Source organism: Gossypium arboreum, chromosome 11, assembly GCF_025698485.1.
Source record: "Gossypium arboreum isolate Shixiya-1 chromosome 11, ASM2569848v2, whole genome shotgun sequence".
Classification (NCBI taxonomy): Eukaryota; Viridiplantae; Streptophyta; class Magnoliopsida; order Malvales; family Malvaceae; genus Gossypium; species Gossypium arboreum.
Genome location: NC_069080.1, coordinates 57,631,319 through 57,703,407, shown reverse-complemented (window position 1 = coordinate 57,703,407; position 72,089 = coordinate 57,631,319). Strand labels below are relative to the sequence as shown.

At 34.7% G+C, this 72,089-nt stretch overlaps 1 long non-coding RNA gene and 1 pseudogene across 1 annotated transcript; both read left to right on the top strand.

Annotated features, from left to right (window-relative positions):
• Positions 1-9,918: 9,918 nt before the first annotated feature.
• LOC108458618 (pentatricopeptide repeat-containing protein At4g01400, mitochondrial-like) lies at positions 9,919-17,565 on the top strand (annotated as a pseudogene).
• Positions 17,566-30,165: 12,600 nt separating this feature from the next.
• LOC128284351 (uncharacterized) lies at positions 30,166-53,163 on the top strand. The gene is made up of 2 exons (XR_008274773.1): positions 30,166-30,266; positions 52,971-53,163. It is a non-coding gene; the product is annotated as an uncharacterized LOC128284351 (long non-coding RNA).
• Positions 53,164-72,089: the final 18,926 nt, after the last annotated feature.

The window sequence follows — 72,089 nt, the reverse complement described above, 5'->3', positions numbered from 1 at the left end:
ACTCAATCACACTATCGGACATCTATTTTGGTACCATTTTGAGAGTTGTATATATGGTATATCGGATGTATAGGCTAGTGACATCTTGCTATGTTTTGTGTTGTGAATATTAGCCCTGAAATTTGGCTTGTTAATGTTGTTATATATATATGGCTTATAAGCTGGTCTAAATGATGTGTTGGATAAGTGAGATATATGATGTTTATAATGCTTATGTGATGGTTTATCATGGGATATTGAAGTAATGAATTTATGCATTCAGAACTTTGGTAAGTTGTGATGATGATGGAAATATTGAATAGGTTGCTATTATATAGCTTGATATGTGATTGAATTGGCATGTTTGGTTGCCTTTAAATGCATGCAAATGATGCAAAAATGTTGTGGTTTGGCATGCTTGAGTTAGGTGGGAAATGTTGCTTAAACCAAGCCTAATTTCACCTCACACGATTGAGCACATGGGCATGTGTCTTGACTGTGTGTCTGTTGTAACTTAGTTATACAAGTCAGTCTCGAGCACGACCTAGATACACGGGCGTGTCTGGTGGCCGTGTAAGGCACATAGCCTTAGCACATGGGCGTGTGTAGCCATTTTAAAGGGTACACGGGCTAAACAAAAAGGCGTGTGGTTAGCAGTATGACCTAAGTCAGTTTTGACCATGGCTAAGGCACACGGGTGTGTCTTGAGGCCGTGTGGTGAAGTCAGTATGTATGTCCTGTTTTTCCACTATCTAGACACACGGACGTGTCTATTACCGTGTGTGGCACACAGCCTGTTCACACGAGCGTGTGACCTTTTAAAGTTTGAAATTTTTCTAAGTTACTTAAAGTTTGCTAATGTTATCTGTTTAGTTTCAAACCTCTTTAAAGCATGTTTTAAGGTCTCGTAGACCTATATATAAGGGACAATGTGTTTATGAATGAATGAGATATGATGATTTATGAAAATAGTGCATGAAATTTGTTTGTGAATTATGTGATATGATCAGTAATACCTCGTAACCCTATTCTGGCAATAGATACGAGTTAGGGGTGTTACATTTTATTGGTATCAGAGCTACGATTTAGTCGATTTTAGGACTAACGTAGCATGTGAGAGTCTAGCTATACATGCCATATATATATAAACTACGATAGTGTGATGATTCTTGACATTTAAAAATATGTTTTCTTATAGTAAATAGATCCCCGAACGAGCGATAGCTGATGATGTTGAAAGCAATGCACCCGCTCCCACTCAAGGGGCAGTACCGGCCGAATCTAGGCCAATATCTATTAGTCAGGGAGGAAAGGCTAAGCAAGCCTTCTTCCAATTGATGATTTATTAGTTCACGGAATTCGTACGAACGAATCCGGCTGCTCAACAACCTCCACCCCCACTTGTTTCTCAACAAGTCCTAGCTGTGCCACAAGTAATAGATCTGATTCAACTGAGTAAGCCACCTGTTGATAAGGTTCGTAAACACGGAGCTGAAGAGTTTTGGGCTACAGTTGATGATGACGCTGAGAGAGCTGAGTTCTGGGTCGAGAATACTACTAGAGTATTCAATGAATTGTTTGTACTCCAGAAGAATGTATCAAATGTGTAGTATCTTTTCTTAGAGATAATGCATATCACTGGTGGAAAACGTTGACATCGGTGGTTCCTAGAGAATGAGTTACTTGGGAATTCTTTCAGACCGAGTTTCGAAAAAAGTACATAAGCCAGAGATTCCTCGATCAGAAAAATAAAGAGTTTCTGGAATTGAAACAAGGTCGGATGATCATTACTGAGTATGAAAGAGAATTCGTACCTTTAAGCAAATATGCCCGGTAATATGTGTCTACTGAAGAGATCATGTGTAAAAGATTTGTTGATGGATTAAACGAAGACATAAGACTGTTAGTTGGGATACTTGAACTGAGAGAATTCGTAGTATTGGTTGAGAGGGCCTGTAAAGCCGAGGATCTCAGCAAAGAAAAGAGAAAAGCTGTTTTAGAGACTAGAGATTCAAGAAAGAGATTAATGAATAAATCTTATCATTTCCCATCAAAGAAATCTAGAGATTTTATTGATCGATCGATAGCTTCAGCGGGATATCAAAATAGAGATCGTGGAAAGCAATATACCAACCCTAAAGATCAAACTACCTCAGTATCTAGTGTTGGTAACACAAAAGATGTAAAGCTTGAGTGTAAACAATATAGAAGACAGCATTTTGGAGATTGCTGAAGAAAAAGTAATAATAGAGCTTGTTACAGTTGTGGTTCATGAGATCACTTCATAAAAGATTGCCCAGAATTAGCTGAAAAAGATAATGCTCAGACATGAGGTCGAGTAACATTGCAGCTAGAGGTAGACCACTGAGAAACACGGGAAATGTGAGTGGTGGTAGAGGTGTGACGCGAGACACTACAGCGAGATCTGATGCTAGAGCACCTGCACGAGTCTACGCTATTCGAGCACGTGAAGAAGCGTCATCTCCAAATGTTATTATCGGTACTTTTACTCTCTATGATACTAAAGTTATTGCATTGATAGATCCAGAGTCTACTCATTCGTATATCTGTGTGAATTTAGTATCCAGTAAGACTTTGCTTGTAGAGTCTACTAAATTTATAATTAGAGTATCGAACCCCTTAGGCAAGTGTACATTGGTTGATAAAGTGTGCAAGAATTGTCCGTTGATGATTCGGGGTAATTGCTTTCCGGCCAATTTGATGTTGCTACCATTTGACGAGTTTGACATAATCTTGGGTATGGATTGGCTATCGATACATGATGCTATTGTGAATTGCAAACGAAAGATGATTGATTTGGGATGTTAGAGTAATGAAATTATTCGAATTGAATCAAATGTTTTGAACGGCTTGCCAGCTGTGATTTCAATGATGTTAGCTCAGAAATATGTAAGAAAGGGTTGCGAAGCTTATTTAGCTTATGTGCTTGACACGAAAGTGACTGAAAAGAAGATTGAATCAGTGCCAGTTATTTGTGAATATCTAGATATGTTTCCTGATGAGTTATCGGGTTTACCTCCAATCCGAGAAGTTGAGTTTGGTATCGAATTAATATCGGGAACTACTCTGATATCAATAGCTCCGTACAAAATGGCACCAACTAAATTAAAAGAGTTGAAAGCTCAGTTGCAAGAATTGCCAAATAACGCTTCGCACGACTGAGTTATTCTCCCTGGGGTGCACCGATTTTGTTTGTGAAAAAGAAAGACGGAACTATGAGAATGTGCATCGATTATCGACAGATCAATAAAGTGACGATCAAGAACAAATATCCTTTACTGCGGATAGATGATTTGTTTGATCAGTTGAAAGGGGCTACAGTGTTTTTAAAGATAAATCTGAGATCAAGTTACTATCAGTTGTGAGTAAAAGATTCAGACATTCCGAAAATTGCTTTCCGAATAAGGTACAGTCACTATGAGTTTTTAGTTATGCCTTTCAGATTAACGAATGCACCTGATATCTTTATGGATTTGATGGACATAATTTTCAGATCGTATTTAGATCAATATGTTGTCATATTCATTGATGACATTTTGATTTATTCGCGTGATGAAACCAAACATGCCGAGCACTTGTGAATAGTGCTATAGACTTTGCAAGATAAGGAGTTGCATGCGAATTGCACGAAGTTGGTTTTCTGGGCCATATTGTGACAGCATCACGTATCCGAGTCGATCCGAGTAAAATTTCAGCTATTTTGGATTGGAAGCCTCCGAGAAATGTTTCTGAATTCCGTAGTTTTCTGGGACTTGCTGGTTATTATCGACGATTTGTGAAAGGCTTTTCTATGATTGCGACTCCATTGACGAAACTGGTTCAAAAAGATATGAAATTTGCTTGGTCTGAAAAGTGTCAGAAAAGCTTTGATCAGTTAAAAGTTCTATTAAATGAACCCCCATTGTTAGTACAACTAGAAACGAGTAAAGAATTTGTGATCTATAGTGATGCTTCGTTGAATGGGTTAGGTTGCGTTTTGATGCAAGAAGGCAAAGTCATAGCTTATACCCCGAGATAGTTGAAGCCGTATAAAAAGAATTATCCAACTCACGATCTAGAATTGGCGGCTATTGTGATTGCTTTGAAGATTTGGCGCCACTATCTATTTGGTGAGAAATGTCACTTATATTCAAATCATAAGAGTTTGAAATATCTGATGACTTAAAAAGATTTGAACCTGCGACAGAGAAGATGGCTAGAATTGCTAAAAGACTACGAGCTTGTTATTGATTATCACCCAGGAAAAGCAAATGTTGTTGCTGATGCTTTAAGTCGGAAATCATTGTTTGCATTACGTACATGAATGCTCATTTAGCTTTGTCTGATGATGGTTCGATTTTAGCGGAATTGAAAGCGAGACATTTATTCTTACAGCAGATTATTGATGCTCAAAAGGTTGATAATGAAATTTTAGTAAAATGAGCCCAATGTGATCTAGATTCTGATTCTGAATATAAAATTGATAATGATGATTGTTTGAGATTTTGAGGTCGGGTTTGTGTTCCGAGAAATTCAGAGTTAATTCTGATGATTTTGGACAAAGCTCATAGTAGTCGGTTCTCTGTACATCCGGGTAGTACAAAAAAGTATAATGATTTGAAACAGCATTATTGGTGGTCTGGAATGAAAAAGATATCTCCGACTTTATTTCTAAATGTTTGATCTGTCATCAAGTTAAAGCTGAACATCAGGTACCATCTGGTTTGTTACAACTGATTATGATCCCCGAATGGAAATGGGATAAAGTGACGATGGATTTTGTTTCGGGTTTGCCCCTGTCTTCGCAAAAGAAAGATGCTATCTGGGTTGTAGTTGACCGATTGACGAAATCAACTCATTTTATTCCGGTACAATCTGATTACTCACTTGATAAGTTAGCTGAGTTATATATTTTTGATATTGTGAAACTGCACGGGATACCATTACCTATTATGTCAGATAGAGATTCGAGATTCACCTCGCAGTTTTAGAAGAAACTACAAGAGGCATTAGGTATGACCATGTGTCTGCTGTAACTTAGTTATACAAGTCAGTCTCGAGCACGACCTAGACACACGGGCGTGCCTAATGGCCGTGTAAGGTACACAGTGTAATACCCCGAAAATCTCTACAGTAATATATTATCCTTGATATAATAAAATAAGGAAATAAAGTGACAAAAAAGAAAGTTTTGAGTTATGACAACATTGGGAAGTAAATTATGATATCTTGATTCAGGAAAGGACTAAATTGTAAAAGTGAGAAAAAGTTTTGTTGCCTAAGAGTAAATACTCAAGACTTAAGGGGTTAAAGTGTAAATATGAAAAGGTTAAAGGACCAATAATATAAATTTTTTAAGGGTGACATGATCTAGAAACTAAGGAAAATGAATGAATTAGGACCAAATTAAATAGGTGAAGAACTATGAGGGACTAAATTGCAATTTTACCAAATTAAATGATGACTCAAGGATGGAATTTTAAAAGATAATAAAGGGAAAAATGGTTAATTGGAAGAGAGAGAATTCTAGAAAGTAATAATGATGTTAGAGATATTTTGATATTTTATAATTATTTAATTAGATAAATATTATTTTATTAATATTTTAATAAGATATTTTATTATTTTATTATTATTTTATTAGTATATAAAGAAAGAAATATGAGGATTTCTCATCCAATTTTCTCATGCAACTAACGTGAGAATAAGAAGAAGAAAGAAAGTTTTCCTTTTCTTACAATTTGGTCCTTCCACCAAAAATTCATTATTTTCACCTAAAAATTTAAAGAATTTCCATAGCCATCAAGAGAGAAAGATAGCAAGGAGATAATGGGGAGCAAGAATATCAAGTTGGATTCAAGAAATGGATGCTGAAGGAGAGAGAAAATCAAGATGAAGATTGAAATCAATAGAACAAGGTAAGAACATCATGATTTCAATATATTTTTAAGTTTGATATTATTGAAAAAGCATGGGATTCATGTTAATGTAGAGTTTCTTTACATACGGTTCTATGTTCTTGATATGTTAGTGAAGAGAAAATAAGAGAAAGTGATGAAGAAATAGAGTAGAAAAAGAAGATAAGGGTGTTATAACATGGTAATTAATATCTTGCACTAAAACAGTTCTGGACAGTAGCAGTATTTTAACTTTTAAAAATCACCAAAAATTTTAAAAATCGAATTATAGTATGAATAAAATATTAAATTAAATATTATTGAGTCTAGTTTCTTATAGAAGTAATTGTGTAATCAATGGAATTGAAAATCATGAGATATAATAAATTTTGTGAGACAAGGTCAGAATGATTTCGGGTTCCCCTATTTTGACTTTGGAAAATCATAAAAAATTTGATAAAAATAATTAGGGGATTAAATTTATATTTTTAGAATCTTGAATGAGTCTATTTTCAATAGAAATAAACAGAAACATCATCTGAATTTTGTAAGAGGAGATAATTAATTTTTAGTGAAGAAGGGTCGGAACTGTCAAACAGCAGAACAGGGGTAAATTTAAAGAATAAACTGTACTTATTGGCTAAACCAAAAATTCTTAAAATTTTATGGTAATAAGATATATGAGTTTAGTTTCAGGGAAAATTAGCGGATCTTAATTTGGAGTTCCATAGCTCTAGATATAAATAATTTAGTGACTATGACATGGATTGATAGCTTTGAATATACATATAAGTCAATAGTGAAATTCTTGATAATGTTACTTGTAAGCATGATATATACATTAAGGATGTGGAATGGACAGGAGGAGGAGGAAAATATATATATGAATATTCAACTAGCATGGCTAATTTGCATGTTTTAAGCTCAGGGACTAAATTGAATAAAAGTAAAACTTTAGGGGGTAATTTTGTAAAAATGTCAAAAATGACTAAATTGAAGGGAATGAATTGTTTTATTATCTAAATTAATAAATTGAATGAAATTATCAATTTAAGATTGGGTGAAATTTGGGAAAATGGTAAATTACCAATATGTCCCTAAATCTTGGTATTTCTGCAATTTAGTCAGGTAGGTTCGTATATCTTGAATGAGCATGTAAATATGACAATTTAAATATTGTATCATATTATATATGATGTTTGAATTGAATATATGAAAAAGGATGTTACATGAAACATGAAAATGAATACTAAATAATATAAATTAATTGAAATTATTCTGAAAATCTCGGTAATGCCTCGTATCCTATCCCGGTCTTAGGTACAGGCATGGGGTATTACACACAGCCTTGGCACATAGGTGAGTGTGGCCATTTAAAGGGTACACAGGCTAAACACACAGGGGTATGGTTAGCCGTGTGACCTAAGTCAGTTTCGACAACGGCCAAGGCACACAAGTATGTCTTAAGGTCGTGTGGTGAAGTCAGTATGTATGCCCTATTTTGCCACGGCCTAGACACAAGGGCGTGTCTATCACATGGCCTGTTCACATGGGCATGTGACCCTTTAAAGTTTGAAATTTTTTTAAGTTTTTTAAACTTTTCTAATGATATCGATTTAGTTCCAAACCTCTTTAAAGTTTGTTTTAAGGTCTCGCAGACTTATATAAGGGACAATGTGTTTATGAATGAATGAGATATGATGATTTATGTAAATAGCACATGAAATTTGTTTGTGAATGATGTGCGGTAATACCTCATAACCCTATTCTAGAAACGGATACGGGTTAGGGGTGTTACAAATAATTTCCAAAATGCTTCAAGCAGGATGCACTATCAGCAAAACTACTGAAAAAAGCTCCCACGTGGACACTCTTTTTCTACAATAGTGTCTGAAAAAATAATTTTAAGAAGACGTTTCTGAACAAATATTGTCCAAAACGCTTCAAGCAGGATGCACTGTCAGCAAAATTACTGAAAAAAGCTCCCACATGGACACTCTTTTTCTACAGTATTTCCTCTTTGGCCTTAGACTATAAATGAGTCAAATTTTATTCTCAGATTGCATAAGTTACAGTAAGAGAAATTGAAGCTAAAGTAGAATAGAAATTAAAGATTAGTAAATGTATTAATGTTGTTATTTACTACGATGGTGAGGTTCGTGACACTGAGAACGGTGTTTTTTTTATCGAAGAACACAGCGCGATTGGTTTTTAACCAGAACATAGATTTGACAGAACTTCGTAAAAGAATTAGGCGTAAAATCTTCAGAACGACACCAATGAAATTTTTGTCTATTAAGTATCGATTTTGTGCTTCGGTTGATCCCGTGAGATATGACTCATTGGAAATCAAAAGTCCTAGTAGCTTGAAGGCAATGGTGCAGACTCATCTTGCTAATGGATCACCCTATCTTAAGTTATATGTACAATTTTCATCGCCAAATGATGCATTTGCAACTTCAACATTTACTACTGTTCGAGAGGATTACACGACCCCTACCCGACACTCTGTTAGTGGGAGGCAAAACACGAAAGCGCCCGTGTTTGGTGGCAGTATGGAATACACAACTCCTGCACGCCACTCGGTTAGTGGATGGGACATGCACCTTGGTGGGTCGATGTTCGATGCTAGAAATATGTACTGGGGAATGACATCAACTTCTAGTGGTTGGCAATCCACATCTGATTGGGGACGTTATGAAACGTCCACAAGAAGGGATGATGTCCTCCCTACTATGTCTACCGGCGAGGGGACCTCGTTCGTTGTAGATAATGGTGGGTCGGATGATGAGTCCGATGTGGATCCACTTCGAGAGCCCGACACTGATGGTGCAAAAGTTGCATTATTTTCTAAACTGAAGCTTGTTCCAACCATACCTAAAGATGTTGAAGGAGGTTTAGATGAAGAAGAAGAAGAAAATCTGCGATTCAGGGCGTAGTCGCCTCCAGCCTACATGCATAATGGTGATCTATCTGAAGATGATGCGTTGGAGTTTCCAGATCTACCGCACAGAAGGCGTGACAGTACAAGTTCATCATTGGATTCGAGTGAATTGGAAGTTGGTAAGGAGTTTTCCAATAAGGATAGTTTTCTTAGTGCATTGAAACAACATAGCATCATAAACGGAGTTAAAAACAACGTGGTTAAATCCAAATTCGATAAGTTTGAGGCCAAGTGTGCAGTGTAAGACGGTACATATTCATGGAAAATCATGTCCTCGTTGAGGAAAAGGACAGGCATGTGGGAGATAAAAAAGTACAAAGGTGTAGACATGTGTTGGCGGTATAGTATCACTAGGTGTTTAGGGTTTTTGAATAATACTATTATTACATATTGTTGCATTATTTAATATACTTTGTTGACAAGTGTTTCACAAGATCATCCCAGGATGGATTCAGATATGTTAGCTAGCTTATTACTACTGACGGTGAAGGCGAATCCCAAGACTTCAATATCGATCTTAATTGCCAATATTCATAGCCAATTAAGGTACACGCCCTCTTACTGCAAGGCTTGGAAAACTAAGCAGATGGCATTGGAAAAGATGTATGGTGAGTGGAACGCTTCATATAATGAAGTGTGGCAGTGGTGTCAGGTGTTGGAGAGATGTCCTAGGTTGCATAACAGACCTTGAAATGGCACTTGCGTACTACAACGACCGATTGCTCCATGGATGCCAAGTGTTCAAGAGTCTGTTCTGGAGCTTTAAGCAATGCTGAGACGCATTTCTATACTACAAGCCATTGGTACAAATTGACAGTACCTTTATGTAATGTAGATATACCAATATGCTATTGCTAGCTATGGCACAAGATGGCAGTGGGAGAATCCTTCCAATTGCGTTTGCAATAACACCAGGGGAGTTAGCTGATGACTGGAATTTCTTTCTTTCTAGGTTAAGGAGGCATGTCTGCCCCCAACCTGATATCTATGTTATATCAGATCGGGGCACTGGAATACTAGCCGTAATTGAGTGACAGGGAAGCCTATGACATCGCACACACCATCGGTATTACCTAAGGTACATTGCGTCCAACTACTATGAGCAATATCAATCTCCAACTGAACAACGGTGAGTGAGGAACATGGGTATTTAATCTCTATTAAATTAATATCATTTTTAATATTCAATTTATTCTGAATGGAAGAGTGGTATGTAATTTTCGCTATCAACTTATATTGGCAGAGTATGAGATAAGTAAGGATCGTTTTGATGAGATGTTGGGATTTTGCGTTCAGTTAACGAAGAAGGTGCAAACTACCTCTATAACATACCTTTCAAACAGTGGACACAAGTTTATGATGACGGCCTACGATATGGTCATATGACCTCAAACCTGGCTGAATGCATAAATTTTGTTTTAAAAGGAAAGCGTCATTTGTCGATAACATCAGTTGTGCGAAAAACATATTTTCATTTAACAGCACTATTTCCAAAGCGAGCAGTGAGTTATAAAGGTCAAATGCAGGGGGGCCATGTATGGTGCGCAAGATATTGTAAGAAATTAACAAGGCGAAGGCAAGGGCCAACACCATGCACACAGTGTGTCATGATCGCGACAATCTATGGTTTCATGTGACGGAGTTTGATAGACCGAACCAATTATTATTGGCAGGCAATATTGTGTACACTTGAGAAATAAGACATGTGACTGTGGGAGGTTTGACGCACTTCGTTATTCATGCGCTCATGTAATTGCAGCTTGTCAGAATCTCTGTCTGGATCCTATGAGCTATGTCGACAAAGTGTACAAAATAGAATACATGTACAACATGTGGAGACACATTTTCCCACCAGTCCCAGATGAATGTAAGTGGCCATCTGTATCGCTTGCTCCGTTTAAGCTGTTATCGGATAGAGAATTGCGTCACAAACCAAAAGGTCGACCTTGCTCGACTAGAATACGTAACAATATGGGCATCCAAGAAACAACCAACCAACAGAAGTTGTGTGGATGGTGTAGGAACCCAGGCTATACAACTCGATCATGTCTAAATCGGAATAACTGATAGTTGTTGTAATAAAATTATGTTGCATTATTTATATTTTATTAAAAATATAAAAATATTAAAATATTTCCTTATTCAAAAGAACTTTTATTTTATTAAATATATAAAAAGTAAATTACAATTAAAATATTAAAAACAACTTTTATTTTATTAGATGAAATAATATAATAAAGTTTGTACAAAAATATTAATAATATAAAAATATTAATAATATCGTCTTATTCAAAAAATATTAAAAAAATCAATGTTGGTGCCAGTCAGAATCAGTGCCACATAGGGGTCGTCGACGGTTACGCACTGGATTCCTCCTTAGTTCAGCTTCCGGCAGGGGTTGTGGTTGCTCCGGCGGGGATTGTGGTTCCTCCGGCAAGGGATCTGGTTGTGGGTGTTGGGAGGATGACCCACCTTGATAGAATAATGACTACAGAGGTGGCCTATATATCGGCAGTTGACTCGGAGTAATCGGGAACGGAGATGAACCGGTCTATGCATTCCAACCTGCTATAGGACTGGGAAAAGGAAACATATAAGGGTTAGGATACATATAAGGGCTAGGATATGCAGTTGGCATAATCTAAAAAGGCTATGATATAGGTGTCATCAGTTGAAGTGTTAGGCCCGGTGATTGTGTGGGCGCTGTTGATGGGCCCGAGTCTTGTGTGGGCGCTGTTGATAGGCCCGCATCGTCATCCCTTCTTCTTGGATTTAAAAGGCCTCGTCGTTCCCTTTGGACACAAATTTTTCGTCGCCTCTCCTCTTCCGACAGTAAATATGGCTTGCCATGGATCCTAAACCATGGCATGTATTCCGGCACGCACGCTAACTCAGGAACGATGATCTGTTCCCAAGTAGGTATATAATCATACTGGTTTTCCCATATTTCGATATATTCTAACCAGTATCTCAGCCAATCCATATTCAATTGCCGTAAGTCGAATTTGTGCTCATCATCGAGCACCTTAGGTGCCACGGGAATCGGTTGTCAGAATCTAAATTGTCGCAATAATCTATCTGACTGGTGCATATCCACGATAGCATAGTTGACCAATAGGACCTTCACATGCCAAATGTTCGGATTTTGAAAGAATTCATCCGAAATTACTGCCCGAATTGTCGGATCCTCGTATGGCGTCCATTGAAACTATGAATATTATAAAAATATTATTTATATACATAATATATAATACTAAATACAAAACGAATATTTTATTATGTATATATGTTTTATTTAATACTTACTTGTGCTTCCGACCGTTGGTCTAATAGAAGCCGTATATCTTCAAAAGAGGTAGGTATTCCAACATATCTCGCTGAATGGTTCCACCTAATTAAATAAATTTTTAGCATACAATTATATTTTAAATCTACGTAATAATTGTAAAATCTAAAATAAAATTTACCTCGTTATGAGTAGGAATGTATATGAGTGGTCCACTCTAGGACGTAAAAATGAAAAATGAAACCGTGCCCATGATTGTAGTAGTGATAGGCAACCTCTGATTTTGGCTTTATTCAGTCGCGTTACCCCGCACATCTCCTTGTACAATTTTGCTAACACGATAAACCCCCAACTAAATTCACCAGCTGCTCTAAAATCAACGAGTTTCAGCAGCCATTTCAGATGTATGAGGTTTCATGACAAGTCCGGCATCAGATAACCTCTAATTATCTCAAGAATGTATGCCCGAGCATATCGTATTCTTTCTAGTTTAGTCGAATCATTATCCAGCTCCAAGAATGTGTCTCCTAACCAGCCCATCTCGATCAACCTCCGTTAATATTATCCGGAATAACACCCAAAATCTCGTAGCATACGGTCCCCAATCAGCAGATTGAGCGAACTTGGTGACTGCGTACACATCCACCGGCAATCCCAATTGCAACTACACATCTTCCAGAGTCTAGTACACTTTTCATATGGAAGATGGAAAGTGTTCATCTCGAATCTCCACCTCTCTATCAACGCACTAATTAGTTTTGGGTCCAACTTTCACCCCCGGCCTATCGTGGTCATGTGCTAAAAACCCGCTTCCCGCAAGTAATTCTCTATCAACGGTGATGGAGGACCAGACATATTACGGATATAGCATTGCAACACCCGATCTACAGACTGTTATAAAAAATTATAAAATAAAATTTAATTAAAATTGCATAAATGAAAAAAATATTAAATAATATTGAAAAATTAAAATTAACACTTACCATTTTCATTTGTTCGGTAGAGATGTGTTCTTTATCGAGATGAATTAATTCTTTGGCCATTGTTAACACGATCGAATATTTTTTAATTTAAAAAAACTAATTCAGAAAAATTTTAAATAGAGCTTTTTTGAAAAAATTAAAGAGAGCTTTGAAAGAAATTTGAGAAAATTTTGAGAGGATTTTAGTGTGAAAAAAATGAAAAGGGGTTTTATATATATATATATATATATATATATATATATATATATTTACTGTTGGAGTCGAAATGATCAAAAAAAAAAGTAGCCGTTGGGGGTTAAAAAATCAAGGCAAAACGTGTCCCTGGAGGAGCGTTTTGCTGACACATCACATGAGATCACGCTGACGTGGACGCATTTTCAAGGAATCCGACCCTTTCCGGTAAATAATCAAAAAATTAGCCCATTTCCATAAATATTTTTAGGAAAAAGGCTTTTTTAAGTAAAATGGCCAAAAAAATTCAACTCCTTTAAAAAATTTCAAAACATTTTAATGAAGCAACTATTTTATTCATTTCAATTGGATTAAAATAAATTTTTGTTATATAGTAAACAAAGTTAATAATAGTTAACGAAATTAGATAAAAAAATAGAAATTATAAAATGATTATTTTATAAGTGAAAATAAAAACTGTTACATCCAAGATAATTTAGTCAAAAGAAACTTTGACTTCTTAAAGGCTTGAGTGTTCACTGTTCAGACGCCTTTATTATTACAAGCAATATACAGCCAATCACTTCTTTCATTTAATTTCCTAAGCTCTTTCCTGGTCCAATTTTATAATAAAATTCTAATTTCTGGTCAAGTTCAGGTCACGTGAATTAATGTAACTTTAATGATTTAATCGTATATCATATATATATATATATATATATAATGTAAAGTAAGGAATATTAACATTAGAAATTTTAAGTTTTAATTTAATTTTTTATTTTAAAATATTTTTAATTATATTTAAAGTGGATTTTATATTTAAAATTAAGTTTTTAATGAAAAAATTATATTAATTAATAAATACAATAAAAGAAATACATTTGTTTTTAAAACAAACAAATACATTATTTTATCAAGAAAATAATGATATAATTTTTGGTGAAAATAGAATTTTTTACATCTACTTCATTTTAATAATTTACAATATTAAAAAAGAAAATATATAATTTTATATTATTATCTATATATTTTATAATTAAATTTAAATAAAATGTTTTAAAATTTATTTAATTGAAATTTGGACCAAACCGACCTGTGAACAAAAATTAATTGATACATATTTAATATGCCTTTTCTTTTCTTTTTTTCTTTTTTGTGAGCATACGAATTTACATTTAATTTTAAAATTATTTTAATATTATATAAAAGAAACATTTATGTTATTATGTTTTTTATAAAATTCTAAGTGGAACATTTTAATTTAAAAATATTTTAATATATGAATTCAAAAATATTTTAATATTTTAAATTAATTCACGGTAAGAAAACTAATTAATTTATATTTTCCAATCAATCATCGTACATGTTATATAATATTTTTTTTAAACAATCTCATTATAGGTTTTGATTATATTTGTTATTTTTGACGCAATGCTTAGAACTACTCGTAACTCTTCCCCAACCCATAAATAGGATGATAATGCGCCTCAGCACACTCAAATCCACGTCCTCCTGTATTGGCAACATATCCATACCAATCAAGCTAATATTCAATTAACATATGCTATATAAATTTTAACTTGAATAAAAATCTGATAAGGGTAATTAATTGTATTTTTCTTTAATAAGACAGCTGGCATATGGGTTATACTTAAATTAATAAAACCCTTTAAATTTAAAAATAAAATAATAAAATATATTACAATTTTAACAAAATAATACAAATTTAAATATGAACAGTAAAATAAATATGAAAATACAAAAAAACTATAAGCATCCCAGTTTAGTTAAAAAAGAGAATAAAAGTAACAATAATGGGTTGCATCACGGACTTCCCTCAACTTAGTTGATTTTTCTACAAATCTGAGTTGCTATTCCCTTGATTTGTATTAAATTAACACATTCGATGAACATTGTACGACTACCAAACAAGGTACGGTTCATTTAACAATAACATGCATCACGAGATATTTCTCCTACGTTCATATTAACCTATATTCACTTCAACCAATATTTTTGAATGCCTTTCCCTTTAAAATCCGATGCGAAACTTCCAGTTGGTTTCATGCTAAACGTCTATGTTAAGAATGGATTCGCCTTGATATGATTAAAAATAAATTTATTCGAGAAAAAATAACACACCCGATAATAAATAATGCCCGAAAAGAATAAATAAAAAGAAACAATAATTTACACAGTTTGGTTTTAAAAATTTACCTCCATAAGCAGGGGCAAATTCAGGGGTTACTAGACCTAGTCTTCCTAAATTTTGTAAAAGAAAATTTAGGTCCTTCGAATTTTGAAAAAATTAATTTAATATTATAATTAGTGTTTAAAAATAGATAAATTCATGTTTGGCACCCCTAAATTTTTTTAAATTGATTTATTTTATAGGATTTATAATTTTAATAATAAATTTAAGAACATTTTTTAAATTTGTTAAACTAATACAATGTAGATTCTAAATATTAATTTGGTAAAATAAAGATTAGTAATTGCAATATCTAAATATAAATAGTATCTAAATATTAATTTAAGTAAAAATAAATTTAAATAATTATAATAGCTAATATAAATTTTAGTGATCAAGATTATCTTAAATTTAAAAATATTCTGACCTACTTTAAATATATATAAATATCCAACCCTCCCTTATCCACAATTCTAACTTCACCCTATAACAAGGATTACTTATATTATGACGCTAAAAAACAATTTCAAAAACTTAAAATTCACAAAAAAAAAATTTACAATATTTTACTCTCAAATTAGCCGCTTACTAATTTGCCCCGTTCACCCTCCTTTGTTGTGTTTCGTGGTTGAGAAGCAAGGCTTATTTATACTAGATTGTGGCAGCCTATTTTAACATATATATATATATATATATATATATATATTTTCCAGGAGTTGTAAAATGTAAAATATCGGTATAAATATAGATGCCTTGTATTAAAAAAATTCCACCTTTAGAATTTCGATGCAAAAGAATAAAAATGAGTTTTATAATTATTTTCATTATATGATATATTTTTCCAATGGCTTACTAATATATACATATATGTTCTTCAAATATTGTATCAAGACTAACTTTTTCATGCCACAATAATTAAGGGTAAATTACACTAACAGTCACTCAATTTTTAGGTAGCTGACAAAACAATCACTTTAGTTTCATTTCTGTCACTCAACTTTGGAAAAGTGACAAAATAGTCCTTTTTGCTGTTTTCCGTCACAGACGTCACGACAAAGTGACATGGTAGATGACGGCGTGTTTGGTGTCAAAAAACCCTCTAGCTGGCCTGTTACCACCAATTTAACAGCCTTTTCAGCACCAATTTAAGGTTTAAAAAGAGAAAAAGAAGAAAAAAAGAAAAAGAATATGAATATGAGGAGAAGAAGGAGAAGAAGAAGAAGGAGAAGAGAAAAAATAGAGATGCCTCCAATTTTCAAATCAACGGAAATCGTCGCAGTCGCCAATAGCTTCCCCTATACGAGTCCTGAAACTGATATCCGTCTAGTCCGACCCTCTCCTCACTAAAGAAATCTTCGATGTTGCCACCACCTAAACAGGTTTTCATCACTCGTACTCTTCCTTCCTCGTCCTCATTCTCAAACTCGGTTGTTCCAAGCACTTATCTCTTGTCAATGACCTTCTCGTTCTTCTCAAATTCGATCGATATCGGGTAACTCCGACTCTCTTTTCTTACCTCATCAAAATCTACGCCGAAACTAATTTACTTGAGAAAGCTCTCAATGTGTTCTACAAAATGCTTGAATTCAACGTTAAGCCTTTACCCAAACACTTAAATCGTATCCTTGAGCTGCTTGTTTCTCATTGTAACTTCATCATGCTTACTTTAGACTTTTTCAAGATTTCCCATAAATACAGGGTTTTCCCTAATACAAAATCTTACAACATTTTGATGGGTGCGTTTTGTTTGAACGGGGATTTAAGTATTGTGTACAAACTGTTCAACAAAATGTTTGAGTGAGACGTTATGCCATGTCGAGTTTTATAGGATATTAGTGCAAGAGCTATGCAAGAAGAGTCAAGTGAATAGATATGTAGATTTTTTAGAAGATATGTTGGGTAAAGGATTCGCACAAGATTCATTGAGTAATACTACTTTGTTGAATAGTTTGTATAGGAAGAAGAATTTTAGAGAAGCTTATAAGCTTCTTTGTAGAATGAAAGTTAAAGGGTGTAACCATGATATTGTGCATTATAGTACTGTTATATTGGGTTTTTGTAGAGAAGGAAGAGCTATGGATGTTGTTAAGGTTTTTGCACAACCATTACAGTAGGAGAAATCATATCAACTGTTGAGAAATTTTGGATTTCAAGATAACTTTAAGCTTGGATATCAATGGTATTGCTCTTGTTTATACCACTGCAACTTTAGATACTGTTACAACAAATTGCCTGCTTTTCATCACTTTTTTCTTGGCTGTGTTACTCGGGTAAATTACACCATCAATGGCCGATGACAAGAGACAAATTTCAGGTCAGCGGAGAATCATCATTAGCCAACCAAACAAGGGTGTTATTTTTAGATGTGTTGTAATACCAAACAGAGAAAGTGTAGAGATTTGTAGAAGAACTCATTGACTTAAACCCAGTAGCGAAGACTTTATTTAAAGATATAAGAAATTTGTTTTGAGATGGATTTCATGGGAAATCTGAGAAGTTGAAGGATCGGTCTTGCTGGGACAACAATGGCTAAAGGTTACAGAGGAAGAGGCAAAGAATCTGACCCCGCCAAATTAGGCAAAGAAGATTTTTTTTTTTTTACAGTCTCTTCTTCTTATTATTATTCTTTGGGAAATCCGAGAAATTGAAGGATCAGTCTTGCTGGGACAACAATGGCGGAAGGTTACAGAGGAAGAGACAAAGAATCAGACCCCGTCAAATTAGGTAAAGAAGACTTTTTTTTTGCAGTCTCTGTTATTAAGGGTTTTTTTTTTAATTTCTTCTTAAATTGGGTGGTTTCCATTGTGGACATCCAGTGTGGCAAGTTAACTAGCCATATCAGCTAGTTAACTTGCCACATCAGTGGTCCTGTTAAGACACTAACAGAAACTGTTAATTTGTGACTGTTTTGTCACTTTTTTATAATGTTAATGACTGTTTTGTTATTTTTCAAGACTTGAGTGACTGAAATGAAACCTTAGTGACTGTTTTGTCAGCTATCCCAAAATTGAGCGACTGTTGGCTTAATTTATCCAATAATTAATCATAAAATTTTTGACCTAATCAAGGTATGCTGTTAGCGTCATTACTTACGTCAAGCTTAATAATATCTCATGCCTTACACTTGAAATTTAATTTCAGCTTCGTGGGACAATCATTAGTTAAATTTTTAGTTATGGAATTACATTGCATGCAATCGTATTTATTCTTAATTGTCAACTTATTCAACTGATGATAGTCGATACACATCCTCATCGTACCGTCCTTCTTCTTTACGAACAAAACTGGTGCTCCCTATGGAGACACACTAAGACGAATAAACCGACGATCTAACATCTCCTAAACTTGAGTCTTCAGTTCTGCTAGCTCCTTCGGTGCCATTTGATAAGGGACGATAGACATCGGAACTGTACCAGGAATCAACTCAATCCCAAATTCTACCTCACGGCTCGGAGGCAATCCTGGTAATTCCTTTGGGAAAACATCTGGAAAGTCTCTCACCGTTCGGATGTCCTTAACCGAAAAGTCCACAGAATCAGAAACACTGATGTAGACCAAGTATGCCTCACATCCTTTCCTCACCAGCTTCTCTGCTACCAACGCAGATGTCACATTGCTCAGATAATTCTGTCGTTCTCCAATCACGGCTACTTCATTATCCTCCTCGGTCCTCAGAACCACCTTCTTTTCAGCACAATCCAGACTTACCCTATGCTTTACCAACTAGTCCATACCAAGAATTAAGTCAAACTCCCCAAACAGAAGTTCCATCAAATTAGCCAAAAATATTGTCCCTTGGACTTCCAACAGAACGTCCCTAAACAGCTTACTAACCCTAATGGTCTGCCCCAGCGGACTCACCACAAAAATTTCACTAGAAGTACTCTCAAACAAAATTCCCAAAGTCTCAGACACAGAACATGCAACATAAGAATGTGTAGAGCCTATGTCTATCAGTGCAACATAAGGTACATTAAGAATAAAAAACGAACTCATGATGACGTCTGGGGCATCTCTATCCTCACGACAACGTGCAGCATAGACAAGTGCAGGTTGCCTCACCTCAGTCGGCCCAACACCTCTGCTAGGTGCTCTCTAACCTCGTCCTATACCATTACCACTCCTAGCCTGTCCTCGGCCCCTAGGTGGCTGTTGTACTCCTCTCAGTGGCTACGTAGTCCCAACAACCGGAGCTTGCACCTGATTACCCCTCAGTGGACAATCCTTAACTCGATGTTCAGTTGATCCACGCCTCAAACAAACACCAGTAGATATCCAACACTCACCTGGATGGCGTCTATTACATAACTGACAGATCGTTACCCCAGCAGGTGCGACAGTAAGCCCAACTCTAACGGGCCCGTCAGTCCTTGCCTTTTCCCTAGGCCTCATCCCAGAACCGGATGACTCAGAGTCCTTCTTAACTTTCCTCTTTTCATAATTTTGGCGCTCAGTACGCTTCACCTCCTCAGCTATCTTGGCCTTTTCGACCAAGATTGAAAAATCTCGCTTCCTCTGAGGAGCTATCAAAACTCGTAGACTATCTCGAAGACCGTCCTCGAACCGGACACAGCTCTCATACTCAGTCGTCACCATGCCCCTCGCATAACGACTCAATCTCAGAAATTCAGCCTCGTACTCAGCCATCGAACGGTCCCCCTAAGTGAGATTCAGGAACTCATGCCGCCTTGCATCAGAATAGCTAGCTCCCACATACTTACTCTGATAGGTGGTCTTAAACAAATCCCAAGTCAACCTATCAGCTTGAGTACCTTCCTTAGCAGTCAACCACCACTGGTATGCCTCATCGCGAAGTAGAGACACAGCCCCCTTGAGCTTTTGCTCATCAGTAAAATCCAATCATCCATTATGCACTTTATGGCCTCCATCCAGTACTCAGCCACACTCGGAGCAACTCCAGCGATGCCCTTAAATATCTCAGCCCTATTCAACCGGAGTCGTTCCGTAATCGACCTACAACCTCCAGACCTAGTGTTAGCCCAAGCGACCTTCTCTAAAATTTGCAGCATAGCCTGGGACAGTGAGTCGTCCCTAACTGCACGGTCCTGAGACTCAGCACCACTCTTAGTAACAGGTGACACCAGCGTTTCGCTAGTGTCCAAATCAGGGATCGTATCAGATGCGAATGACTCAGCTTAAATCCCTTTACGGCTTCTACATTGGCCTCTAGTACCCCGTTCACAAGTACCACTTGCGCTCATCGTAATTATCGAGTTAATCTATATTTAGAATTTTTATGTACATTAGTTTACAATTTCGATAATTATTAGAAGATATTTTATACAAAACAGTATCAGAGTTTTAGGGTCAGTTATCGCGAGTAGTAAGCTAACTACGGTTTCCAATTTACACTACCTAAAGTGTTCTATAACACATACACATTATTTCAGACAGATACAGACAAAATTTTTAGTATAAACATGCTCTCAAACAGTACATATCAGAGTTTCAAAGAAGTTACAAAATCAGTGCTGGAGGCTCGGTGTACCACATACTTATTATCAAAATATTTCAAATCATTTCACAAATAATTCTCTTTAAACCAAATTTTGAAACCCAAAATTCACAGCCAAGTTTTAAACTGGCTCTGATACCATTAAAAGTAACACCCCAAACCTGGCCTAGACGTTATAGCCGAATCTGGCGGCGTTATATGAGAGTGTTTTAAAAAATCTTAGCAAGTTAAAAATCGTTTAGTTCATAATCGTTACTTAAGTCGTAAAATCTCCTATCCGATTATTAGGTAAACACATTTCATTATAGCGGCAGCTAAACATCATAAATTCATTAATCAATAGCTTAATAGTGTAAAATCCTGGAATAACTTAAAAATAGTTCAAGTTCAAAGACATTTTAATCCCAAAAATAAATATTTAGAATAAAGCAGACAAAATAGAATGTTACTCAAAAATCCAAAAATGTCCAACAATGATCACCATTGAGCCCTCCGTTGCACTAATCCATCTACTGCTGAGGATTACCTGACAGACAAATAAACAAAGGGGTGAGTTTTCACAAACTCAGTGTGTACATCCTCACAACCAGCATGCACACAAACAGATAACAGAATACAGATAGTTCGGCCTTAGCCATGCAAGTATCACATGCATAACAAATCAAATATAAAAAAACATGCCCACAACCCTGCAAACCATCTCCGACCAACCCAACACATCATGTGGGGACAGAATCGACCCACCCAACCCTACACACCAAGTATGGGGATATAATCAACCCATCCAACCCTACACACCACAAGGTACCATAAAACAGTACATAATAGATATATGTAGTGTAGTTGCCAGATAACAGGCTAATCGCCTATCAGACTTCCTTCTCTTCACAACAATCCTAGCCCAATGCAATGCAACATACATATCATGACATGCTTATATGCAGATATTAGATTTTTTCAAATCATGGCAGAACAGATATACGAAATCAGACAGATACACATGCTTATTATAACATACTTTTGCATACAATTCAGTAATCAACGAGAGTATGGGGTTTAAGTACCGTTTACCGCCCCTACAGTTAGGTCACAGTCGACTTAGGCGACCCGTGCAACTTACAGAACATTTCAAAAAAATTGGGCTCACACGCCCGTGTGGGCCCACACGGTCCAACTTGGCTTTGCCTGTGTGGATCACACGGCCTGGCCCAAAGTCCCACACACCCGTATGGTTCACCCGTGTGACCCATAAACCCTTGCGTCTACACGACTTAGTTGGTCAAGCCCGTGCTTCGCACACAGCCTCGCTAGCCTCACACGCCTGTTTCTTTCATGCCCGCATGGCGCACGCATGGCCTGGCTCGCCAGTGACACGCCCGTGTCTCGCGACGTAGGCTACCACATAGGAGGACCACACGTCTGTGTGGCGTCGACAGGCCACTTTTTCAGCTTTCACCGAAACTCATTTTCTACGCGATCGGAGTACACACCTGATTCGTTTTTGCTACTAATCCAACCACGATCACTCTAAAGCCTAAGATTGACAATGTCGAGCCCAAATCAGTCATTTAAATCGACCTCCTTAAGAACTACCAAATCCCGAAAGAGAGATCTACTTACCTTCAATGAAGGACGGTGTTTCCTTGCTGTTTAGAACTCGATTACTGATCTACAGAGCCTTGAATACCCCATAAACAGCAAACAACAACCCTCTTAAACGATCTCCAAAGATAATCACACAACTTGATAAAACGATACTTACCAAATCGACAGAACCGCTAGTGATACGCCTAAGCTTATCAAAAAAGAAGAAAAACGAAGGGAAGAAGGAAAAAGAGAAGGAAATTTTCGGCAGCAAAGGGTTTTGGGAAAAAGAGAATGGCAGAGAGCAAAAACTTTTGTTAAAGAGAAGGGAATAAGCCCTAATTATCCCTAAACCCCAATTCAGATTTCTGATAAAGCCCAACTCTTAGCCAAAACTTGCAGCAAAAATAATCCCATCGCCACTACAGGGAATCGAACTTCAGACCCTAGGCGTAATCCCTTGCCACTTAACCAATAGACCAGCAGGCCCATTTTGTTAGATTTTTACCAACAATTCCTTATAAGCCCACTGAACTAAAGTCAAGCTTTATTCAAATAAAAACCCAAAATTTAGTCCAAGTTAAAGCTTGAACTTAAAACCTCCCAAACACACCCCAGAGCACATAACCACTTAAACCAACACGTTTAAAGCCAAAAATAACACAGACCCGGTTGTTCAGTTATTTCCATACTCAACAATTACAAAAGTCAAGATTAAAGAAATTTGGGGCATTACAATTTCTTATCCTTTCCAATGTTTATTCAAACAAAAATTGTTAAAATCATTTAGCTTTCCTTTCCTTCACTACTTTTAACTATGCAAACAAAATAATAGGTAATTATTTACTTTCTTTTCTTTAGCTTTACTCTTTTACTTTTTTTTCTTTACTATTAATCCAAACATAGTGCAAAGGAAACATCACTTCCCTTTATTAGCTTTTCTCTCAAATTTGGGTAATTAAAAACTGAGTAACTCAAAGACCTTTACTTTCACTTGTTTAAATAATAAAAAAATAATAATCCAAAGAGCTTTCCCTTACTTTCCTTTCCTTTCCTTTTTTTTTTTTTAATTCAATCCAAACATAGAGTTATCTACAATTCATTTTGTAAAAAAATTTTGAACAACTTTTATTTCCTTTCCATTTCGTTTTTTCTTAAAATTATTTTTGAGATTTTAAAAAAGGAAGAAGAATTAAATTTTAACATAATCTCCGTTAAGCCCGGACCCAATTACTACCCACTAGTTAGGTTTAGGCTTAATCTCAAACAACTACATTATAGAAAAATGGTTAAATTTTAATTTTGGTCTCTCTATGATGCTTAAATTTGATATTTAATTCTTATACTTCAAATTCTAACATAATTCGGTCTTTAAATGTTGTTAATTAGCCCAAATAGCTAATATTATTAACTTTTCAATTAAATTCCAAATAGCGATTATTAAATCTAAAAGGCGTAAGAACTAAATTCTTGATAATAAAGTAGGAGAATAAATTCTAGATAACAAAGTGTATAGAGACTTAAAGTATATTTTAATCTTCAAGTTTTATTTTATATTTTGACACAAACAAATAATTAATCCAGCATAAATTGGGGTAGACCATACTACTATGTAGTAAAGAGTGAAATCATTTTATTTCTATTGTGTTCTAGAAGGGAAGGAATGACAAAGTCTGAACTTAATTTTAATATCAACATATAACTACATTGTCACTCCAATTGTTATTATGTTAGTTAAAATTATTTTTAGTTGATCTAAATATTTAACAATCACATATTATTTTATTAGGTTAATATTTGATACAATAATAATATATAATTCTATATTGTCAATAAACTTGGACAATGACTTATTATCTAAATTGTTTAAAGATAAATTTATTTATTTACCTTTTAAATTTTAAATTTTAAATGATGAGTTAATAAATATACTTAGAGGTGGCAAAATGAGCCCGAACTCAAGAACTCGACCTAAAAAAATTAGAGCTTAAACACGCCTAAATCCAATATGACTAAAAAGTTAAAAATTTAAATTTGAAAAAACTTGAACTCGAAAAAATTTGTATATAAACCTAAATTTAGTAATAAAATAAAATAATCCAACTACAATTAATTTTTTTATAAAAACTTTAAGTATTAGTTTTATTCATAAATTAATTAATTATTTTTACATATAATTAAATAACAATTTTGAGAAATTGAGATTACCACTATTATAGCTCTATGAAGTAACTAATTTTCAATTTTTTTAAAAAAATGCTACTAATAAATATTTAGGATGTGTTTCTTTTATTAGAGAAAAACTTTTAAAATATAATTTTAAGAAAATTTGTCAAACAACGAAGAAGATTTTACAGAATCATTCAAACAACAACATCTTTTTCAAAAAAAGTATTAATTTATTTTTCAATAATTATTTTTAAAAATTATTTTCAGTCAAATAAACACAACCTTAATTATATCATCTAATTCTTAATTTAAATGATTTATATTTAAGAAATATTTATATATATTATCAAATAACATATCTTATTCCCACTATTTAATAAAACATTTATAGAATTTATAAAACCGAAAGGTATATTAAGTTCCCACTATCTAATTTATGGAAATTATATCAGATCTTCTTCCCACTATCTAATTTAAATAATTTTCTAAGATGCTATTTTTGGTGTTTACTGGAATGTTTTGCTAGCTTTAGTTGTTTTTTTTTCAATTTATTTGTTTATTTTAGCTTCAAAGTTATTTTTCATTTTCATTTAGATGTAGTTGTAACAATGTTATTGATTATATTAAGGTGGTGTTTGTATTTTGAATCTTTTTTTCACTAACTTTCTTTTGGGTTATTAATAAATATTATATTTTAGACTTGAAAAAAAGAATGAATGTTAAGTTACATCCTTTGTAATCATAAAAGAATTAATTATTTAAATATATAAAGGAAGAACTCACGTCATCCTGTACCAACGATAATGTTGATGTCAATCAAGTTAATTAATCAAAATATAAATAAAACTATCACATTACAGTAAAATTTACTTAAAATATATAAATTAAAATTTTATATTAAGATGTAAGCATTTACACATTATGTAGATATATATAATTCTATCGAATATAAAACCATTCTAAACGAACCCATGACCAAATTTAAAATATCTCAAATTCGAAGAGGTATAAACTAAAAAAACTTAAACTTGAAAAATACCTAAACTCGAAAAAAATTGAAGTTAAAAAATTTGAATTTAAATTGTTAGAGTTGTTGACCCAAATTCTTGTTAAATAAAATAAGAGATTGTTTGCAAGTCAGGTTAAACAAAATATATTTTTTTCTAAAAGATTTAGTATTTATTAGTATAATATATTTAACATTTATTAGCATAATTTATTTGACTTACAATTTAGCCTATAAATAGTCTATTTTATAACATTATAAAAAACACTCATTCAAATATTATAACTCATAACACTTTTGGAGTATTTTGTGTTTACGTTTTGAAGATTCTTTATTTTCGGTTTTGGGTTTAGTTCTTATCTCCACCTTTTGTATTCTTCGTTCTTTTTCTATTATAGTAAAATTATTTTTACCCGTGATTTTTTAATCTTTTTTAGAGGAATTTTTTCACGTTTAATTTATGTGTTTAATTTTTTCTACTATTTTTTATTTATTCATTACTTAATTAGATCGATCCCAATACAAACAAACTCCAACGGAAAAACCCCAACCTACCCGAATTCTCCAGAAAGCGGCCTCCAAATATACCTATAAAAGAGTCCGCTTGAATTTGACAGACAAGGGATATAATACTCTAGTTTTGATTTTAATTAATCATGAATTACTATTTAATTAATAAAGATAATTGATTTAAATTTACTTATAAAATATATAAAATAATTTTGATAATTTAATATACTTTTAAATGTTAAAATGAGATTTTTCCGAGTTTGATGCATCCCAAGTATTTTCTCAGTCAAATTGAATAAAATTAGCATGTATGAGCACTCAAATTGATTTAAATTAGACTAAATCAGGGATGGAGTGATAAATGATCTTATATAAATTTCTTAATTAACTTCATTTGTGAATTCCATCACTAGATAATTCATACCATTTCCTCCCCTTAATGGTAAAGTGTAAATTTATCATAATCTTTATAGATTGAATATTAAAATTTACCATTATATTTTATTTTTCATTTATATTTTAAAATATAAGTAAATTTATCCTTTAATTTTTATGTAATTGAATTTTATTAAAGTAAATCAGCAACTTTGATTTTTAATCAAAATTTACTTCTCAATATTGATTTTAGTTATTTGTAAAACATAATTTAATAAAAAATATTTTTAGATTTTATGTTAATATTTAAAAAGTATTTAATTTATAAATCATAACTTATTAAATTAGTTTATAATTTTTATTTCATAAAATAAATACTTAAAAAATAAAAATTTATTAAATTTTATCTTCAAGTTATTTGAAATTAAAATTAAATAATAAAATTAAAAAACTATTTTTAGTTACAAAATCAATTCTACGAAGGATAAAATTCAATATAGAATTAAACTATAGTAATACATTTACCTTTATTTCATAAGCACAATTACAAATATCAATAAAAGTAAAGCGAAGCAAGGGCTGGCATGTAAACCTATTCATTTGGTTCGACTTGAAGGTCTGTTCGAAAAGTGGGAGAGTTTGGTAAAAAAAGAAGACTCATTCGGCCTCAGGTAAAGTTTTTTTGTTCCGGGCCCAGTTCGAATTAGCAAAAAACAAAAAAATTCTATTTTCTTATTGTTTTGATGCTATTTTTTAATTATTTTCTCACTATTTTGTTACAATTTTACCATTATGTTACTATAATTTTTTGTTATTATTTGGATAGTATACCTCATATTTTATTGTTAATTTTGTTCTCTGCTTTAAAGACATTTGCTTGTTAAGTTACACTTATATTAGTGTTAGTTAAATATAAGTATTTTTTAATTTATTGGAAAATATTTATTTTAATATTTTTAGTATTTTTATGTATTATATTTTAATTTTTTATATATAAATAAAATAAAAAATTAATTCGGTGGGTTGGGCCTAAGTTTTAATATTTTTATCTGGGGCAGGCTTGAGTAAAATTTTAGGCCTATTTTTTAGGCTAAGCTCTAGCTTAAAATTTTGGTAAGGCCTAGCTCGAACTCACTTGACCCGACTCGTGGACAGGTCTATTGGCAGGGACCTCAGCCCCCTAAAATGAAAATTTTGACTTTTAGGCTTTTATAATTTATAAAATTTTAAACTAGTATTTAAAAAATTATACTTTAACCTCCAAAAATGATAAAAATCTTTTTATCTTTTAAAATTATAAAAATAAAAATATAAGGAATGAGAAATTATATTATTATTTACTTTAGCTTTGAAAAATCATAATCACCAATTTCAAATTAATGATAAATTACACAGAAACCAACGAATAAACAAACAAACCAGTTTCTGAAAATTTGACTTTTTAAGTCATGAGTGTTCAGACGAAGCATGGGATATTTTCTAGAACCATTACATCGAATATGTACAAGCAAGCACTTTATTTCATTTAATTTCCTAAACACATTCCTGATCCAAAATTCTAATTACGGCTCAAGTTTAGGGCCACGTGAATTAATGTAATTTTAATGATTCAATTAAATTATATTTTCCAATCAAATAACTAAGTTCATTAAAACACAATTCATAAAAAGTTATATAAATATAAAAATCACATAAGAGAGTAATTAACAGACATTTGTTTTAATATAAGACTAAGGTGGGGTAAATAGAGAATGAAAGTAACAAAATTGGCTGATTTTTCCTCGGAGGAAGAGCTATTCCCATGAACATTGTACGACAGGGAATGAAGTACGGTTGGTTCAACAATAAGATCGTTCATGAGTTGTTTTTTCTCACATTGATGTTTCACTATTCATGTTAACCTATTCCATTTGCCTCTCTCTTTAAAATCCAATGAGAAACTTCCACTTCATTTCATGCTACCAGTATACAACAAAAAGTTCTCAGTAAATTAATCAAGTGTTGAATTTAAATCAGTTCATTCTAATAAAATCTACCCGGGAATTTTCCATTAGAATTAATTCATCAAAACAAAATCATGGCAAGAGTTGATTGTAGGGAATGGGGCAAGGATAGTGAAGACTTGGGGACTGAAAGCCAGTGTTGTAACGCCCTAATTTTCAAGAATTCTGTGAATGTTGGCATAGGTTTAATTATGTTAGTGGGCCTCTAGAAGGCCCAAACTTAAGATAGAACCCGGTAATTTTAGTTAATTTTTGTTCCATAAGAAAAAGGGGGTGAAATTATGAAATAGAACCTATATGAAAATGTTTGAAAATGCTATAGGCTAAATTGAAGTGGCCAAATAAATAGGAGTGCAAAATAAGAGGATTTGCATGACAAACCTCCCATTTTACATGAAGTGGCCAGCCATCATGTTTTTGTAGACAATATGAGCACTTGATATCCATAATTCATGGTACAAATTGATAATGGGTTAGGTAAATGTTCCATGATAATGGGTTAGGTAAATGTTCCATGAGAATGGGTTAGGTAAATGTTCCATGATGGGCATTTCATGTCTTTTGTATTAAAGAATTAAATGGATGAAATATGAAATTTTATTAAAAAAAAAAGGGGTGAAAAGAACAAAGTTTTGTCCATCTTTGTTCATCATAGCCTAAAGTTAGAGAAAATAAACGAGAGGAGAAAGCTCTTGAATGTTCGGTCACTTGGGGAAGAAAATTTAAGGTAAGTTTTTGGTACCTTGCTTCTATTTTGAGGTTCATGAGTTCTTCTTAATTCTACCTTAACTCTTGAAGCATATTTTGGTTTTTAGTTGTGTTGTGAGCATTTAGTCATGAATTAAAATGAAGGAAATGGTTGTTGTTTCATGTTCTTTCGATGAAAAATGGAAGATAGGTGAAGTTGAGCCAAACAAATGAGCATGCATGTGCCTTAGATGCTAAGGGGAAAAATCGGCTAATATGTTGTTCTTTAAAATGATGAAATGGAGATTATACTTAAGTAAAATCATAGATATGTGAGGATTGATTGGTGATATACATGTTTAAAAAAAAAAAAACATGCATGCAAGTTATGTGTGAAAGAGTGATTTGGTAATAAATCTGCTTGGGACAGCAGCAGTAACGTGACTTTGGAAAATCACCATAAATTGTGGGAGATGAGCTAGAAGCTGCATAAATTATGTAATTAAAGCTTAATGAGTCTAGTTTCAAATGGAATAAACGAGAACATATTTTGAATTCTGTACAATGAGAAATTTGATTCGTAATGAAGAGTGGTCAGATTAGTCAAACAGTGAAACATGCGAAACTTTGAGAAAAATCTGGTATTGATTGGCTAAACAAAAAATTATGAAAATTTTATGGATATAAGATATATGAGTCTATTTTCAGGGAAAATTAACGGCACTTGATTTGGAGTTTCGTAGCTCCAGTTATAAATGATTTAGTGACTGTTGCTCAGGAAGACAGCTTGCAGTGAAATTATGATTATGTGGTAAACATTGACAAAAATTTGTTAATGAGTTGCTTATTGATTTCTTATAAGCTTACTATGATCTGTAGGTGTGGTCGGCCGAATATTGTAAGGGGTTAATACGTAGTTTGTATTTGAATAGTTAGATTAACGTGTTAGTAATCCAATTGAAGGCGGTTCGTGTGTGGATCTCGTCAGCATATCGTCGCAAACAGGTGTGTAACTAACACCCTCTTTCTTAGTCTGGATCGGCAAAAGTCGAAAAGCCGAAATGCCGAAAACCGGTATTTTGTAGATTTGCGAGTGTGCGAATGCTCATGAGGTAAATCGATTAATGTTTTTGGTAAACTGCAAAATTTGGATTGCAAAGTGCATGATTTCTGTGCCCTCGATATTTTTGGGCTTAATGGGCCAAAATTAGAATGATGGGCCAACGGGCCCAATTCGGTAAGAACCCTCGGTAGTGATTCTGTTAGTACGTGAAAGGTAGGAATATGCATGAAAAACCCTAAAATAGATAAATTACTAAAATACCTTTAAAAGTGGAAAATTTACAGTTTTACCCCTAGGAGATAAATTAACGAAATACCTCTAGGGTTAAATTGACCTAAATGCATGTTTGACTGTTGTTATTTACTGTATGCCATGTTGTTATTATCTGATGCATGAGACTGGGATATTGACGGAGGAAGTACTGAAAGTGGCTTGTCCACGTACTGGAGGCTTTGCCTTAATTTACTGTTAATTGAGCAGCAAGGTTGCAAGCTGTGGAGTGTTAAATTTGGGTGGGTTGAGCTATTCCCACATGGAGTGTATGGCTGGTACGGGTGGAGTGTAGTGGTTGGTGGGTTGAGTAGTCTCCCAAATGGGCTTGCATATGTTTCTGAAGTTGCATGCATTTTGAAATGGGCCTATGGGCCATCTTGTTATCTGAATAAGGGCTAAGGCCCACTTATTGTGTCTGAAAAGGACTCGCCCATACCACTGTTACTGAATGGGCTTAGGCCCAATAGGCTTGAGCTGACTTGGGCTTTGAATGGGTTTTCCTTACACACTGAGTTTCCCAAACTCACCCTTTTATTTTCATCCACGCAGAAATCCCCAACCATAGTGGGCTTGGAGTCGTGAGGGAATTGAGTGGCCACCCGCTCGAAAGTTTGATTTTCTTCCGTGAACTGGACATCCTTTTATTTACGTTTGAAGTTTTGGGTTTTAAATGTAATAAGGCCGCTTAATTATTTTTTATGGTTTTAATATGTATTACTAAGATAGGTATTACTTATTTTAACTGTTGAAATTGGATAGCTTTAGGCGCGTTTTCAAAAACAACAATTGATTTCAAAATAACACGACAACAAATAAAGCTTCCGCAATGAAAGTATTTTCCAAAATTAATCACTTTTCCTAAAATGACTTAATCAAATCGGTTTCCTAGAAATATCCATGACGTTAAGGTGTGGCAATGGCGGTATGCATGTCTAGGATTGGATCCGAAGGAGCTTGGTACTTAGCGATCCGATGGACTCACCACCTCTTTTCCGGTTTCCTACACGGTGCATGACTTTCATTCACTTTAACCTATAATGAAATTATCTTTTAAAACACTAAGTAAGTTTTTCTGGATCAATAATATAAAATGTTTTGAACGCATGTTGGATCCGGTCATAACGTCTGGGCCGGGTTTGGGGTGTTACAAGTGTCGAAACCCTTTTTTATTTTGAAAACAATAGGAATTGACTTTTTTTTTAAAACCGAATGTGGAGTCGCCATCAATCTCTTGATTTAGGTGTGATTGGGCCACCTACTAAAATGCTCTATTCATGAAAAATCAAAAAGTGGGTTCAGGAGTCGGTTACGCATGAGGAAGGGTTATCGCCCTCATTACGCCCAAAAATTGGTACCAAATTGATTTGATGCTGTCCTTATATCAAAAGTTTTAAAAGAAAAGATGTTCTCAAAGTATGATTCTTTTTTAACATGTTCGAATAGTTTAAATTAGTGGTCAAAAATCCTTCATTTCAAAGATATGCAGTTTCATACCCAATACGATTGGATGCGATCCCTTATACCTTTAAAACACGATTGATTTTTGACTTTTGAAAAAAAACATACATTAAAATTATAAAAGGTTATCCAAATATTTGGTTCTCCGGAAAAGTCATACCCAGTACGATTGAACATGATTTTCCGAATTCCACAAATATTAGATATCGCCTTATTCCAGAATTTTTGAATAATAGAAATTTAGAAATTTGCTTAAACATGTTTATTGAAAATAATTATGATAAAATACGAAGTTCAAATCAAATTATACATGAAATATTTAAAACACAAATTCATTCAAAAATTGATAATTCACATGATAACTTTAAATAATGTATTAAATACAAAAGAAGAAAAATACATGATGAGGTATAATTCACATAATAGATTTTTTTGAGACATGCACATATGATATAGGAATAATTATTTATATAAACAAAATATGAAATCAATAATACATATAAAATTAGATTATCTTATAAATTATATACAAATTTAGAAATAATTATTTATAAAAATAACATGGAGATACCTACAAGATTAAATTGATTTTGCTATATATGTACATATATATATATATAAAGAAATATTAAAATGAAATACTAACTAATATATTAAAAGAATATAATATAAAGAATTTCCGAACAATAATTTTATAAACAAAAGGAAAAAGATTTTTAAAATAATGATTTAACCATTAAAATAATATATGCAAAAATATTTAAATGAGACATTACATAATAGTTAAAATAATATGATATAAATACAAATCTCAAGATAATGATTTTATAAAATAAGGTATTAAAATAATTTGACACACATAAAAAACAAAATGGATTTTCAAAATTCATAATGAATAGAAGATTCAATTTAGAATAATATAAGTACAAGTATAGAAAAAGATTTGAGTTAAATGCTATGCAAAGTATTAAAAATCTATGATATAAAAACTACAGCCTAATTACAAATAAAACACGAAAAAGTAAAAAAATATTAACATAGATCAAAATAAAAAATAAATGAATTTTAAAAATAAGCATTATAAATTAAAATCTCAATAAAATAATACATGTACAAATACATAAAGAAATATTGTACAAATGTTAAAATAATTTGATATAAAAACTTTACAATAATGATTTAATTTTTTTTATCAAAGTAGCTCAAAAAAAAGAATTAAAAAATGAATACTAAACGGATTTTTAAAAAAAATAATGATGAATTACACGAAATAAAGAAACTCAATTAAAATAAAGTTAAAATGAAAAGGATAATTAATAAATTAAACTATTGAAATAAAAAAACTAAAACACAATGTGCGAGAATGTGCAGGATCAAAACTGGAAATATACCGAGTCTCAAAGCACAATGTTTAAATCCGGCTAAACTGAAATGCTGCACAAATTCTAAGGAGAAATTTAAAACAAATAAAATGTGAATAAGGACTAATCAAAAGTCAAGGCGAAAGAAAAGGACTATATGCTAAATTAACCATCCGAAGTGCCAAAGTGTGGATCCAGCTCATGGCACCGTTTTGAATTCTGCATACAATCAATTCTAAAAAACTAAAATCCAATATGCAGCCATTTAAATGCCAATTAAAAAATATATATATATAAAAAAAAACCCCAAAGACCTATTCCCTCTTCTATCTGCCGTTTCATCTTCACATAATGCTCTCCATTTTGGAAGAGCCTTTCAGCCTTGGCATCTTCTTTGATTCGATTTCAACAAAACAAAGAGAGGAAAGCCATAGCCTCTTCACACTGTAAGTCTTTTCTTCTTTTATTTCTTTCTTTCGGTTTTGAATGCGAAAAATAAACTAAAAAAAACAAAAGAATAAATCGAAAACAAAATTAAGAATCTCAAGAACTTTCAATCACCTTTTAATTTCAGTAACCCTTTTTTTATTTTGGTATGCATTTGTATTTCTGGAAAAAGAAGAAGATCCCTTTTACATCATTCCTCTGGCTTTTTATAGCCGTATAAAGAGGAATAAATAAAAATAAAATAAAATAAAATGGCCTTGGATTTTCTGTTATCCTTACTGTCAATTGCTTTGTAGTTGTTAATCCGCTGTGTGTGTATGGCGCAGATCTTTCTTGACATGGCGAGGCCGCTCGTGAGTGTGTGTGAAGGCTTCCGAAGTTTCACTGTTTGGGGCTGTTGTGGTGCTTGCGGCGCATGGAGACTGCAGAAACCTTTAGGGTTTCTGAAAGAATTTAGACATTGGGCCTTTTTAGGTTAATTTTGTTTGGGCCAAAGGTTTAGTTTTGGGCTTTTATTGGGTGTTGGGTTTTGTACTAGGCTATTATAATTTGGGGTTAATGAGTTTTGAAATTTGGGCTGTAAATGGACTGTTAAAGTTTGGACTTTTTATTTTTATTTTAATTTATTTTTGGTTTATTCTCTGTTAACGGGCCCGGGCGAAATGGGCCTATTACAGCTACCCCTCTTTGCTCATTGTCATGTAACGAGAATAGAGTAAAGAATTCAAATAGGGCGAATTTTGCCTGGTTTTGCTAAATCTTGATTGCAATTTTAGGGAAATAGAATCGGTGGCTCAAATCTGCTCTATTGCCGATACATGGAGATGAGATTCATCATCTACGAAGATCTGCTCTGTGACATCCCAAAATTGACCATAGTCGGGAAGTGGTTTCGGGACCGCTAAACCGAGTCACCGACATGTTCGAACGTAATATTTATTGTCTAGAATATGTGAAAATGCATGTGTGAATTTTGAATTCTTTGATTTAGTTAATTTGATTGTGAATTGAAAGAAAAAGGACTCATGTGAAAGGATTTAAATAGATGTGGCTAATTTTAGGAGATTAATAAAAAGGATGAAGTAAAATAAATGGACTTGCATGTCAAATAGCCCATTCCTAAGGGTAGTGGCCGGCCATGTCAAGAGTGATGGGCAAGGGAAAACATGTTTCAAACATGTTTAGCTAATGGATTATGCTTGAAAGAATAAAGAAATGAAATTGAAAAAAATAGGGATATGATGAAAACAAAAGAAAAAAAAAAGTGTTCATTCTCTCATTTTCTCCTTGCTTGGCGAATATACTAAGAAGAAAGGGGGAAAAGCTTGAGAAAATCAGCCATGGGAGCTTACTAGACTAAGGTGTTTTGATACAAGAAGGTATGTTTTATGCCACTCTTGAAAATGCATGCATGATTTGGAGGATTGGTTCAAAATTTTCCTTGAATCTCAAATCGAAACTAAGTTGTTAGGTGAGTTAAATTTCGCCATGCATGTTGTTTTCCTTGGTGAGTGTTTTGATGTTGTTGTGATGAAAGCATGGAGATGAGTGAGTTCGAATGTTTAACAAAAGGAAATTTTGTGCCATTGAGTTCTTGTTGTTATGTGTGTGTGCATGAGTATTCGCCATGCTATAGAATTTATGTTGCAAAATGATTAATGCTTAATGAGATGTATAATAGTACTTGTGAATGAGCTTGAGAGTATTTAAACAATTAGACATGAAAAGGGTGGTAATGAGGCTGAAAAATTGTTGGATGGTTAATTGGGTAAGGAATGAAGCATTCGGCCATATGGGGTATAAATGGGCATAGGTGTTAAATACCTTGTATTGGAAACTTTGATAAATAAGTAGCAATAAATTAAGATGAGATTGAGTAAATTTTCAGCTTAGTTGTGTTAAGTATTCGCCAATAACCATAATAATGCATGTGAATGCCGTATGTTTGTGTTTGATGGAGAGGTAAATTGTTTGATTTAGCTCAAGAGCAAAGGGGAACTAGATTGGACAAAGGAAAGGAGAAAGCAAACGAGTAGCCGATTTGGAACCGTTCTACCCCAAACAAAGTAAGTCATTAAGCACATATGTTTGATATTGCTTAAATGATTGGAAAATCTATGCAATTGTGTTTAATGGAATGCTATATATGTATAAATGAAATTGTATGTGTATGGAGTGAGGATAATTGTTGAATGTAAAAGAAATAGTGGAATGTGTAGAAAGTTTGCTTTCGGCACTATGTGTCTTGGGCAATACGTGTGTATGGTGACGAGATTGGCACTAAGTGTGCGTGCTGGAAATATATGGCACTAAGTGTGCGTGCTGGAAATATAAGGCACTAAGTGTGCATGCTGGAAAAATATGACACTATGTGTGCAAGCTGGAAAAATACGGCACTGGGTGTGCGAGCTCGAAGGGTATGGCACTGTGTGTGGGGGCTTAAATTGCGTGGCACTAAGTGTGCGAAATCGAGTGGTAAGCACTGTGTGTGCGATTCTATATATATGGAGGGTGTGTCTCCATTGAATTGAGTATGGACAGCGGATCGGTAAGTACCTCGAGCTCATGACGAATAGAGAATACGTTCATGCTTGGGGTTGAATTTGGTAAGCCTTAAATCTATGTGATGATTGAAATTGTATGGTTGTGCTGGAAAATGAGTTAATGTGTAAAAATGCTTCGATTATCTTGTTGTGTAGAATATGAAATGTGGATGTATGACTTGGTACGAGATTGGACCGAAAGGTCCGAGGTACTATGGTATAGATTCGATATGGATGAGTACCTAGCCTCGTTTGTTGTACATGTTGTAGTAACTTTATCAGTGGATTGATGAATGCTTATGACTTCTGAGTTGTAAACTCACTCGGTGTTTTTCTTGTCACCCATTTTAGGTCTCTCGGACTCGTATTGTTTGCGTGATCGGGACCGTCGTTGAAGTCATCACACCGGCTGAAATCTTGTGGTATTGTTTTCGTTGTTGAAGAACATTTGGCATGTATAGGCTATTATATTTTGTCGAATTGTGGGTTGTAAACTTTAAGCCATGTGAAAATGGCCTATGTGGTCGTCGAGCGGGATGCTAGAACCTATAGCCACGAGTCTTAGAAACTCTAATTTTGATAAGGTGGCCATAATTTGTGTCATGTATGATGGATGATTAAGGCCAAGGAAAGATTCATGAAATTGGCATAGTCTACTGCAGTAACTGTTGCGGACAGCAGCAGTGAGATGAGATTGAAAATCACTAAAAATAGTAGAAATAGAATTAAATAGTGAGTAAATTATGAAATTGAACCTTGATGAATCTATTTTATATGGACGAAACGAAACGACCATATGAGCAGTATACTGAGAAATATTAAAGTTCTCGGAGACAGGGCCAGAACGGTTTCTGGGTCCCCTGTCACGACTTTGAAAATTTACCATAAATTATCCAGAAAGAATTAGGGGTCATGCCTTATATGTACAGATTCCATTTTGAGTCTAGTTTCATTAGAAACAAACGGCACCAGTATTAAAGCCCTGTACAGAGAGATATTCAAGTTGAAACGCGTGAAGGTCAGAGCAGTCGATCCCTGTAACATGGGTGACTTTAACTAATAAACTGTACCAATTGGCCCAACCAAAAATTCTAGAAATAAATCCATGGATGGGTATGTGAGTCTAAATTCAGGGAAAATTTACGAAGCCAGTTTCTAAGTTTTGAAACTCGAGATATGATTTTTAAGGCGACGGTGATGCAGTTTTCCAGCCTGACTGGTAATGTCAAATTGGTTGGTACCTTGAGAGGATTTGGCCGTTAACCCCTCGTGTCCAACACCGGCGACGGTCACGAGTTAGGGGTGTTACAATTTTATTGGTATCAGAGCTATGGTTTAGTCGGTTCTAGGACTACCATAGAGCGTGTGAGTCTAGCTATACATGCCAAATTGTTAGTGCCTAATAATGTGGTGACTTCTGACGGTTGAAATTTTTGTTTTGATTAGCGATGGAACCCGGGATAGAGAGACCCTTGGCGGATGACGTTGAAAGTGTAGCGGCTGCTCCTGCGCAAGGGACACCGCCTGTTGAGCCTCAGTCATCCGCGAATAATCAAAATGAAGGGGCGAAACAAGCCTTCTTCACCATGATGAATGAGTGGGTCGCGCAATATGCCCGAACCAATCCGGCTGTCCAACCATTCTCGAATTTAAATAATCCACCCCAAGAGCCCGTAATGCCATCGATTCATCGATCCTGTGAGGCTGAGTAAACCACCTGTGGACTTGATTAGGAAGCGTGGGGCCGAGGAGTTTAAGGCCATAGTTACCGACGATGCCGAAAGGGCCGAGTTCTGGCTTGATAACACCATTAGAGTGTTTGATGAACTGTCATGCACACCGATGAATGTCTTAAGTGTGCTATATCTTTGTTGCGAGACTCACCTACTATTGGTGGAGGACCTTGATTTCCATAGTCCCAAAGGAACAAGTTACTTGGGATTTCTTTCAAACGAATTTGGAAGAAATATATTAGTCAACGGTTCATCGATCGAAGCGTAAGGAGTTCTGGAACTCAAGCAAGGCCGTATGATCAGATCTCGAATCTGAACATGAGTTCGTAAGACTTAGTCGGTATACTCGGAGTGTGTGGCTGATGAGGTTGCTATGTGCAAAAGATTTGAAGAAGGATTGAATGAAGAGTTAAAGTTACTAGTGGGAATTTTGGAGATAAAGGAGTTCGTGACATTAGTCGAACGAGGCTCGCAAGGCGGAAGAACTTGGGAAGGAGAAGAAGAAGGCTGAATTTGAAGCAAGAGATTACCGTAAAAGATCAACGAGTAAAGCTCCGTTCTCGACTGTAAAGAGGTTCAGGGAGGACACCAGTAAGTCGAGGGCGACTGCGAGAATTTCCATTAGAGCCCGACCATTGACGGACTCCCGAGCTACATCGGTAGCTAGTGTGGGCAATAATCGTCAAGAGAGACCTGAATGTCCCCAATGTGGAAGACGACACCTAGGTGAATGTTGGTGTAAGTCTGTTAGCAAGACTCACATGAGATGTGGTTCAAGGACCACTTCATTAGGGATTGCACTGAGCTAGATGAGAAGAATAAGATGCAAGGTGCGAGATCTAGTGGGGCGACGACTAGAGGTAGACCCCAGGGTTTCAGGAGGTAGGGGTGGTAATCGAGGGAGCCACCGACACGGCTGTTCGATCCGAGACCCGAGCTCTGCTAGAGCATATGCCATCCGCAGACGAGAGGAGGCATCCTCCCCGACGTTATCACCGGTACTTTTACTCTCTTTGATACTAGTGTGATTGCATTGATTGACCGGCTCTACTCATTCATATGTATGTGAAACTTTAGCATCCAAGAAGACTCTACTGTTGAGTCTCTCGAGTTCGTAATTGAGTGTCAAACCCTTTGGGTCAATACGTACTCGTTGATAAAGTGTGCAAGAGATGCCCCCTAATAATTCGAGAATCCTGTTTTCCGGCCGATCTGATGCTTCTACCATTTGATGAATTCGATGTTATTCTTGGTATGGATTGGCTGACCGTACATGATGCAGTGGTGGACTGCAAAAGGAAAACCATTGATTTGAGGAGTGCAAATAATGAGGTAGTCCGAGTCGAGTCTACTGATTTAAAAGGAGTGCCAGCGATAATATCTTCTATGACCGCTCGGAGATATGTGAAAAAGGGGTGTGAAACATACCTTGCGTATGTGTTGGGAAGTAAAGAGACGGAAAAGAAACTCGAATCGGTATCAGTGGTTTGTGAGTATTCAGATGTTTTTCCGGAGGAGTTACCGGGATTGCCACCGGTTCGAGAAGTGGAATTCGGCATCGAAGTTGTACCGGGCACTACGCCGATCTCAATAGCTCCGTATCGTATGGCATTAACGGAGTTAAAGGAATTGAAGGTTCAATTGCAAGAATTGACGGATAGAGGTTTCGCTCGACCGAGTTTTTCTCCATGGGCGCACCAAGATTGTTTGTGAAAAGAAGGACGGAAGCATGAGGTTGTGCATCGACTACCGTCAACTCAATAAAGTGACGATAAAGAATAAATATCCGTTGCCACGAATTGACGATTTGTTTGATCAATTAAAGGAGCCTCGGTGTTTTCAAAGATAGATTTGAGGTCGGGATACTATCGGTTGAGGTCCGAGAATCGGACATACCAAAACCGCTTTTAGAACAAGGTACGGTCACTACGAATTCTTGGTGATGCCGTTTGGGCTCACTAATGCCCTACGGTGTTTATGGATTTAATGAATAGAATTTTCAGGCCATACTTGGATCGGTTCGTAGTTGTATTTATCGATGACATTTTGGTCTATTCGAGAGATGAAACCGAACATCTTGAACACCTAAGGCTAGTGTTGCAAATCTTACGAGATAAGCGATTATACGCAAAGTTCAATAAATGTGAATTTTGGTTGAAAGAGGTTAGCTTTTTGGGGCACGTGGTGTCCGTGACGGTGTCGGTGGACCCGAACAAAATTTCGACCATAGTCAATTGGAAACCTCCAAGGAATGTTACCGAAGTTAGGAGCTTTTGGGGCTTGCGGTTACTACCGACGGTTTGTAAAAGGATTCTCGATGATAGCCACACCCATGACAAACCGCTTGAGAAAGATGTCAAATTTGAATGGATGGAAAAGTGTCGGAAAAGTTTCGACCAATTGAAAACCCATTTGACGAAAGCTCCGGTTCTAGTACAAACCGAATCGGCAAAGAGTTTGTCATCTATAGTGATGCCTCCCTACTTGGGTTAGGTTGCGTATTGATGCAAGAAGGTCGAGTTGTGGCCTATGCGTCGAGACAATTAAAGCCACATGAGAAAAATTATCCAACCCATGATCTCGAATTGGCTGCCATCGTATTCGCCTTAAAGATATGGCGACATTACTTATTTGGTGAGAAGTGCCATGTGTATTCGGATCACAAAAGTCTCAAATATTTGATGACTCAGAGAGACTTAAATCTGTGACAAAGACGATGGCTCGAGTTGTTAAAAGATTATGAACTCGTCATTGATTATCACCCGGGAAAGGCTAATGTGGTTGCGGATGCCTTAAGTGAAATCACCTTTGTTTGCTTTACGAGCAATGAATGTACACTTGTCTATCCTACCCGACAATGTGTTAGTAGCGAATTAAAGGCCAAACCATTGTTGGCTCATCAAATTCGGGAAGCTCGAGAAAGTTGATGAGGAGTTGCTTGCAAAACGGGTGAGTGTGTTCTGAACAAGGAATCAGAGTTTCAAATTGATGATGACGATTGTTTGAGGTTCAGAAGTCGTCTGTGTGTTCCAAAGAATTCGGAACTTATTTCGACAATTCTAAATGAAGCCCATTGTAGCCGAATGACAATCCACCCGGGGAGTACGAAGATGTACAACGATTTGAAACGTCGGTTTTGGTGGCATGGTATGAAACGAGACATCTCTGATTTTGTTTCGAAATGTTTAATATGTCAACAAGTGAAAGCGGAACATCAAGTGCCATCGGGATTACTTCAGCCGATCACGATACCCGAGTGGAAATGGGATCGAGTCACAATGGACTTTGTATCCGGACTGCCATTGTCAGCAAGTAAGAAGGATGCGATTTGGATCGTTGTAGATAGATTGACTAAGTCGGCTCACTTTGTCCCCGTACGTACGGATTTTTCAATGGACAAACTAGCCGAATTGTACGTTTCTCAGATTGTGAGACTACACGGGGTGCCTATTTCCATCGTGTCGGATAGAGATCCGAGATTTACCTCGCGATTTTGGAAGAAGTTGCAAGAGGCTTTGGGTACCAAGCTGCATTTTAGCACTGCTTTTCATCCCCAAACCGATGGTCAATCCGAACGGATAATTCAAATCCTGGAGGATATGTTGAGATGTTGCATCCTTGAGTTTAGTGGTTCATGGGAAAGATATTTGCCTTTGATTGAATTCGCTTATAACAATAGTTTTCAATCAAGTATTAAGATGGCGCCTTACGAGGCCTTGTACGGGCGTAAATGCCGTACACCATTGTTTTAGACCGAGCTCGGTGAGAACAAAATTTTTGGAGTGGATTTGATTAAAGATCTGAGCAGAAAGTAAAAGTAATCCGTGAAAATCTGAAGATAGCCTCCGATCGTCAGAAGTCGACGCGGATCTAAAACGAAAAGACATTGAGTATCAAGTGGGAGATAAAGTGTTTCTTAAAGTTTCGCCTTGGAAGAAGATACTCGATTCTACCGTAGGGCAAATTGAGCCCGAGGTTCATCGGGCCATATGAGATATCCGAACGAGTCGGTCCGATCGCGTATCGTTTGATTTTGCCCCGAGCTCGAAAAGATTCACAATGTTTTCATGTCTCGATGCTTGACGATATAGGTCGATCCATCGCACGTAATTGCTCCATCGAGATTGAGATTCACCTAATTTGAGCTATGAAGAGGAACGGTTCGCATTATGAGGCGTGAAGTAAAAGAGTTGCGCAATAGGAAAATACCGTTAGTGAAGGTGTTGTGGCATAAACACGGAATGGAAGAAGCCACTTGAGAGCTTGAGGACTCTATGAAAGAGCGATACCCGAGCCTATTCACCGATAAGATTTTCGGGGACGAAAATTTCTTAAGTGGGGGAGAGTTGTCACATCCCAAAATTGACCATAGTCGGGAAGTGGTTTCGGGACCGCTAAACCGAGTCACCGACATGTTCGAACGTAATATTTATTGTCTAGAATATGTGAAAATGCATGTGTGAATTTTGAATTCTTTGATTTAGTTAATTTGATTGTGAATTGAAAGAAAAAGGACTCATGTGAAAGGATTTAAATAGATGTGGCTAATTTTAGGAGATTAATAAAAAGGATGAAGTAAAATAAATGGACTTGCATGTCAAATAGCCCATTCCTAAGGGTAGTGGCCGGCCATGTCAAGAGTGATGGGCAAGGGAAAACATGTTTCAAACATGTTTAGCTAATGGATTATGCTTGAAAGAATAAAGAAATGAAATTGAAAAAAATAGGGATATGATGAAAACAAAAGAAAAAAAAAAGTGTTCATTCTCTCATTTTCTCCTTGCTTGGCCGAATATACTAAGAAGAAAGGGGGGGAAAAAGCTTGAGAAAATCAGCCATGGGAGCTTACTAGACTAAGGTGTTTTGATACAAGAAGGTATGTTTTATGCCACTCTTGAAAATGCATGCATGATTTGGAGGATTGGTTCAAAATTTTCCTTGAATCTCAAATCGAAACTAAGTTGTTAGGTGAGTTAAATTTCGCCATGCATGTTGTTTTCCTTGGTGAGTGTTTTGATGTTGTTGTGATGAAAGCATGGAGATGAGTGAGTTCGAATGTTTAACAAAAGGAAATTTTGTGCCATTGAGTTCTTGTTGTTATGTGTGTGTGCATGAGTATTCGGCCATGCTATAGAATTTATGTTGCAAAATGATTAATGCTTAATGAGATGTATAATAGTACTTGTGAATGAGCTTGAGAGTATTTAAACAATTAGACATGAAAAGGGTGGTAATGAGGCTGAAAAATTGTTGGATGGTTAATTGGGTAAGGAATGAAGCATTCGGCCATATGGGGTATAATGGGCATAGGTGTTAAATACCTTGTATTGGAAACTTTGATAAATAAGTAGCAATAAATTAAGATGAGATTGAGTAAATTTTCAGCTTAGTTGTGTTAAGTATTCGCCAATAACCATAATAATGCATGTGAATGCCGTATGTTTGTGTTTGATGGAGAGGTAAATTGTTTGATTTAGCTCAAGAGCAAAGGGGAACTAGATTGGACAAAGGAAAGGAGAAAGCAAACGAGTAGCCGATTTGGAACCGTTCTACCCCAAACAAAGTAAGTCATTAAGCACATATGTTTGATATTGCTTAAATGATTGGAAAATCTATGCAATTGTGTTTAATGGAATGCTATATATGTATAAATGAAATTGTATGTGTATGGAGTGAGGATAATTGTTGAATGTAAAAGAAATAGTGGAATGTGTAGAAAGTTTGCTTTTGGCACTATGTGTGCGGGCAATACGTGTGTATGGTGACGAGATTGGCACTAAGTGTGCGTGCTGGAAATATATGGCACTAAGTGTGCGTGCTGGAAATATAAGGCACTAAGTGTGCATGCTGGAAAAATATGACACTATGTGTGCAAGCTGGAAAAATACTGACCTTTGGGTGTGCGAGCTCGAAGGGTATGGCATTGTGTGGGGGCTTAAATTGCGTGGCACTAAGTGTGCGAAATCGAGTGGTAAGCACTGTGTGTGCGTACTCTATATATATGGAGGGTGTGTCTCCATTGAATTGAGTATGGACAGCGGATCGGGTAAGTACCTCGAGCTCATGACGAATAGAGAATACGTTCATGCTTGGGGTTGAATTTGGTAAGCCTTAAATCTATGTGATGATTGAAATTGTATGGTTGTGCTGGAAAATGAGTTAATGTGTAAAATGCTTCGATTATCTTGTTGTGTAGAATATGAAATGTGGATGTATGACTTGGTACGAGATTGGACCGAAAGGTCCGAGGTACTATGGTATAGATTCGATATGGATGAGTACCTAGCCTCGTTTGTTGTACATGTTGTAGTAACTTTATCAGTGGATTGATGAATGCTTATGACTTCTGAGTTGTAAACTCACTCGGTGTTTTTCTTGTCAACCATTTTAGGTCTCTCGGACTCGTATTGTTTGCGTGATCGGGACCGTCGTTGAAGTCATCACACCGGCTGAAATCTTGTGGTATTGTTTTCGTTGTTGAAGAACATTTGGCATGTATAGGCTATTATATTTTGTCGAATTGTGGGTTGTAAACTTTAAGTCATGTGAAAATGGCCTATGTGGTCGTCGAGTGGGATGCTAGAACCTATAGCCACGAGTCTTAGAAACTCTAATTTTGATAAGGTGGCCATAATTTGTGTCATGTATGATGGATGATTAAGGCCAAGGAAAGATTCATGAAATTGGCATAGTCTACTGCAGTAACTGTTGCGGACAGCAGCAGTGAGATGAGATTGAAAAATCACTAAAAATAGTAGAAGTAGAATTAAATAGTGAGTAAATTATGAAATTGAACCTTGATGAATCTATTTTTATATGGACGAAACGAAACGACCATATGAGCAGTATACTGAGAAATATTAAAGTTCTCGGGAGACAGGGCCAGAACAGTTTCTGGGTCCCCTGTCGCGACTTTGAAAATTTACCATAAATTATCCAGAAAGAATTAGGGGTCATGTCTTATATGTACAGATTCCATTTTGAGTCTAGTTTCATTAGAAACAAACGGTACCAGTATTAAAGCCCTGTACAGAGAGATATTCAAGTTGTAACGCACAAAGGTCAGAGCAGTCGATCCCTATAACATGGGTGACTTTAACTAATAAACTGTACCAATTGGCCTGACCAAAAATTCTAGAAATAAATCCATGGATGGGTATGTGAGTCTAAATTCAGCGAAAATTTACGAAACCAGTTTCTGAGTTTTGAAACTCGAGATATGATTTTTAAGGCGATGGTGACGCAGTTTTCCAGCCTGACTGGTAATGTCAAATTGGTTGGTACCTTGAGAGGATTTGGCCGTTAACCCCTCGTGTCCGACACTGGCGACGGTCACGAGTTAGGGGTGTTACATGCTCCACTGCAACATCAGGGAGATAAAATCTTCAATTCTTAGTCTGCTTCCTTGCTACCTCAGGAAGATAAAACTCATTCTTCAACCTGCTCTCTTGCTACGTCAGAGAAATAAGGCTTGGTGGTAAAATCTGCTCCATTGCCGATACATGGAGATAAGATTCACCATCTACGAAGATCTGCTCCGCTGCAACTTCAGGGAGATAAAATCTTCAATTCTTAGTCTGCTTCCTTGTTACCTCAGGAAGATAAAACTCATTCTTCAACCTGCTCTCTTACTACGTCAGAGAAATAAGGCTTGGTGGTAAAATCTGTTCCATTGCTGATACATGGAGATAAGATTCACCATCTTCAATCTGTTCCACTACTGTCTTAGTGACATAAGATCTTCAAATCTCAGTCTGTTTCCTTGCTATCTCAGGAAGATAAGACTCATTCTTCAACTTGCTCTCTTGCTACCTCAAAGAGATGAGGCTTTGAGGCTTAAATCTGCTCCATTGCCAGTACATGGATATAAGATTCGCCTCTTCTAACCTTTAATCTTTTGTCTGCTTTTCTCGAAAAGATAAGACTTAATCTTCAACCTGCTCTTAGGGCTTAAATCTGCTCCATTGCCAATACATGGAGATAAGATTCATCATCTACGAAGATCTGCTCTGCTGCAACTTCAAGGAGATAAAATCTTCAATTCTTAGTCTACTTCCTTGCTACCTCAGGAAGATAAGACTACAATCGCCAATCTGCTCTCTTGCTACCTTAGAGAGATAAGGATATTGGCTAAAATCTGCTCCATTACCGATACATGGAGATAAGACTCGTCATCTTCGACTTGCTTCGCTACTGCTTAGGGAGATAAGATCTTCAATTCTCAGTCTGCTTCCTTGCTACCTCAGAAAGATAAGACTCATTCTTCAACCTGCTCTCTTGCTACCTTAGAGAGATAAGGCTGGTGGCTAAACTCTTCCCCATTACCGATACATGGAGATAAAATTCACCATCTACAATTTGTTCTACTGCAACTTCAAGAAAATAAATCTTGGGGCTTAAATCTATTCCATTGCCGATACATGGAGATAAGATTTGCCTTTTTTGATCTACTCCACTTCTGTTGAGAGAAATAAGATCTTCCACATTTAGTCTACTTCCTTGCTACCTCAAGAAGATAAGACTACAATCGCCAACCTGCTCTCTTGCTACCTCAGAGAGATAAGGTCAATAGCTAAAATCTGCTCCATTGCCAATACATGGAGATAAGATTCGCCATCCACAATCTGCTCCACTACTGCTTAGGGAGATAAGATCTTTAATTCTCAGTCTGCTTCCTTACTACCTCAGGAAGATATGACTCATCTTTTAACTTGCTCTCTTACTACCTCAGAGAGATAAGGCTGGCAGTAAAATCTGCTCCATTGCCGATACATGGAGATAAGATTCACCATCTTCGATCTGCTCCACTGCAACTTCAGGGAGAAAAAATCTTCAATCTTCAGTCTACTCCACTGCAACCTCAGGGAGATAAGACTTGTTATAATCTGCTTTACTACAACTGACATTTCAACCTGCTCCACTGCAACTTCAGGGAGATAAGGTTTGCAATCTTCGATCTATTCTGCTGTAACTTCAGGGATATAAGATCTAACTTCACCGATGTACACCGTCCTCTTGGACCTGTCCTGTAGACTTGGTTTCATGTATCATGTTTATCCAAATAATTAAGATGTTATGATCAAAATGAATCAAATGCTCCTAACTAGATGTGTTATGCTAATGTCAAATAATTAGGATGCTATGATTGAAATGAGTCAAATGCACCTAACTAGATGTGATGCTTATGTCAAATAATTAGGATGCTATGATCAAAAATGAATCAAATGCTCCTAACTAGATGTGTTATGAATGCCAAAATGAGAATGATATATATTTTTTTTAAAAGATCATCGCTCGTTGTTCACCATGGTACTGCCACTGATTTATTATGCTACCATCTTGTTCGACTGGTATTCTTGACAGAAAACCCAAAGAAACAATCACATCCTGCTCAGCAAGCTTGCCCCGCTGTAATTCTAGAGTCCCTTACACTGTAACTTCTGGGACATAAAGTTTGAACTTCCCACTGCAACTTCGGGGGAATAATCATTTGATTTCTTTTATCCATCCTTCTACAACTCAGAGGTATAGGATCTTCAATTAATTTGATCTGTTACACTATTCCCTGTGTATAATGAACAGATGTATACACCTGATATCTGCATGAATACAGCATACTATTTTTCCTCAAGAATAACCCCATTGCTTATTCTTTGCCGGGATTATAACACCAATTAATACCTTTGACAGAAAATCCAAGGAGATAATCTCATTTTGGGCTTTAAATATTTTCAACCCGTAAGCTTGGTGAGTTTTAAACAATAGTCCTATTTCAGGTTCTTGTATTATTTAGAAACTCCCTAAAGCAATATGCGAAACTTCCTTTATGAAAGTATTATTAGTCCAAAAATAGTTATTTCAATGCAACATGCTTGAAAAAGATCATAACCATGGACAAAAAAGGAATTAATTGAGAACATAGCTTGAAACAAACAAGCAAATGCAACCAAGAAAGAAATCTATTAGGACGTGACCTGAAAAGAACAAGGTAATCAAAGATAACAAACAAAAAATGGGTCAAAATGGAAAGCTAGGTGCCCCAGATATCGCAGCTTGAGCTTCTCTGTACTAACTTCTTGAGGACCATTCTGAGCTCAATCTGTATTTATGGGATCCGGAGTACTTTGTCAATGCCCCAAGACGTAACATTCTTCTTTCATTGTTAATTCAGGTATAGCAAGGCTATTGTATGCCCCATTTTAATCCAAATCTGAGCCGTTCTTTTTGGGTTTTCAACTCAAATCCCCTTTGGTCTCAAAGCGCCCTTTGCGGGTTTTCGCCCTGGCCTCTCATTTTTCTTTCTTTTTCAATTTCTTTGATTGATTCTTTTTTTCTTTTTTTGATTTTTTCTTTTTATTTCTTTTTTTTTTAAGGTCTCAAGGTGCCCTTTGCGGGTTTTCACCTTGGCCTCTCCCATAGAACACTCTTTGACTGCATTTTGAATTCCCTGAATTGGGCAAATCCTTTCAATCAAAAACAGACCTTCTTTACCTAAGGTCCATCTTAGTTTGGCATATTTCTTCCTTTAAAGTCCTTTTGTATAGGAAGGATCTTCTTCAATATCAAACTCCCCTCATGGAATTCTCGAGGATAAACCTGCATCATTTGATTGTGACAAATATCTTTTAAATTTGACTGATCAGGATTGGACCCATTCTGATTCATCCAACTTTAATTCTGCCAAGACTCGAAGAAAAGGAATCTCGATTTCAAAAACTGTTTCAGTTCTATAAATCAATATGTTGCCCCGGTGAAAGTCCAGGCCCATGTTTAACAAATATAAAGGGTAAATGATAACTTCTTTATGCCAATCCTTACAAGACTCAGTCATTTTTCACTATGACCCTTGTACTGTTGTTTGCTTTTCTTTTCTTTTTTTCTATTTTTGTACTTTTTCTTTTCTTTTTGAATGCCTTTGCTACACTGTGATATAGTGTCTGATATTTGAATAGACTGCAAACTTTTGACATTGTGCAGTTGTATTAGAAATGATCCTTTCTGACATTACTTCTCAGCAACCTTTTTTTTTTAATTTGATGACTATCAGTCTTGTAATATTGACATATGAAGCGACCTTCACCCTCTTCGTGGAGTAATCAATGGCTGCCAAGATAAATCAATGAGAATGACCTGATAACATCCTTGTCCCATATAGAGAAAATCTGTGAAGAAATGAATGTGGCTTTAACCAATGCAATCCCCTTCTATGGTGGATCAACAATACCCAAACCTCATGATTAGCGTGGCTACCATGAAAGCTTTTACATGTGTCCTTCTAGCACTGTATAAACATTTTGTATCATCCACAGATCTTAATATCTCAAATATATCTCGACATGATCATGTGAAAACATCGTTGAATTTCTTGAAGTAACTCAAAGACAATTCATTTTGTCCCTGTGGTGACTCAGGTTTCAATTTTTGCCCATTGTTCACAATGTCCATTGACCCTTCATAAAGTAGGATCTGTTTTTTCATCTTGTTCTGGCGTCCTTAACAAATCAGGAAATAAGTCACAATCTCTGTCATCTTCAAAGTCCTGAGATCCGCTTAAACACCTATCTTACCCCAAAAGGGAGTCAGTTACAGTGTTGTTCATGTCATTGATATCTACGGACCTATTCTAAGTACAAAGGCCAATTCCAAAGAATAAATTATTTTAAGGATAATTATTTGTATGGTATGATCATGAATGAGGAATGAGAAACGATGAATGAAAGCATATTTAAAAAGAAAATAGTCCAAAGAGCAAAAGAATATACAAAGAATGAAAGAATATTTATTTAAAAAGAATGCATTTTATTAAAATAAAAATTTTTGGACACAAGCCTATTTCACAAAAGGATTCTTATTGCCCCTAGGCTTAAGGCAACAAGCGTGTTTTGAACATTACTCTAGATTAGCTCTAAAAATACAGGGATCTCTGCCACAGTCCCATTGCTTAAAACACCCCCAAGTACATAAGGGTTTGGAAACCTTTATTCCCTGGACCTCTCTTTGGATATGTCATTCAGATTCTCTTTGATGATTAGTGGTTATAACCCTTGGCTGACCTATGTTGACCAACGATGTTCACTTTATTTTTCTTGTTTCCCAGAGTTGACCTTTTGGCACCTTCTCCTATATCTATTTTCCCATTTCTTATCGCATCTTCAATTATCTCACCAGACATTACTATATCTGAAAAGCTCAGAGTAGCGCTTCCCAACATATAATCAATGAACGGGGCTTTCAAAGTATTGATGAAAAGCATCGTAGTCCCCTTCTCCAAAAGAGGCGGTTGGACTTGTGTTGTTACCTCTCTCCATCTTTGGGCATATTGCCTAAAGCTCTCGTTTCGCTTCTTTTCCATACTTTGTAGGGTAATTCTGTCGGGTGCCATGTCTGTTACATGGCTATACTGCTTCATAAAAGCCTGTGCTAAGTCCTTCCATGAATGAATTTTAACACGACTCAATTGATTGTACCATTTAGCTGCTGACCCGATCAGACTGTCCTGGAAGCAATGAATTAAGAATTGGTCATTGTTAACATACCCTATCATCCTTCGACAGAACATTGTGATGTGAGCTTCAGGACAACTGGTCCCATTGTACTTTTCAAACTCTGGAATCTTAAATTTTGGTGGGAGTACTAGATCGGGGACTAAACTTAGATCCTTAGCTTCAATCCCACAGTAGAAGTCAACATTCTCCATTGCTTTCAATTTTTCCTCCAACCTCCTATACCGATCCTCAAGTTGTCTCGGCAATTCCCTCTCATCTTTTTCCATTTCATCCAGATCAAGAACTTAAAAATGGGTTAGGTTGCCCCCCGGATTGGAGCTTGAGTCTATCGGGTAATCCGCCGGTGCCGAGTTACCAGCCTGATATTGCTGAGTTTTGATAATAGACACACCTTGCAGACACATCTGAACATTTTTTGAGGTGAAACCTGGAGGGTAGAGAGGCTCCTTATTGTCCTTCCCAGTATTGATCATGGAACTTTTCCTTTCTTCAAGCCCCTTTGTCAGCAATTGAGACAACTGGTTTAACATATTCCTTTGAGATTCTAGCACCAGATCTTTCATATCCTGCCTAATCTTCGCTAGTTACTCTTGCATCTGTATTTGTAACTGGCCTTGCATCTCTCTTTGAAGTTGTTCAAGTCTTTCCAATCTTTGGTCCATATCTTTTGTCTTAGCACGGGTACCGTAACGACACTTGGTTGGTAAATTTTTGTTGGTTCTCAGTTTAAATAAAATGATTTCAACTAATTAGGAACCCCTTTTATGAAAATTTAATGCAAATGATGAAATGATACAATGCAATGCAAATGCATGGGATGAATGCAAAAGAAAGAGAGATGTTGATTTTCAATTTAATTCCATTAGAACAACTTTTCTAGAAAACAAATCCCTTTACATAAAACGGATTACATATACAGCATTATTTTCATATTCCAGGCGAAGACACCGATCTCTTTTCTTCGTGAAATCCAAATCTCGCAAGCCTCTAATAAATGCCTCCACTAGCTCTTCTTTGCTTGATCCAGGCTACGACTCATTATCCTCACGACGTTGATCATTAGAAAAATCGGGATGCAACAGCTTTCGAACAATCTTTATCAGCTTGAATTTTCAGGTAAGGACTTGTTTTTCTCCACGAAATGTCAGCCTTCTTCCGTCAATTTAGACAACCTTATTATAATCCACTTCATCAGGAAATTCGTTTTCTTATGACAAGCTGCTCTATTTAGCAATCAAATTTGAATCAACACCTCCTTTCTATGATAATGTAATGCAATGCAATTATAAACAAAACAAAAAAAAACCACGTTAGTACAAGTGAAATAAATATCCAATAAAGTACCTATTCAGGTGACCACTAAATTTGGGCAAGGTTCTACGTAAGGTGGATTCTCAAGGTTCACTATATGTGGTTCAGTTCTAGAGAAAGGGTACCTGAACCAATAGATTCCTCAATTCTCACCCATTATAGGCTCATATGAATCGAGCTCGGTTCAGGGGAATACATTTCACTATGACCATGCGGAGATGAAAATCTCACGAAATCATAGGTACGGATGTATCCCGGAAGCAATCCACTAGCCCGTACGGAGGTGAAAACCTTACGAAAGCATAGTTTCTTACCCCCACTTAACAGGTATAACCACAGCGATCATGCAATGCAATGCCATATTATTCTACAAGACTCGAACCAAAACAATTATGCAAACAAATGCAATTAAAATAATCATGATCTTCAAAACAAATTTTCAATTCTTTGACAAAAGGACAGCAAATAATCAATTTTATGGCCTGGCTCTCTTCGTTCAATCCCTAGTGGAGTCGTCAAGCTGTCGAAACCTTTTTTATTTTGAAAGCAATAGGAATCAACTTTTTTTTAAAACCGAATGTGGAGTCGCCACCAATCTCTTGATTTAGGTGTGATTGGGCCACCTACTAAAATGCTCTATTCATGAAAAATCAAAAAGTGGGTTCGGGAGTCGGTTACGCATGAGGAAGAGTTAGCACCCTCATTACGCCCAAAAATTGGTACCAAATTGATTTGATGCTGTCCTTATATCAAAAGTTTTAAAAGAAAAGATTTTCTCAAAGTATGATTCTTTTTTAACATGCATATGTTTACTGATGTTGCATGCATTTTGAAATGGGCCTAGGGGCCATACTGTTATCTGAATAAGGGGCTAAGGCCCAGCTTATTGTAATCTGAAAAGGGCTCTGGCCCAGTACCACTGTTACCTGAATGGGAGCTGACTTGGGCTTTGAATGGGTTTTCCTTACACACTGAGTTTCCCCAAACTCACCCCTTTTATTTTCATCCATGCAGGAAATCCCCAACCATAGTGGGCTTGGAGCTGTGAGGGAATTCGGAGTGGCCACCCGTTCTGAAAGTTTGATTTTCTTCTGGTGAACTGGACATCCTTTTATTTACGTTTGAAGTTTTGGGTTTTTAAATGTAATAAGGCCGCTTAATTATTTTTTATGGTTTTAATATGTATTACTAAGATAGGTATTACTTATTTTAACTGTTGAAATTGGATAGCTTTAGGGCGCGTTTTCAAAAACAACAATTGATTTCAAAATAACACGACAACAAATAAAGCTTCCGCAATGAAAGTATTTTCCAAAATTAATCACTTTTCCTAAAAATGACTTAATCAAATCGGTTTCCTAGAAATATCCATGACGTTAAGGTGTGGCAATGGCGGTATGCATGTCTAGGATTGGATCCGAAGGGAGCTTGGTACTTAGCGATCAGATGGACTCACCCCTCTTTTCGATTTCCTACGGTGCACTGACTTCCATTCACTTTAACCTATAATGAAATTATCTTTTAAAACACTAAGTAAGTTTTTCTGGACCAATAATATAAAATGTTTTGAACGCATGTTGGATCCGGTCATAACGTCTGGGCGGGTTTGGGGTGTTACAAGTGTCGAAACCCTTTTTATTTTGAAAGCAATAGGAATTGACTTTTTTTTTTAAAACCGAATGTGGAGTCGCCATCAATCTCTTGATTTAGGTGTGATTGGGCCACCTACTAAAATGCTCTATTCATGAAAAATCAAAAAGTGGGTTCGGGAGTCGGTTACGCATGAGGAAGGGTTATCACCCTCATTACGCCCAAAAATTGGTACCAAATTGATTTGATGCTGTCCTTATATCAAAAGTTTTAAAAGAAAAGATTTTCTCAAAGTATGATTCTTTTTTAACATGTTCGAATATTTTAAATTAGTGGTCAAAATATGAAATCAATAATACATATAAAATTAGATTATCTTATAAATTATATACAAATTTAGAAATAATTATTTATAAAAATAACATGGAGATGCCTACAAGATTAAATTGATTTTGCTATATATGTACATATATATATAAAGAAACATTAAAATGAAATACTAACTAATATATTAAAAGAATATAATATAAAGAATTTCCGAACAATAATTTTATAAACAAAAGGAAAAAGATTTTTAAAACAATGATTTAACCATTAAAATAATATATGCAAAAATATTTAAATGAGACATTACATAATAGTTAAAATAATATGATATAAATACAAATCTCAAGATAATGATTTTATAAAATAAGGTATTAAAATAATTTGACACACATAAAAAAAAACAAAATGGATTTTCAAAATTCATAATGAATAGAAGATTCAATTTAGAATAATATAAGTACAAGTATAGAAAAAGATTTGAGTTAAATGCTATGCAAAGTATTAAAAATCTATGATATAAAAACTACAACCTAATTACAAATAAAACACAGAAAAAGTAAAAAAAATATTAAAATAGATCAAACTAAAAAATAAATGAATTTTAAAAATAAGCATTATAAATTAAAATCTCAATAAAATAATACATGTACAAATACATAAAGAAATATTGTACAAATGTTAAAATAATTTGATATAAAAACTTTACAATAATGATTTAAAATTTTTTATCAAAGTAGCTCAAAAATAAATAAATAAGAATTAAAAAAATGAATACTAAGCGGATTTTTTTTTAAAAAAATAATGATGAATTACACAGAAATAAAGAAACTCAATTAAAATAATGTGCAAGAATGTGCAGGGATCGAAACTGGAAATATACCGAGTCTCAAAGCACAATGTTTAAATCCGGGCTAAACTGAAATGCTAGGCAAATTCTAAGGAGAAATTTAAAACAAATAAAATGTGAATAAGGACTAATCAAAAAGTCAGTGCGAAAGAAAAGGACTATATGCGCAAATTAACCATCTGAAGCGCCAAAGTGTGGATCCAGCTCATGGCACCGTTTTGAATTCTGCATACAATCAATTCTAAAAAACTAAAATCCAATATGCAACCATTTAAATGCCAATTAAAATATGTATATATATAAAAAAAACCCCAAAGACCTATTCCCTCTTCTATCTGCCGTTTCATCTTCACATAATGCTCTCCATTTTGGAAGAGCCTTTCAGCCTTGGCATCTCCTTTGATTCGATTTCAACAAAACAAAGAGAGGAAAGCCATGGCCTCTTCACACGGTAAGTCTTTTCTTCTTTTATTTCTTTCTTTCGGTTTTGAATGCGAAAAATAAACTAAAAAAAACAAAAGAATAAATCGAAAACAAAATCAAGAATCTCAAGAACTTTCAATCACCTTTTAATTTCAGTAACCCTTTTTTTATTTTGGTATGCATGTGTATTTCTGGAAAAAGAAGAAGATCGCTTTTACATCATTCCTCTGGCTTTTTATAGCCGAATAAAGAGGAATAAATAAAAATAAAAGAAAATAAAATGGCCTTGGATTTTCTGTTATCCTTGCTGTCAATTGCTGTAGTTGTTAATCCGTTGCAGGTGTGTATGGCGCGGTGCTATTGACATTGCGAGGCCGCTCGTGAGGTGTGTGAAGGCTTCCGAATTTTCCTTTGTTTGGAAATTTCTTTGTGGTGCTATGCAAGATGAAGACTGCAGAAACCCTTAGGGTTTCGAAAGAATTTAGACATTGGGCCTTTTAGGTTAATTTTGTTTGGGCCAAAGGTTTATTTTGGGCTTTTATTGGGTGTTGGGTTTTGTACTAGGCTATTATAATTTGGGGTTAATGAGTTTTGAAATTTGAATGTAAATGGACTGTTAAAGTTTGGACTTTTTATTTTTATTTTAATTTATTTTTGGTTTATTCTCTGTTAACGGGCTCGGGCGAAATGGGCCTATTACAGCCAGTTTCCTCTGCCGCATTTACAATTATTGGTTCATGATGATGATGAACTCAAAAGGCATATCGATGAAAATTGATTTTCAATCAGCTATTCATCCTAATAAGGTACGCTTGCGGAACAGGATTGTGGCTTGTTTAACTTGCAGATGTATTCTAGATCTCTAAACAAATGTAAATGGAAACGATAAACAACGAAAATAGATTAATTGTCACAAAGGAGAATCAAACGAAATTAAAACAAAAGAAAGATGAATCAGCTGGTAAGAAGTCCAATAGAGAGTGAATTAGGGTTTTTTGGATGGAAATAAACCATCATTGGACTCAAGAAAAAAATAAAAATATATTTGTTAGAAGTGATTTTAAAGACAAAAGCTAACTGTTTTGTGCAAGAATATTTGAAACAACAAGAAAGGATTGAAACTCCTAATGTTGGGGTGTTTCTTGATGGAACAAAATAGGAGAACGTCTCCCTTGAAGCAATTTCAACCTAGAACAAAAATCAATAAATGACCAATTAAAGATAAAATAGAGAAGATGACGTCTTAAAAAGCCTTGGAAACATTAAGAATCCACAACTCCTTTCAATGACTCTAATTCCCCCTCCAAGAAAGAGATCTTGGCAACAAAAGGCTTGAAGATCATTCCCGCAACCTAAAAGATTGTTCAAACAGCTTCTAAAAGGCACTTAAGAGTAATTCTTGAAGAAAAACTCAAAAAGAATTATTATTAACAAAAATCAATTGTTTTTCTATAAGGGTGGACGACCATGCTACTTATATGCCCCCAAAATAAGTTTTTCTAACCATGATGGAATAACTATCATGACAACTCATCAAATAAAAAAAAAATTCTATGTGTGGACTTTTAATGGGAATTCGGCCAAAGGAATTAAGTGGGTTCCTTGGGTTGAATTCTAACATGATAATCCACCTATTAAAATAAAATTGGACCTATAGTTTAGATATTTTACAATTTGGGCACTTTAATAATTTTGCCTAATATTCAATTAAATTACTTTCCGAACTTCAGGATGGGCTTGTAGACATCTTAATGGGCCAATTTTTTCAAGAACTTTGTCTTGTGATCCGTTTGCTCTCGAAATTAGCTCGTTCAAGCATGTACATGAAATCCAATGAGCCTTGGCTGCGAGAATCGATTTCTTGGACCAAGATTTCCAAGATTTGAAATTTTGATTTTCTTGATTCTTGAAATTGTTTGAAACAACAAAATTGAACCAAAATTCGGTTTTTAATTTTCTTGAAAACAAGAAAGGGAATCTTGATTTTCTTTTTTGGTCGTGTGTGCATCTAGGGCCTTGGTAACGAAATTTTGGATGGTCTCGTTCAATCTTGCTCGAATTTGCTTGGCTTCGACCTTGTTATTGGGCCTTGAGGAAATTTGAGCTCATCACATTCATGAGCCTGGTTTTGGGCCTTACGACTAGTATCACATCCCCAAGCTACAATTTTGCAAACCATGGCTTGAAATGTTTTCTTATTTAGTAATAAAAAAATTTTGGTAATAATAAACTTTGACTACAATTGCATAAAATAAGTTAACAAGTGTCATGAGATAATTTTAATGTCATGGTATAGAGAAAAGTGTTGTTTAATGACAAAATGTGATTATTTCCATAATTTAATAAGATATACTAAAGCGATACAACAAAGTTAATAGTGGTAATAATTGAAAAGTAAAGTAATGAAAAAAAATGAATTTCAAGAAAGTTCAAATTGGATATTGATATTAAAAATTAAGTGTAAAAAATTATTAAATGTGCAAGTGATGCATGAGAATTTAACAAACTTATGGCTAAAGTACTTATAAATGTATAAACATGAATTGGTGATTTGTCTTACCTAAGTGATAAGTGAACTAGTGAAAGTGTACAGAGTGGTTCTTGATTGATGAGTAACAATAAGTGATTCTTAAAATGAAAATATGGAAATCCATTATGCATATGTGTATAAGAATTTCCATTTGGAAATGATATGTGATATGGATTTTGTAATGCACAACTAATTATATAAGTAAATTACTGACTGCTCCTCTCTCTCTCTCCCCCTCGATAATTGAAGGAGAGAGGTACAATGGATCAACAATCGAAAATTAAAATAAGATATAAAAATCACAACTTTACTACAAGTGTGACATGTCAACTGTAATATTTGTAGTGTTACAATGGAACACTAGAGTATTCCAAGGATCAAACCCATGAATCGTGGATTGAATAATTTATAAATAATGTGCGTGTAAAATAAAGAGTCTAACCAACTAATCGCAAAAAGTTGTAGTATGAAAAATCATAAAATTAAGAGAAATAAATCTACTTTACTACCTAACTAGCAATGACTAAATTGTAAAACATGTAAAGTTACGAAATTAACTATAAAATAAAAATCGGTGGTTCGTTGACATTGATTTGGCTTACTAATACTTGAATTAGGGACTCAAATTGCTTGAACTTCCAAAATGACTCCATTTTACCTCTCTGTCTCCACTTTACTAAGTTAGACAAATTAATTTGGATTATCTCTCGATTTCAGCGGTTAATTTGGGACTAATGAATTGGTGCCCAACAAGATCTCCTATTGGTCTCACTTGCCTTAATGTTCCCTTAGGATCATCAATCCTAAGTTTTTAAGTTCATTCAAATTAGTCCAATTTATTACGATTTGATCATTTATTCGAAAATCAGCTCACCACCTCTCCATCAATCAACCCCCTTAAAGGTTTAGCTACTAATGCTGGAAATAAAACTAACAACCATGGAAATGAAAAGTAAAGAAGCTATTAAAGTAAAGCTTAAGAAAAATATAAAAGTTGATATTTTTATGTAATAAAATCTAAAAGGCATGTAAAGGAAAGCATTCGACAAGAAAATCTAAAAAAATAAACACAAAATGAGCAAACTTTAACAAGTACAAAGTAAAAGAAACTGAAATACATTAAACTAAATCTAAAAATGTCTTACAACCAAGGTACATGAACTAAATGTGCAAATAAACTTAAGCTATAGTGATAACTAATATAACTAACACTAAGAACAACTAAAACAAGAAGAAAAGTTGTTGGGAGATATAAAATCTACAACTAAAGAAATGAAAATAAAAAAAACCTAGAAGAAGAAGAAGAAGAAGAAGAAGAAGAAGAAGAAGAAGAAGAAGAAGAAGAAGAAGAAGTATCCGTTTCCACGGATTGACGATCTATTTGACCAACTAAAAAGCGCTACAGTGTTTTCAAAGATAGATTTGAGATCGGGCTACTATCAGTTGCGAGTTAAAGACTTCGATGTGCCTAAATTGCTTTCCGAATGAGGCACAGACACTATGAGTTTCTGGTTATGCCATTCGGACTTACTAATACACCTGCTATTTTCATGGATTTGATGAATCGGATCTTCAGACCGTATCCATCGCTAGATTAGGGTTATGAGGCATTACTGATCATAAGCACAATTCCAATCATTAATATATACACATGAACGAGTCTCAAAAATCAATCAAAATTAATTTCATGAACAAATACAACGCTTAAATTTGAAGTATTTCATATCATACATATACATATAGTCAAATTATTCACATACATTAATATGAATTATAATATTCGAATATTATAGCATTTTTGGGCTTTAACAAAGATATGATATAAACCAAAATAACTATTCAAATATTAATATGATCAGTAATGCCTCATAACCCTAATCCGGCGATGGACAACTTAATAAGGTGACTATAAAGAATAAGTATCCATTGCCACAGATTGACGATCTGTTTGACCAACTGAAAGGGGCTACAGTGTTTTCAAAGATAGATTTGAGATCGGGCTACTATCAGTTGCGAGTTAAAGACTTCGATGTGCCTAAGACTGCTTTCTGAACGAGGTACGGACACTATGAGTTTCTGGTTATGCCATTCGGAGTTACTAATGCACCTGCTATTTTCATGGATTTGATGAATCGGATCTTCAGACCGTATCCATCACTAGATTAAGGTTATGAGGCATTACCAATCATAAGCACAATTCCAATCATTAATATATACACATGAACGAGTCTCATAAATTAGTCAAAATTAATTTCATGAACAAATACAACGCTTAAATTTGAAGCATTTAATATCATACATATACATATAGTCAAATTATTCACATGCATTAATATGAATTATAATATTTGAATATTATAGCATTTTGGGCTTTAACAAAGATATTATATAAACTAAAATAATTATTCATTTAATATAATACATGAATATACATTGACTTTCCATATTAACTAATGATATCATTACACAACTCAAATCAAACATCATTTAAATGTCTAATATCAATTAAACTTTATACTTAAAATAACATGTCAATACATTATACAAACAAATATCTTAATAATTATTTACGAAGTAGCTAATTCATTTAATACCGAATATTAAACTCAAAAACAACCACATAAGTCACGTAATTATCTTGAACAATTATGCATGCTATCACTATAATAATAGTTCATTTATGAAACTAACCTTTATGATTTTAATAAATGTTTTACCAAGGTAACCAAATACATATGACTAATATATATATATTTGATACTTGTCAATGAACATAAACTACAGCTAAACTCCTAATCTCTATATTTTAAATCATTTTATCTTGAAAACATATAATTCAAATAATACATCCAACCACTTCGTTACATGCATAATAAAAAATGCCGAACCATAGATAGTTCAAAAATAATATTCACTTCCCCCATCTCATAACCGAATATCATTACTAATTATACACGACCAAAATTCAACATCTCGAGCATAGTTCAGCCTATACATGCCATAATCCGAGTTTAGCTTATAAAGGTACCGAAATAGCTGATAGTGTGATGAACTTTGCTGACAGTCCTCGAGCTCGTAGCTTGACTCCAAGATCTATAAACATAGATACAAATATACCTAGAGTAAGCTTTTTATAGCTTAGTAAGTCATAAGCAAAAGAGTAATTTAATAATACCATCAATTTAATAAAATTAGGCTAAAGTATATCATATAAACACATTCACATTCCAACATATAAAGTTCACATTATAAATATAAATATTCATTCATAAAATTCACCGTGACGAAATGCTCATATCACCAGTTTAACATATTACCATTTAATTTCCAAAGCCAAATAAATATTATCAACCTAGTTCACATACACGTAAACACACAAACTCATGAGTCACAATATAATTCCATATGCATATATAAATTATATAACCGAATACACATAATCACACAGGCAAAATTTTAAGGCTCATTTCAATAACAGTTTCAAGGTTGATTACACTTACCTTATTTTAGGTAATAACAAACTAATTCATACCTGGCCATTTAGCTCGTTTTACATATTCGATCACAACTAATCTATGCTCGATGAACCATTCAAAATTGGATAAGAAACTCGGATAATCACATATATATATCGTACAATGCCAACATCCTAGATGTGGTCTTACATGTAATCACAAATCGATGCCACTGTCCCAGACAGGGTCTTACTCGCACACATATATCGGAATCACATATCGATGCCATGGTCTTACTCTCACACATATATCGGATTCCTATGTCATGACATATGTATCCTAACTATTTCTAAGGTTCATACGGGGCTTTCAGATGTCATAACTCGATCGAAACGAATTCGAAAATGTAGTAACCAAGCTTATTCATATTCGGCCATAGCATGTATAAATTCATACATTTCAAACCAGCATGTATATTTAACATTTAACTACAATTTAACACTTCTATTTGCTTATAAACTTACCTCGGATGATACAAAACGAAATAGTGCAGCTAGTCGATAACTTTCGCTTTCCCCCGATCCAAATTTGATTTCTTTGGTTCTTGATCTAAACATATTCAAATTGAGATCATTCAAACATATTTTCATTCAATTTAGTCCAAATACACATAAATGGGCAAATTACCATTTTACCCCTAACATTTACACTTTTTACAATTTAGTCCCTATTGCGCAAAACACAAAATATGCAAAATCTCAAGATACCCATGTTTGGCTGAATGTTCCTAGTGTTCATACCAGTCCATATATTTCATTTATTTTACATTTTAGTCCCTCAAATTATTATTTTTTCAATTTAGTCTTAATTACTCAAAATCATCAAAAATTCCAATACAAAACATGTTAATCTAAAACATATCTATAACACCCCAAACCCAGCCTAGACGTTATGGCTGAATCTGGCGTGTCACATCAAAGCGTCATTCAAAAATTCAGTTGTCGTTAAAAGTTCATTTCTACAATTAAAATCTTTTGTACGGGATTAGCAAATCAGCTCGTTACAAACGTTTGCCAAAATATTTGCCTTTGGAATATTAATTCAACTTAAATCACGGAAGCATTTTGAAAATCGTGAATATTTTGAAAACTCGAGTTTTCCCAAACTAGCAGTTTAATATAAGAAATCAAAAGCCCAGTTAAAACTTAAACCCACTATGGCCTTATTACATAATCCAAAACCCAATATGAAGTTTAAAATAAATAAAGTCAAGTTGTAGATCCACTACAATTGTGTGGCCACCTCCGAGTCCCTTGCGGCTCTAAATTGTCTAAGTCTGGGTATTACCTATACAGTTAGACAGAAAGGGTGAGTTTGCAAAAACTCAGTGTGTAATCCCCTTCTAAATTACAACGGTTAGTAAACAGACAGAATTCAGAATCAATCTGATCCAGAACCCATTACAGTAGTAGAACAATGTGTATGGGCCTAAGCCCAGTACAATTTCACTTGGGTCTCAGCCCTCATCAGAATCAATTGGGCCTAGCCTATTCTCAAAATCAGTAACAATTTGGCCTAGCCCTTTAACAGAATCAGGTGGGCCTCAGCCCAATACAGAATCAATATTAGATGCAGATATACAGACAAATATCCAGGCCAGTCCAACCAATGCACCACCCGTAGCAACCAACACACTATGTGGGGATAAAATCGACCCACCTAGCCAATACACCAAGCTTAACACCGATTGCTGCACTAAGTCAACAGAACGGCTCAATGCCGTAGACAGAATGAATAAAGGCCGTAAATATCACAACAACACTGCCAGTTAACAGAATGGCTATAAGCCATAAGTATCGCAGAAAGGCTAAAAGCCTTGTACAGAACGACTACTAGCCGTACACTTCCTCCGTCGATAATAACCCAACCCCATGCAGTATGTCATGTTATAAATAATACGTGTATGCAAAGTCATAATCATAGGCACATCAGTCATACGGAACATAAGGGCATAATTGTCATTCTACCAAAAAGGGGTATTATGGTCATTTTACCCTATAGGGGCATTACGGTCATTTTACACTAAAAGGATATTTTGATAATTTTACCAATATTGGGGTCTCAGCTCAGATAATGACCTCTCCGAAGGTCTACAGTCGCCTCAGCGATACAGATAACCTAAATGATCAAACAGTGTAAATGGGCCCAAGGCCCATAACTCGGCCGAAGTGGGCCCACACCCTCGTGTGACCCATTTAGCCCAAATTTAGATACAGCTATGTGACCTACATAGCCCAATCCAATAATTATCACAAATTACAGATTTAATTCGTGTGGGACCCACGAGCCCATTGGGCCCAAATGGCCCATCTAAGCCTAACGTGGCCCAGAACTATTTAAGTCGTATGTGTGACATGACAAGTCTATCTATGTCCCACTTAACAGTGATGTTTACCCACTTGGACCCATGGGCCCATTGGGCCCATATGACCCATTTCGGCCCAAGCCCATGAAATGGCTCATGGTTGCCTTCCTTGACGTACGCCCACGTTTCGTAGGCTCGGTTTACACCATGAGTGATCGTACGCCCGTGAGGCCCTAAATGCTAAAGTTTTGGCTTTTCGGCTTTTGTCGACTTCTAACAAAGAAGGGCGTGAATACACACCTGTTTATGAAAACGCGTCGAAGTCCACGATCACTAACCTTGGTTAAGCAGTCACCAACTCATCTTGTTCACTCTATTTAAAAAATTCCTTATTTTTTTATGACCACTTCAACTACAGAGTTCCAGTTCAACTTCATCTCCTACATAGCTCAAACAACAAAATAAATACTCCATTGCGCATCTCAAGACTTGAACCTTAAACTTCACAGTTACACAACACGCCACCTTGCCACTCCACCATAGACTCTTTCTGTGTCGCAAAATATCCTCAATTAATTATAAGGTCTATTGGCCAAAGTCCAGGTTCCTTTAAAAGAAAAACCAAAATAAATTGCAAGAGCCAAGATTTGAATCTAGGCTCCCTTACAACCTTAATGACGCCACAACCACTAGACCACATGCTTCCTTGTGACATTTATTTAACACAATAATTTAAAAGGCCTTTATCCAAGCACCTAGGGTTTTATTCACTTAAAATCAAAATTTTTTCTAAAGCCCAGGTTTGAACCCAAGATTTCTCTAACACTTCTCAAGGCCATTAACTATCAAAGTAGACATTTATTTGTGACATTTCCTCGCACAATTAAATACTTATATACAATCTCCTTACAAACCCATACTCAAGGCCCAATACTTCTAGGCCAAAATTCGGGGTGTTACAATATCTTCCATATTTCATCATCAAACAACAAAAATCACAAGCTCTCAACAATGGCACAACTCAAAATATTCATCAAAATAAAAAATTCAAGAATGGGTTTTGTAGTACTCGAAGCAATGATCTCAAAAATGTAAAAATTATCAAAAACCGAGCTAAGCTCATACCTTAATCAAGCTTGAATGTAACCGAACCCTAGCTTTCTTTTCTTTTTCTTCCTTGTTGAAGTTTTGTCCAAAAGAAAATATATGAACTATGGCTTATAATTATGTTCTTATATGATATATTATACCATATTATTCCATTTACAATTTTAACCTTTTAATTTTAATATACAATCATTATAATCTAAGGCCATTACCGTCCACTACTCATAACTTTGGTCTAATTGCATTATAAATGCCTCCACTTATAAAGACAACAACAATTAAGCACTTTCACATTTAACCACAAACTTTTCCTTTTACGCGATTAAGTCTTTTTATTTAATCAGACACTCAAACAATAAAATTAAATCATGAAAATTTCACATATATTAATTCACACATAATAAACACAAAAAATAATTTTTAAATATTTTTCTAACTTGAATTCGTTGTCCCGAAACCACCACTTCGATTAGGGTCTAAATTAGGCTGTTACATGATGTTTTGTAAAAGACAACAATACATGCCTTATAGCACTACGCGTAAGTGCATAGTGAGGGCCTTAGTGTTTGGTGTGATGGTGTGATGGTTGAGTTCAAATTATTTTTTTATAACGTTTTATAGTGATTAGAAACTTATTGGTATGTTTTAGTGATGTTTGGGGACGATTTCATGTGCTTTAAAGGATATTTTTGCTTTGAGGGACTCATGTATCGGAACATGACATGGTTGTATTAGTACAACACAAGTCAACAACTAAAAAGACACCATAACAAAGACTTGTGTTGATACATCCATAGGATGTATCAATACATCTCCTCTTAATATTATGAAAATATTGTTTTATCCATTGTAAGCCCTCATAAACTTGTTTTAGGCCCTAAACACTTCCGATCACTTATGAAAAGAACCTAAATGCCTTTAAGGGGTGTTCAGTTGACAAAATATAACATTATGACCCGTAAGCTTACATTCCAGAATGAAATTATAATGTTCGGATTTCAACATTTCGACTATCTTGAAATATATGGTGTAATTTTATTACGACTTCTTTCTTAGTAATATAAGATTATGGGTGGAATCTAAATTTTAGGACAAATTACCCTTTCTTTTTATTATACCTATCAATGTAATCCTTTTTATTGTATTTTAACACAAAAACCATGTAACAATCCAATTTTAGTGGTACTGAATGTGGTGGTTTCAAAACTCTGTAATCTGATGATCGAGTCATTAAATATGAAATATTAATTTCTACGAGTATATTATGGTTTTATATTGCATTTTGGCCAGATAATTTTACTGGACAATTAGTAATTTAGGAAAAAAAAAGGGCTAAATCATAAAAGTGTTGAAAGTCAAACACTATAAATTTTTATTAGCTTAAGGGTTTATTTAGTATAAATTAAGGTCTGAACTTTAATTAGACCATTTCAATTTATAATGGACGATTGGGGAGTGATTAGCTTATAAAATATTAGTTTATGTTTTAAAATTAAAACATTAAGTTATAAAATATAAGAAAAACCTTGGAAGAAAGAGAAAACACTTCTCATTTTCTTCTTCACCTTACAAAAACACCATTCTTGGCTTGAGAAAGAATCAATTTAGGGCTTGAGCTTCAAGTCTTCAAGTTGACCAAGAATTACAACAACCGGAGGACGTACGTAGAAAAGTGAAAATTGTCGACTAATCCTTGTAAGCTAAATCGCTATGGTTTTATTAGGTAGGTTCATAAAAGTATAATTAAACTCCTTTTGCTAATGTGTTATACTTAGTTATGAAATGGAAATTTGTTGGTGATTATGAATTGTGATTTAGTGCCAGGAAAAATCCCGATTAAATTACTAAAAGGCTTGTATAAGAGGTTACAAGTTAATGCTCAAAGGTTTTGAGCTCGAGAATGTATTGTGGACTCGAGAATACATGTAGATGAAGCCTTTATTAGGTTATTTATCATGTATGTTCAACCCTAATGGGTAACTAGGAACTATTACTCATTATTCGTATAGGTTTAACCTTGACTGGTAACTAGGCAATATTATTCAATATTTGTGTAGGTTTAACCCAAATGGGTAACCAGACACTATTACTTTCAACTGTGTAAGGAGTTCTTTTATGAAGTTTCATCAGGTAGAATTATGAAAGGAAAATGTGATGATATGCCATTGGATGTTGGCAAAAGAAAGTTCATAATATGGATAGCTAATACAAGTTGGTTATGATAAATATGTGAACTATTGAGGTTATGTTTATGGTTTAAGCTCAGAACCTTAAGTATTTGATGATCTTGTATTGTGCCTTGTGAGGGATAATCATTTTGCATAATGAATTGTGTTTGTGATTAATGATTGAGGTAAGTAATCGTTTATATTGTATGAGCTTACTAAGTATTTTAAATACTTAATCATGTTACTATTTTTTTTTTGTAAATTCTGGACATCCAAAACGTGTCGATCTGATTAGTGAGAAGTATATACCTACCGTCCTCGATTTGGTAGATTTTTTATGTTTTAACTTTGTTACTTGTGGCATGTACATAGAATGACTAAAACTTGTACAAATGTTGAATGAGTTGTCATGGTTATGTTTTCATTAAGATTCACTTTGATAACATGGTATATAAGGTATGGATAATTCCAAGTTTGGCATTTTGAATGGTATTATGCATATGAAGTAAATGGTGGCATGAAATGACTATAGACTTTGGTTTGTGTTAAATGTTTATGTTTGGAAATGTTGAGTTTGTGATATGAAATGGTTAACACATACATGATTTGTAGTTGATTTGAGTTTAATGCTTTGTTAATGCCAATGATGGCATATTGGTTGTATATTTAAAATGTGAATTGATGTTTTGGCCTTGAAATGTATATGTTTTGAAGTAGGTTTGAATGGTATAAAATGGCATTATAGGTCACTTTGGATGGATGGTATTAAACCTGCATAAAAAAGGTCATTTATGTTTCACATGGGCTACCACACGGTTGTGTGTCAACATAGATGGTTAACACGGTGGTGTGTTCTACACATTTAGGTTGGTTTTGAGTTAACATGACTATAGTTAGTTACACGATCTGGCGACACGGTTGTGTGACCTTGAAATACATGACATCAGTTTGTTACACAGTTCGGGGACACAGTTGTGTGCTATAGCACCACACGACCTCAGCTTGTCACACGTAAGAAGTGGATTTGAGTTCAAATGATTTTTTATAACGGTTTATAGTGATTAGGAACTTATTGGTATGTTTTAGTGATGTTTGGGCATGATTCCATGTGCTTCAGAGCCAATTTTTACCTCAAAGGACTTATGTACCGGAAAATGACATGGTTGTATTAGTATAACACAAGTTAATAGCTAAAAAGACATAATAACAAAGACTTGTGTTGATACATCCATAGGATGTACCAATGCATCTCCCTTTAATACTATGAAAATATTGTTTTAGCTATTGTAAGCCCTCATAAGCTTGTTTTAGGCCTTAGACACTTCCGATCACTTATGAAAAGAACCTAAATACCTTTAAGAGGTGTTCGTTTCACAAAATATAACATTATGACCCGTAATCTTACATTCCAAAATGAGATTACGGTGTTTGGATTTCAACATTCTGGCCATCTCGAAATATATGGTGTAATCTCATTACGACCTCTTTCTTAGTAATATAAGAGTATGGGCAGAATCTAAATTTTAGGACAAATTACCCTTTCTTTTTATTGTATTTTAACGCAAAAACCATGTAACAATCCGATTTTAGTGGTACAAGAAGTGGTGGTTTCAAAATTCTGTATTCCAATGATCGAGTCATTAAATATTAAATATTAATGCCTACAAGTATATTATGGTAGTATGTTGCATTTTGGCCCGATAATTTTACTGAACGATTAGTAATTTAGGAAAAAGGACTAAATCGTAAAAGTGTTGAAAGTCAATCACTATAAATTTTTATTAGCTTAAGGGTTTATTTAGTAATTAAATTAAGGTCTGAACATTGATTAGACCATTTAAATTTATAATGGATGATTGGTGAGTGATTAACTTATTAGTTTATGTTTTAAAATTAAAATATTAAGTTATAAAATATAAGAAAAACCTTAGAAGAAAGAGTAAGCACTTCTCATTTTCTTCTTCACCTTACAAAAATACCATTATTGGCTTGAGAAAGAATTGGTTGAGGGCTTGAGATTCAAGTCTTCAATTTGATCAAGATTACAATAATCGGAGGATGTACGTAGAAAAGTAAAAATTGTCGACAGTCCCTGTAAGCTAAATCTTTATGGTTTTATTAGGTAGGTTCATAAAAGTATAATTAAAGCCCTTTTGCTAATGTGTTATACTTACTTATGAAATGGTAATTTTTTGGTGATTATGAATTGTGATATAATGGCAAGATAAAACCCCATTTACTTACTAAAAGTCTTGTATACGAGGTTACGAGTTAATGCCCGAAGGTACCGAGCTCTAGAATTTGTTGCGGACTCGAGACTACATGTATATGAAGCCTTTATTAGGCTATTTATCGTGTAGGTTCAACCCTAACGGGTAACCAGGAACTATTACTCATTATTTGTGTAGGTTTAACCCTAATTGGTAACCAGGCAATATTATTCATTATTTGTGTAGGTTTAACCCAAATGGGTAACCAGACACTATTATTTTCACCTGTGTAAGGAGTTCTTTTACGAAGTTTCATCAGGTAGAATTATGAAAGGAAAATGTGATGATATGCCATTGGATGTTGGCAAAAGAAAGTTCATGATATGGATAGCTAATACAAGTTGGTTATGATGAATATGTGAACTATCGAGGTTATGTTTATGGTTTGAGCTCAGAACCTTAAGTATTTGATGATCTTGTATTGTGCCTTGTGAGGGATAATCATTTTGCATAATGAATTGTGTTTGTGATTAATAATTGAGGTAAGTAATCGTTTATATTGTATGACCTTACTGAGTATTTTAAATACTTAATTGTGTTACTATTTTTTTCTAGATTCTGGACATCTAGAATGTGTCGATCTGATTAGTAAGAAGTACACACCTACCGTCTCTCGATTTGGTAGATTTTTTATGTTTTAACATTGTTACTTGTGGCATGTACATAGAATGACTAAAACATGTACAAACGTTGAATGAGTTGTCATGGTTATGTTTTCATTAAGATTTACTTTGATAACTTGGTATATAAGGTATGGCTAATTCCAAGTTTGGCATTTTGAATGGTATTATGCATATGAAGTAGATGATGGCTTGAAATGACTATAGACTTTGGATTGTGTTAAGCAAATGTTTATGTTTGGAATTGTTGAGTTTGTGATATGAAATGGTTAAGACATACATGATTTGTAGTTGATTTGAGTTTAATGCTTTGTTAGTGCCAATGAGGGCATATTGGTTGTATGTTTAAAATGTGAATTGATGTTTTGGCCTTGAAATGTGCATGTTTTGAAGTAGGTTTGAATGGTATAAAATGGCATTATAGGTCACTTTGGATGGATGGTATGAAACCTGCACAAAAAGGGTCATTTATGTTATACATGGGCTACCACACGACTGTGTGTCATAAATGGGTGGTTAACACGACAGTGTGTTCTGCACGTTTAGGTTGGTTTTAAGTTAACATGACCATAGTTAGTTACACGATCTGGCGACATGGTCATGTGACCCTGAAATATACGACATCAATCTGTTACACAATTCGGGGACACAGTTGTGTGCTATAGCACCACATGACCTCAGCCTGTCACGCGACCGCGTGACCCTAGTTTTACCTTTTTAACTAACTTTTTGTAAAAGTTTCAAAATGGTCCCGGTCTAGTTCCGAGCTAGTTTAAGGACTTTTGTAAGCTTTATTGAGACTAAATTTTGTTTTATATGTATGTTTAATATAGACTTAACTTGAATATATTGATTTATTGAATATTATTGAGTAAATTGCATATGATTATTTCCTTTTACGGTTGTAACATCCCGTATCTCGGGTCTGGCGACTAGACCAGGTATGGGGTGTTACAAACCAAAATATCTTTTGTTTTTCTTTTATTTTTTTCTTTCTCGTAAGTTAAACCAAAGTCCTTAAAAGTTTCCTCCCAATTTTAAGGTATTCACCCTCGTCTCTTTTTCTTTTCCTCTTTGTTTATTCCATTACTCAAAGTCATCCCTTTTTTTGGTGAAAATTGATTACTTGCTACAATGTATTTTATGTTTTTTGTTAGGAGTATTGGATCTATCTAGTGATTGATTTGCTTCATAAAAATTATATCTTTTTCGATTTTAATTTTGAGTTTTTTTCTTTGGTATTTTCTAATGCTTCTTCATTTTTGGGTAAGTTGACTTGATTTTTCTTTGATGCTTGAGAACAGGGTTCCTTTTGATGAATTCTTGTTGTCTTTGGTGCTTAAAGCTTGCTCTCAATTGAGTTTATTAAAGGAATGCAGGTTTATGGCTGGCTGGGAAAGTTGAATTTGGGGTCGGATTTATTTTTGCAAAATTGTTTAATTTCTTTGTATTTACATAGTGACTTTATTGTATATGCATGTTAATTGTTTGATAGAATATCTATGTGGGATTCTATTTCATATAATTTGATTGTTGATGGGTATATTGAAAGGGGGATGATTATGTTGAGATTTAATATATATATTATAATATATATGTAACACCCCATATCTGATCTGATCGTCGGATCTAAGTTACGAGATGCTAAATTTGATGCTAGAGCACTACAAACAATTACAATTCAATTTAACAATTCACACATGTTGTTAAGATCATTACATATTCATAACATGTTTTACAATCATATTCGGGCTTTATACGAGCTTACAAAAACTCTTTTGATAACCTAAGATCGAATAAGGACTAAAATATAAAATTTTAAAACTATCGAGTTAGCATTACGACTGTAGAAATTCTAGATCGTGACACCACTCAATGACCATCCTCTCAATTATTGACTCTAATAACCTTTATAAATTCTCTCAAAAACAAATGAAATTTATATTTATTTCGATATATAATATATATTTTTCCAATGGCTTAGCAATATATATATATATATATATATATATATATATATACATGTTATTCAAATACAATATCCAAACCAAACTTTTTCATGCCAAAATAAAAAGTTTTATCCGAAGATTTCTGACCTTATTAAGAATATGCTGTATACCTACCTCATTACTTACGTCAAGCTTAGGAACAAATAATGATCTCGAGATTAAATTTCAGCTTGGAGAGACAATCATCAGTTAAATTTTCAGCTATCGAATTGCATTGCATGCAATCGTGTTGACTTTCTTCAACATTGGTCAATATTTCTTTTCCATGATCAGCATTGTCCGGCAGGCAAAAGACTAAGGATACATAATTGGTCAATACGCAAGCCTTCGATCACGAGAATGTTACCTTTTCTTATGGATTACATCCATATACCTATCTATAAAAGGAAATGAAGTTCCAAATCACCTTCCTTGATTGACAC